The sequence below is a fragment of the Helicoverpa armigera genome, chromosome 8, assembly GCF_030705265.1.
Source record: "Helicoverpa armigera isolate CAAS_96S chromosome 8, ASM3070526v1, whole genome shotgun sequence".
NCBI lineage: Eukaryota > Metazoa > Arthropoda > Insecta > Lepidoptera > Noctuidae > Helicoverpa > Helicoverpa armigera.
Genome location: NC_087127.1, coordinates 12,089,261 through 12,141,029, shown reverse-complemented (window position 1 = coordinate 12,141,029; position 51,769 = coordinate 12,089,261). Strand labels below are relative to the sequence as shown.

At 39.0% G+C, this 51,769-nt stretch overlaps 4 protein-coding genes across 46 annotated transcripts; 3 read left to right on the top strand and 1 right to left on the bottom strand.

The window, feature by feature from the left end:
• Positions 1-3,389: 3,389 nt before the first annotated feature.
• LOC110379231 (odorant receptor Or1) lies at positions 3,390-8,744 on the top strand. The gene is made up of 8 exons (XM_064035953.1): positions 3,390-3,555; positions 3,879-4,095; positions 4,675-4,785; positions 5,371-5,566; positions 6,411-6,587; positions 7,716-7,826; positions 8,275-8,430; positions 8,688-8,744. The coding sequence occupies exons 1-8, from the start codon at positions 3,405-3,407 to the stop codon at positions 8,742-8,744; spliced, it is 1,176 nt and encodes a 391-aa protein (XP_063892023.1). The 5' UTR covers positions 3,390-3,404.
• Positions 8,745-10,129: 1,385 nt separating this feature from the next.
• Positions 10,130-17,764, top strand: LOC110379230 (uncharacterized). The gene is made up of 18 exons (XM_064035821.1): positions 10,130-10,280; positions 10,562-10,778; positions 10,978-11,088; positions 11,187-11,241; positions 11,354-11,497; positions 11,674-11,853; positions 12,177-12,287; positions 12,539-12,703; positions 12,838-12,899; positions 13,226-13,422; positions 15,339-15,555; positions 15,737-15,847; positions 15,948-16,002; positions 16,134-16,277; positions 16,471-16,650; positions 16,961-17,071; positions 17,304-17,459; positions 17,659-17,764. Exons 1-18 carry the CDS (start codon positions 10,130-10,132, stop codon positions 17,722-17,724), a joined length of 2,433 nt encoding a protein of 810 aa, XP_063891891.1. The 3' UTR covers positions 17,725-17,764.
• Positions 17,765-21,694: 3,930 nt separating this feature from the next.
• On the top strand, positions 21,695-30,799 carry LOC110379226 (multiple inositol polyphosphate phosphatase 1). The gene is made up of 7 exons (XM_021338781.3): positions 21,695-21,889; positions 26,634-26,782; positions 26,998-27,276; positions 27,496-27,594; positions 27,822-28,031; positions 28,204-28,451; positions 29,660-30,799. Exons 1-7 carry the CDS (start codon positions 21,745-21,747, stop codon positions 29,898-29,900), a joined length of 1,371 nt encoding a protein of 456 aa, XP_021194456.3. The 5' UTR covers positions 21,695-21,744; the 3' UTR covers positions 29,901-30,799.
• A 540-nt stretch (positions 30,800-31,339) lies between these two features.
• On the bottom strand, positions 31,340-51,537 carry Mhc (Myosin heavy chain). 43 transcript variants are annotated; one of them, XM_064035871.1, is made up of 26 exons: positions 51,394-51,536; positions 50,219-50,488; positions 49,520-49,663; positions 47,905-48,089; positions 47,478-47,673; positions 47,216-47,279; positions 47,035-47,133; positions 46,149-46,252; positions 44,558-44,695; positions 44,136-44,405; positions 43,062-43,232; positions 41,694-41,873; positions 41,426-41,582; positions 41,058-41,116; positions 40,006-40,093; positions 39,723-39,840; positions 38,699-38,816; positions 37,838-37,974; positions 37,630-37,756; positions 36,981-37,190; positions 35,579-36,465; positions 35,064-35,142; positions 34,319-34,564; positions 32,134-33,969; positions 32,014-32,058; positions 31,340-31,808 (listed from the first exon to the last, which is right to left on the bottom strand). In XM_064035871.1, exons 2-25 carry the CDS (start codon positions 50,423-50,425, stop codon positions 32,035-32,037), a joined length of 5,844 nt encoding a protein of 1,947 aa, XP_063891941.1. In that variant the 5' UTR covers positions 50,426-50,488; positions 51,394-51,536; the 3' UTR covers positions 31,340-31,808; positions 32,014-32,034. The 43 variants fall into 43 exon arrangements, with proteins under 43 accessions (XP_063891941.1, XP_021194491.2, XP_021194480.2 ...); XM_021338816.3 differs by lacking the exons at positions 32,014-32,058; positions 35,064-35,142; positions 38,699-38,816; ... (2 more) ...; positions 46,149-46,252; positions 49,520-49,663 and adding exons at positions 35,336-35,414; positions 38,322-38,439; positions 40,683-40,735; ... (1 more) ...; positions 46,488-46,591; positions 49,727-49,870 and having other exon boundaries at positions 51,394-51,537; XM_021338805.3 differs by lacking the exons at positions 32,014-32,058; positions 38,699-38,816; positions 41,058-41,116; ... (1 more) ...; positions 46,149-46,252; positions 49,520-49,663 and adding exons at positions 38,322-38,439; positions 40,683-40,735; positions 43,451-43,621; positions 46,488-46,591; positions 49,727-49,870 and having other exon boundaries at positions 51,394-51,537.
• Positions 51,538-51,769: the final 232 nt, after the last annotated feature.

Genomic DNA, 51,769 nt, shown 5'->3' with positions numbered 1-51,769 from the left:
TAACTGAAACTTATTCCTATTATTCCGAAGTAAAAAATAAGTGTAGGTCACATCTTCCACTAATATTGACTAGGGAATTCCACTAATTCCTTATATAACAAATCTTCTAAAAAACTATTCCCACACCAAATTTTCCCTAACTATCCTCCACTACTCCTAAAAGTTCACAACAGATAAATAAACATGTCGGCACCGCCCCACTGTGATCTTCTTAGATTTGACCAATCAATGCGATCTGTGCCGATAGCTGACGAACGGATAACGAACCGTTTCTCCATGCTGATCGGGGAATAAAACAATTGGAGGCTCGAGAGATGTAGCTCTTGATTTCTAAGGTAATTGATGGCTTGCCTGGCAGTTGGTAAGTTGTTTAATGGGTACCTATAGGCACTCGATATGTGCGAGAATTTTCTAGATTTTTACTGGGAAAATAGATTTTTTTGGCTTAAATCTACAATTGTATTGTTATTTGTTATACACTCGTTAGTGTTGGTAAGCAATATTCTGATACAGAATTAGAATTAATTATCAATTCCCTGAAATTCTATTGGAAATGAAACGAATCACGAGATCAAACATGGATCAACTTTCACACTAACATTATCAAAACTTTGTGAGCGTGTGTTTGTGCATGATTCATTCTTTTGTTACGATCTTCATACGCAAATACGCAATACAGATTTTGGTGAACCTTACAAGTAAAATACGATTAAGTTTCATTCAACTGTTTTACTGCCTCAGCCCTACATGTATGTATGATCTTCGCTAGTATGAAGTGGACACATTAGATAGTCACAGCCCGCATGCTGCCTCTGAGAGTGGTTATCAGATGACACGTCACAAAGCTGACCTGACGTCATACGTGATGTTAGGTATTACTGTTAACTGTATAGATATCTTTTTAGTAATAGAAGCTTGTAAGCTTATGCCGTTTTATTGCATTTTTTGTTATTTTTCAAACATCAACTTTTTGCCAGCAATTCATACGAAACTCCTACAAAAATTAACGTAAATAACGTTGAAGCTATCCGCAAACATACGTAAAAATAACTCGGTCGAATTGAGAGCCTTTTTTGAGAAGTCGGTCAAAAAACATCGACAAATCAAAACAATTACCAATTCCTAAAACCTCAAATAAACATACTTTGATTACATATTCGAGGACAACACTCCATACATTATACAGGGTGTGTACGATAATCGTTTAGCGGTAAGTATAGGGTGACGTGAATATAATGGTTTAATTATATTTGCATTGTTTCCACACACAGCCAACTGACAATTAACGCGAAGTTAACAGAGGTGGATAACTGGGACGTAAAAAAATAACGAGTGTTTTCAAGATGTACAAAAGAAGAGAAATGAAATAGAATGAAGTTTGCTGAAGTAATTTTCATGATTTTATTACATTTTTATGATTCACCTATTTTGGTTTAAAATGTGTTAAACATATTATATTTTTACATAGCAAATGGTGACTGTGGTTATGGTCCCAAAGGCAACTTCTGAAGCCTGTTTTCATTCCCAGTAGTGAGCCGATTTTGTAGGATGATACTTTTTTAGAACTATGTGCCCGGGCGATCTCTGGAAGATACAAATTAGGTTACAAAAACTGAAGTCGTTACTTTACATTATAAAAATAATGGGTATGATATTGATGAAAATTCAAAGGTTTTTACACGCTTTTTACACGCTTTTTTTATTAGCTTCACCTGTATGTTTGTATGTTTGTAGGTTTGTATGTTTGTTTGTAACCGACTTCTTTGGGCGCGATTTTGACCCACTTTAAATGGCCAGATTTCGTTCAAACTTTGTAGATTTATTGAGGACCGATGACAATACACTAATTTGATAAAATTATTCCATTTTTAACCAACTTCCCAAAAAGGAGGAGGTTACACATACACATCGATTACTCCGAGGTTTATAGACCGATTTACGTGATTCTTTTTTTGTTCGACTTGGAATAGCTGCCAGTTGGTCCCATAGTCATCAGGTCAGGATTCGATGATGGAAACCCTGAGAAATCGAGGGCAACCTTCGAAAGTTGTAGGCATACATAGGGTAAAAACTTGACACTCAGATGTACGCCTAAAAGCACTATTCAACAGTGAAGATTTGGAGCTGACCTGATGATGGAGACCAGAGAGGGTCGAGGGAACTCGACAACTGAATATGAAAACTACCTCGTGTTTGGGCTTAAATTATTTGTATTGACAAGACCTTTGCAACAGTGAAGGTTTGGAGCTGACCTGATGATGGAGACCAGAGAAAGTCGAGGGAACTCGACAACTGAATATGTAAACTACCTCGTGTTTGGGCTTAAATTATTTGTATTGACAAGAGCTTTGCAACAGTGAAGGTTTGGAGCTGACCTGATGATGGAGACCAGAGAAAGTCGAGGGAACTCGACAACTGAATATGTAAAATACCTCGTTTGGACTTATATTATTTGTATTGATGAGAACTTCCCACTCATATGGATAGTGACAACTGTTCGTATCACTGAAAAGCTTTAAATAAAAACTTTTTTACAAAAAAAATTAAACCGACTTCCCAAAACACTAAAAAGCAAAAAAAAAAACTAATTTTAGGTGCATCGGCCTAGAAGTCGGTGGCAAAATTAACTTAGTAACATCCATTAGACACCGACTTCTAGGCTTTTCAATTTGCAAAATATGATTTTTGTTATTTATATAATTTTCATCTATAGTCGATAAGGTAAGAAAATTAATTAAAATTTTCTAGAATTTTTCTCTACAGTCGATAAGGCAGGACTCGATGTTAATTTTTATTTCCAATAATTATCTTTAGCCGTTTTCTCTAATATTGTCAATTTTTTGTATACTAAAGAGAATTTTAATTCTACAAAACAAATAAATAATAGTTTTAAAACAAACTAAAAAGTAGAAAATAAATAATAGTTTAAAAAAAAAAACTAAAAAACACGCTTTTTATAGAAAACCGAACTAAAAAATTGAAAATAAAATTGATAATCAATGAATATAAATTAATAATAGTGTGAATACAAAAAAAAATATTTTATTAAATAAAAGCGTGGGGTGCTTTTTAAGATATTATCGAAATGAAAATCACTCTACTGACACCATGCACCCCACGCTTTTATTTAATAAAATATTTTTTTTTGTATTCACACTATTATTAATTTATATTCATTGATTATCAATTTTATTTTCAATTTTTTAGTTCGGTTTTCTATAAAAAGCGTGTTTTTTAGTTTTTTTTTTAAAACTATTATTTTTTTTAAAACAACGAACCAAAAGTGCCCAACCACTGTAACCTACAATTAACAATTCAAATTACACGCGACAATTACTTTGATTTAAGCTTTTATATTCCACAAGACATTTGAGCTTCATCATTCGTTGTCCAAAGTCTTCAAGATGGGTGTACTAGTTCGTAACGCGACTATGTCTGTCAGTATATCTCTCACTGCTCTGCAATTTGTCGGGTTCTGGGCACCGGAGTATCTCGGGAAGACACAAAAGCAGCTGTATACTTACTTGTCCGTCTTTTCGTTTATGTTTTTACTTGGTTTGTATCCTATCGATTTAAAGTAGCTTTGTTAGGCAAACATTTCTGGTCTATTGGTAGTACAGACAAAATATAACTAAAAATACTAAATCCGTGAACTACATATATTGGAAACTTACAACTAAACCCGCTGTTTGGAGACATACGAGTGTATCTCTGTTTTAAATGCGTTGAATACTTGACAGATTCTTCAATACATATAAATAGCACAACAGTAGATGCAGAAAATAATCAAAATTCTGCAACTAAAAAAAGAGAGCAATGTTTACTGGTGTATGATTTTAGCTAATAACAAAGCTCATTATTGTGTCTGATATATTCAGGAACCTACCTAATAATCCAAGTGGTAGATCTCTTCCTGATCTGGGGAGACATCGCCATGATGACGAGCACAGCTTTCCTTCTGTTCACCAACATGGCGCAAGCTGCCAAGATCGTGAACATTGTCTATAGGAAGGAACGCATACAGAGGATTGTGAATGACTGTGATGCTGTACTGTCGCAGGCACAGAGCTTGGAGGAGAAGGAGATTGTTAAGAGGTGAGTAGAAAATTGCCACAACGGAATTAAGACCTATACAGTTACATTGAGGTCGGTTTAGTTAAATGTTGTGCAAAGTGCAGTACTTAGTAGACTTAAGAAAGTCCTATTTATGTTATGAGTGATTTTTGATTGCTAAAAAAACATAAATCAGAATGATAGTTGTAAAGCATAAAAATATTTCATTGAGAAAAAGCGTGGAAGCCGCGAGCCGTCGGCATCTGGTAAAGTACAGTAGGCCGGAGTTTGTCTTGACTCGTTTTGTCTCAAAAAATACATGAAATCATTGTTTATTTTACTCTTGTCCTTATTTATAATTGTATAACTAGGTAAGGGTTTTTTTTGGCTGGAGTATATAATTTGAAACAATTAAAAATTAAGTGCGCCAATTTATCGTTTCGCAAAATAATTTGCAACTATGAGTAACCTTGAGTAATTCTATGATTGCCGAAGAAAATCGAATTTAATTCAATCAATGGCAGAAGATTATGCAACCAATAACTAGACGCAAGTTTTTAAAGACTTTCGACGTTATTTTATTGGCTTACATAGAAAATATTAGGCTGTGTTTTGTTTCAGCTGTAACCGGGAGATGATAGTACTACAGATCCTGTATTTCTCGCTCACTCTAATCACAAGTCTTGGGTGGGCTACCAGCGCGAAGCCACACCAACTACCTCTGAGGGCCTGGTGAGAAAACTTTAAAATATGAACTATAAATTAACAATCTAATATTTATAGGACAACTAGAAAGTACCAAGTGTGTTTAAGATTGTTAATTTTTTTTAATAGAATATTTGTAGTTGAAAGAAGAGATTAGAGATTACGCATAACTAATCCATTACACGTTCTGATACTGACGTTAAGAAGCATATTAGAACTCCTATGACGGCAATTTTTTGACGGCCGATAGTTACATTGCTATGTTGATGATCATAATCGTTGTATCGAACGGCTTCATTAATTCGACTTCAAACTATACGGTCGGCTTTCCCTATCCATAGTGGTTGGTTTAGTTATTGCAGACGCATGAAAACCTTACTTTGAAAATGAGAAGTTTGCACTTAATTTCAAGTGTTTCAAAACATAAACCATATCTTTGCTCATCATCATATCATATCTTTTTCCCGGGATCAATAAGCAATGGTGAAGGACAGACGTTTTCGTCTGTATAGTTGAATTTTATTTATTTGGGAAAACAAACAGCTGTATATTGCGTTTATAGTAATTACTATATAATAAAACAAGCTATTCTTATATGTTCAATCAAACCAGGTACCCATACGACACGACAAAGTCTCCGGCATACGAGCTGACCTACGTTCATCAAGTGGGTGCTCTCCTCATAGCGGCCTACCTGAATGTGGCCAAGGATACCCTGGTGGCAGCCCTGATAGCGCAGTGCAGGTGCCGGCTGCGACTCCTCGGGTATTCCTTGAGGACCCTAGATAAGGGGATGGGCAATGAAGCGGTAAGGTTAAAGAAAATTGGGTAAATATTTTTTTTATTTAATTTTGATATTGGTATATGACGCTCTGATTGATGTGGTGTAGGTACCAAACAAAAGACTTAATTAATTTTTTCCTTGTCCTCCTTAACGAATATGCTCCTACTATTATGCATGTGAAATGTGTTTGCTATTCTTCAAACAATCAAGTTTGGCATGTAGATAGGTGATCCTGGATGAATACATACTTTTATTAATATACCATGCGGGCGAAGCCGTGTGAGTAAAATAAATTAGTAGTATTCAGACGATATAGGTTCTTTATGTGTGGGTTCAATGGTAAATACTTTGTAATTGGGTAGTTGCTGTTTTTCCAGAGTGTGACTAGGCCCTCTGTGTTCCTATGCTGGCATTATTAGTTCACAACAATTTAGTCAAGCGTAGTAGCGTCGTAGGTTTGTGTCGTAGGCGTGTCTACAAATACTACGAGTGGGCTACGCTACGCACTCAGCTCTGAGTTGTATAGTTTTGATAGTCTATCAATAGATGGCGCTTCTTTCAATTCGAAAATAGGTACTGTAGATTGATCTAAAAATAAATAAAAAGTTAATATTAATATTAAATTATTTGTGTATTGTAATATATGTAGGTATATGTTTCATACTTTTTTTACAATTTTAGCACCTACAAATGTTTTCCCTCCGCTACCCAAAGGTAGACTGGTAGAGAACGCCCAAGGCGTTGAGTCTGCCATTGTACTGTATGTGCAAAAAATATTTAAATAAATAAAAAAAGTATAGTAAAATAACACCTGTAGGTATATAGTATATGCGCAATTATCACACTTGTTTGGTTTATTTCATCACAGTACACGTTTACTTCTGAACAAGAGAAGACTCTGAGTCTTCGGCTAGGGTCGTGCGTGGAGCAGCATCAGAAGGCTTTGGACGTGGGTAAGGAGCTACAGGAGTGCTTCTCTGAACCAACCTTCGCGCAGCTAACGGTTTCTCTCATCATCATATGTGCTACTGCTTTTCAATTGTCTGTAAGTATAATGATCTCACCACCACCTCGCTTCAGAGTAAACATAATTTACTTTGGGAGTATACAAGGGAGAGGGAGAGGGGGGAGAGGAGAGAGAGTACATGAGGGGAGTACATATGAGAGTATACAAGAGAGTACATAAGAGAATACAGAAGAGGAGTACGTAAGGGGAGTATATAAGAGGAGTACATAAGGGTAGTACAAAAGAGGAGTAGATAGGGGAGTACATAAGAGGAGTACATAAGAGAATTTATAAGAGAGTACAGAAGAAAAGTAAATAAGAGAGTACATAAAGAGTACATAATAAATAAAAAAAGTCGTGGTGGCCTAGTGGGTAAAGGACCAGCCTCTCAAGTATGAGGGCGCGGGTTCGATCCCAGGTCAGGCAAGTACCAATGCAACTTTTCTAAGTTTGTATGTACTTTCTAAGTATTTCTTAGATACCATTGACTGTGTTTCGGATGGCACGTTAAACTGTAGGTCCCGGCTGTCATTGAACATCCTTGGCAGTCGTTACGGGTAGTCAGAAGCCAGTAAGTCTGACACCAGTCTAACCAAGGGGTATCGGGTTGCCTGGGTAACTGGGTTGAGGAGGTCAGATAGGCAGTCGCTTCTTGTAAAGCACTGGTACTCAGCTGAATCCGGTTAGACTGGAAGCCGACCCCAACATGATTGGGAAAAAGGCTCGGAGGATGGATAAAGAGTACATAATAGAGTACATAAGAGAGCACATAAGAGAGCACATAAGAGAGTACACAAGAGAGTACAAAAGAGAGTACATAAGGGGAGTACACAAGAGAGTACAGAAGAGAGTACATAAGAGAGTTTATAAGAGAGTACATAAGAGGGTTCATTAGAGAGTACATAAGAGAGTTTATAAGAGAGTACATAAGAGGGTTCATTAGAGAGTACATAAGAGGGTTCATTAGAGAGTACATAAGAGAGTTTATAAGAGAGTACATAAGAGGGTTCATTAGAGAGTACATAAGAGAGTTTATAAGAGAGTACATGAAGGGAGTACATAAGAGGAGTACATAGCTCAGAATTTTACATCTATTTGGTCAATTTTTTTATTGTACTACTTTATCCATTGATGTACGATTAATTTTACTTGTAATCATTATTGCAGATGGGGCATTCAGACAATATGGTGCGTCTGCTGTCGATGGGCACCTATCTACTGAACATGACCTTCCAAGTGTTCATCTACTGTTACCAAGGCAACCAGCTTTCTGAGGAAGTAAGTGTCGTCTGCCTACCTTCGGCCACTGATTTTTAGACCTGAATCTTACCAATATATTTTCAAAACTTTATCACAGAGTTTCGGCTCTACTACAATAATACAACCTTTTTAATGTTCCGTATCCATAGGGTAAAACGGGACCCTATTACTAAGACTGCTCTCAGTCTGCCTGTCCGTTTGTTAAAAGATTTTATGTATCTCACGAACCGTGACAGTTAGACAGAAATTTTCACAACAAATACCACTATAAAAATAGGTAAATACTATAAAATAGAACAAAATAAATATTACAGGGAGCTCAAATTCAACAAGCGTGATTTATTGTAGATTACGGTACAGAACCCTTCATGCGCGAGTCCTACTCCTACTTGGCCGATTTTTTGGACTATCTCAAGGGCCTGAGTCCTTTGTTTCTCAGCTATTGTAATTAATCTTTCTCCTCTAGAGCTCAGAGATAGCGGGTGCAGCATACGAGTGTCCATGGTACAAGTGCTCGGTGCGCGTACGCAGAGGTTTACTCATCGTGATGGTGCGCACGCGTCGCGCGCTCAGGCTCACTGCCGGCGGCTTCACTACGCTGTCACTCGCTTCTTTTATGGCTGTGAGTTATTCTAAGGGTGGAATTCAACCACCAAATGTTTCGAAAACATTTGTTAACAAGTTTTCCAATATTATAACAAAAGGGTGCTAGGCACAATTGTTTGTGATTATGTTTGAGTTAAACAGAAGAAACATTTGTGCTGCAAACTGTGTCAGGAATTTCACCTTCAGATTTTTCAATCATCTAGAAGTACCTAGTATCGTAGGTCAGATGGTATTTTCATATAAAAATCTTATTTATTATTTTTTTGGTTTCAGATTATCAAAGCTTCTTATTCGCTCTTCACTCTGTTACAGCAAGTTATTGAAGAGTAATATCAAAGTTTTCTGCTTAGGTAGTATGCATTAGAATTGTCTTTCTCAACATAATTAAACTTTGGAAATTCTTGATAAACTCTTAATAAAGTAGATATACCTATTTATCTTCTATCATAATTGCATTATTAATTAGGATTAGGAAGTGCTAGAAATAAAAGGCTGTTTCATTCTTATTTTATTTATGACAGTTCAATAATAATTAAAACACAGCGAATATCCGTAACTTTATTTAAAAATTAAAGAAGCTTTTAATTCAACTTTTCTTTTATTTACATTTACATAATAAATAAGAAATGTAAACACGACAGGTTCACAGTAACACTTAGCAGTAATTAAGTTGCACTGATTGCATGTCATTAGAACGTTTAAGTATAGAGTAGAGGTAATAATTACATAATTATGTTTAGCGTATGTTATGTTAATAATTAGCTGTGGGAAATGTCGTTTTGGGTGGAAAACATTTTCGTTACAAAATATATGTTTTTTAAATCCCTGTCCAAAAGGTACCGAGTTTTATTTTATTACAGCCCATTTCTTTGCAATTATATAATTATCGCACTTTTTACAAGTATGTAGGTATGTATTCAGTGTTTATACTTCTTCCGATTGACTTACTTATTGTAAACTATGAATAAAAAATAAGTACAAAATATACATAAGTGAAATCCAAGTCTATATTTTCACTAAAAGTAATAGCACGTTGGACACAGACATAGCCCAGATTGAGCCAAAAATTGTATATTATCTTCTCTTTAATTACCACAAACATTTACTAAATACCGACACATTATTAAATGTAATGACTCAATTGAAAGAAACAAGCAATGTAACTGAAAAAAGCTATATTTTTCCCCGAAGCAGCGAACTGTACGTTTAGTAAACGCCCATATACAGAAGTCAGAAACATTTTACAAATGCTTTAGTTGAAACGTAAGCCGAATTTCTTTATACAAGAAAAGTTTCGTTTGCTTACGGACAAAAGTTTTTTGATTTTTGTCCTGTTATGTGTATTTTCCAAACCATAGTTATCTAAAATTCGCTGTTTCACAATACCCCTTGGAAATACTTTAACACAAGTACTTTAATTAACATTGATAATGCAACACAACGATAACGCATCGACACGCGATAGTCATGCGATAACGCACAGCAAACAGAATGATATGAATTGCTCAGGATATATCCTTTACATGTGCCAATAACTGTAGTTTTATTTGGCTGTAAAGATTAATAATCCACACATATTTCACCAATTTAAAATATAAAAAATGTTATCAAATCCTGCCTGTTGTAATGTCGTCAACATAAAAATGTCTATTTCTTTTTATCAGATCGATCGGACAAACTTATTTGTCCTCAAACAGTAGGTTTGTCAACAAATCATGGGGCTGATGGTGAAGAATGTCAACAGTACATTGCAGTTTTGTCTGACAGTACTCAAATTTGCTGGGTTTCTGACACCCCCTCAGGAAGGAACAGTTTTGCGTTTTGCGCTATGGGTCTATTGTTTTTCGTCTTTCATGTATGTAGTGGGTAAGTTACGGAGAAATCAGTTCTTGAAAATTGTTATGGACCATTTTTAGTCAAAAAAATTTGGTCTGAAATGAAGCATAGAATATTTTTTTCTAGATATAGGGTAAAGTTCATTGGTTAAAAGTGTAGCTTCATTTCCGTGGCTCTTTTCAAGGTACCCTTGTCACTGTACTGCTAAGATATTCCTGCTAGAGTTAAGCTGGCACACGGAGCCTCACTCCCCTAATGCGAAGTGGCTATGCCAAAAATTTTAGAAAATGCTTACCTTTATCATATTTTAGGTGGTATCATAATAGCCCAAGCAGGGGCTATGTTTGAAATATGGGGTGACATAGCTCTCATGATCAGTGCGTCATTTCTGCTCTTCACCAACCTGGCTTTTGCCACGAAGATCATCAATGTGGTGGTGAGGTCTAGAGAGATCCAGGAGATCATTGATGCGGCTGATGCTGATCTGTTGGCTGAGGATAGGAACTTCGGTATTGAAGTCATTAAAAGGTAAGATGAGACATTTTCTTTGTGGCTGAAGCTTCGCTTGATGCCGAATGAGCTAAGGTAACTTGTGGCCTTAGAACAAAATGTATGTCCTTAGCAGCAGACTATCAACTATTTTTATTGAATCTCGTATCAAATCTGTACATTTCTTGGAATTGTTTCATGAAGAAGATGCTAAAATATGTTCTTCTCATGTAAACAGTTGCAATGCTGAAACAACTAGGAGTATGTGTCTGTATACTCTGCTGTCTGGAGTGACGGTGTTCGGCTGGGCAGCCAGTGCCGAGAAGAATCAACTGCCTCTCAGAGCTTGGTAAATTTCTTCCTTGTCAAACATCTATTTTATTTTTCTTTGTACACTCATTGCATATTTTTTCTGTACTTTAATTTTAAGCGTATACACTTTCTCAGGTATCCCTACGATGCTTCTAAGTCACCTGCATACGAACTAACATATTTCAACCAGGTAGGGTTATCATCTTTGTTACTCAAACTGCGGTAGTAGGATTTTATTAAATTTCCCAATTATTGGCCCAAAATATCGCGTACCTACTGCTTGAATCCTGTATTCATTTTAGAGTTCATCAGTAACTGCAGCTGCATTGGTTAACGTGTGCCTGGACACATTAGTGACGTCATTGATAGCAGTTTGCCGTTGTAGGCTGAGACTAGTGGCATTGTCTCTCAGGACGTTGTGTGAAGGAATTCCTCTGCCTGACAAGGTATTGCAGAAATCTGTGAGAATATTTTGAAAACTATAGAAAATAAGATTAAAGAAATAATAGATTCCAGAATAACTGTAGTAGACGAGGATGTGGATATTAATATGAAGAATGATGGATCATGAATTTAACGACCAAATACTTAAGAAGTTTAACTGTTTGTAATATATCCACAGCAACTAATATCACCCAAAGACGAGAAGATAGTACATACCCGGTTGTCCCAATGCATCATTAAACATGAAGCCGCTTTGAAGGCTGCCAGACAGATACAGCGCTGCTTCTCTTTACCCATACTGGCCCAGTTTGCCGTGTCTGGTGTCATTATATGCGTCACGGCTTATCAGCTGGCCATGGTATGCATATTCTATGATATTTTTGCTAGAACAATGGGTGAGAGTAAAATATACATCTTTACGTGTTGAAGATGGAAACTATCTTATCATTCTGATATGTTGATCAATAAGGCCATAATATTTTTCCCAACTACATCATGTTGGAGTGGGCTTTCAGATTAATCGAGTGCAGCTGAGCACCAGTGCTTTACATGGAGCGACTGCCTATCTGACCTCCTTAACCCAGTTACTCGGTTATCCTGATATGCTTTCGTGTGATTTAGTCTGGTCTCTGTAATTTGCTGTAGTCTCTAGTTTAATTGTATGTCTTTAATTTTTAACAGGAACTAAACAACAGAAATTGGTTCCGCTCTATTCCGATGGTGGCTTACCTGCTTTGCATGATAATGCAAGTGTTTCTCTATTGCTATCAAGGAAACCAGCTCCTAGAAGAGGTACGTTTTATGAAATTGCTCTCCATTTGAGTGAAGTTTTTATGTATTGCGAATTAACTATTTTGCTTCAAAAGGTTTATAAATTAGCTAGGAAAATGTACGTTACACTTAAACACAATGTGAATAAGTAAAATCAGTTTGTAACTCTTCCTGAAACCATACATAAAGAAAATAAGACCCCCTTTCGTCCCTTTTTCGACCCTTTTTTCGTCTGTTTAAAATCAAATCTCAGTGATATGAATTTCTTCTAGAGTTCGGAGATAGCGGGTGCAGCCTACGAGTGTCCGTGGTACCAGTGTTCAGTGCGTATGCGTCGCACACTGCTCATCGTTATGGTGCGCACACGCCGCGCTCTCATACTCACTGCTGGCGGCATCACCACGCTGTCCCTTGCTTGTTTTACCTCGGTTAGTCTGGTTAACTCATATAAAAAGCACTTTAACAAGACATCTAAAACTAAATGCTTGAAAAATTATCAGTTTCATGAAAAAAATACATTTTATTTTAATTTGTATTGTGATTGTGGTCATTAGACATTATTTTGTTTCAGATAATAAAGGCTTCGTACACTTTCTTCACAGTACTGAAACAGGTCGAGGACAGGGATCCAAAGTAAGCCGATGAGCATTGATCTAAGATTTTTATTATTTAAAGTGTACGAAAACGTAGTACCTATAGTAAAAACTTGAATGTGTAATCACATTTCACACTCATATTATACGTGAAAGAGTAGAAGAATGTTTTTTTGCCACTTATCACGATTAGATTGAATATATGGATCTCATAAAGCATGTATTATTTAGCATTTTATGTAACAGTAAATAATATTATAAATTCTACTTGCCCTTTAATTATTTCAAACCACCCAAACGTTATCCAATCCTGCCTATTGTAGTAGGGTTATCATATAACCCGCCACATGTCAATATTTCCATCAGATCGATTACCTACAAGTTATTAGCCACCAAACTGCAGGCTGTCACTATGGGGCTGATGGTGCAGAATGAGAATAGATCACTGCAGTACTGTCTGACCGTGCTGAAAGTGGCTGGGTTTCTGACACCCCCTCGGGATGGAAGAATTCCTCGTTTGACGCGTAGGCTCTATTGTTTTGGTGTTTTTATGTTTTTAGTGGGTAAGTTAGGGTCTGTAGTTTAATATGGCCTTCTACTGACTGCCGTTAATGAAGGGACTAATTGGATTTGGGGACTGGGCACTAAATTTCAAAAAAAACTAAAAAACACGCTTTTTATAGAAAAACGAACTAAAAACTCGAAAATAAATTTTAATGAATTTAAATTAAGAAAACAGTGTTAAAAATTTCAATGAATATAAATTAATAATAGTGTGAATACAAAAAAAAAAAATTAAAAAAAGGCGTGGGGTGCATGGTGTCAATAGTTATAAATATTTTATTGACAGATATGAGTACAGTGATTTTCATTTCGATAATATCTTAAAAAGCACCCCACGCTTTTTTTAAATATTTTTTTTGTATTCACACTATTATTAATTTATATTCATTGAAATTTTTAACACTGTTTTCTTAATTTAAATTCATTAAAATTTATTTTCGAGTTTTAGTTTTTTTCTATAAAAAGCGTGTTTTAGTTTTTTGAAACTATTATTTATTTTCTACTTTTTAGTTTGTTTTCAAACTATTATTTGTTTTGTAGAATTAAAATTCTCTTTAGTATACAAAAATTGTCAATATTAGAGAAAACGGCTAAAGATAATTATTGGAAATAAAATTAACATCGAGTCCTGCCTTATCGACTGTAGAGAAAAATTCTAGAAAATTTTAATTAATTTTCTTACCTTATCGACTACAGATGAAAATTATATAAATTAACAAAGATCATATTTTGCAAATTGAAAAGCCTAGAAGTCGGTGTCTAATGGATGTTACTAAGTTAATTTTGCCACCGACTTCTAGGCCGATGCACCTAAAATTAGTTTTTTTTTTGCTTTTTAGTGTTTTGGGAACTCGGTTAAATTTTTTGTAAAAGGTTATTTATTTAAAGCTTTTCAGTGATACGAATAGTTGTCACTATCCATACAAGTGGGAAGTTCTCATCAATACAAAGAATATAAGTTCAAACGAGATATTTTACATATTCAGTTGTCGAGTTCCCTTGACTTTCTCTGGTCTCCATCATCAGGTCAGCTCCAAACCTTCACTGTTGCATAGGTCTTGTCAATACGAATAATTTAAGCCCAAACACGAGGTAGTTTACATATTCAGTTGTCGAGTTCCCTCCATTTTCTCTGGTCTCCATCATCAGGTCAGCTCCAAACCTTCACTGTTGCAAAGGTCTTGTCAATGCAAATAATTTAAGCCCAAACACGAGGTAGTTTACATATTCAGTTGTCGAGTTCCCTCGACCCTCTCTGGTCTCCATCATCAGGTCAGCTCCAAATCTTCACAGTTGAATAGTGCTTTTAGGCGTACACCTAAGTGTCAAGTTTTTACCCTATGTATGCCTACAAGTTTTGAAGTTTGCCCTCGATTTCTCAGGGTTTCCATCATCAGATCCTGACCTGATGAATATGGGACCAACTGGCAGCTATTCCAAGTCGAACAAAAAAAGAATCACGTAAATCGGTCTATAAACCTCGGAGTAATCGATGTGTATGTGTAACCTCCTCCTTTTTGGGAAGTCGGTTAAAATGGAATAATTTTATCAAATTAGTGTATTGTCATCGGTCCTCAATAAATCTACAAAGTTTGAACGAAATCTGGCCGTTTAAAGTGGGTCAAAATCGCGCCCAAAGAAGTCGGTTACAAACAAACATACAAACATACAAACCTACAAACATACAAACATACAGGTGAAGCTAATAAAAAGCGTGTAAAAATGGTCAGGGTCAAATATGTATTTTTTTAAAAGGATCCAGTTTATCATTACATCCAGAATTTTGTATTTTGCTACGACCGCCAGTCTATTTTTTTTGCGAATTGAGTAGCTAGCAATCTGGGAACTGTTTCAATAAGAAAAAATCCAAATGTGCTAGTTTTTCCGCAACCATATTACATACATATACTTTTAGGTTGCATTATAATGGCTCAAACGGGAGCCATGTTCGAAATATGGGGAGACCTAGCTCTGATGACCAGTGCATCATTTCTGCTGTTCACCAACCTGGCCTTTGCCACTAAGATCATCAATGTGGTGGTGAGGTGTCGTGAGATCCAGGAGATCATTGATGAAGGTGACGCTGATCTGCTGGCTGAAGATAGGTATCTGGGTATTGAAGTTATTAAAAGGTAAGTTTATTCTTAATAATGAATATCCAGCATTTTGTTGATCGTATGTAGATATGGAGGTATATTTATATAATGTTTTTTGTTTTGCCATTATATCAAGTGATTGAGTCAAGCAATTTTCATAACTTGAACTTTCTTAAAATACCCTAAAAGTATTTATTGATTTTTTTTTTATAAACAGTTGCAATGTTGAAACCTCTTTGAGCATGGGTTTGTATACCCTCTTGTCTGGAGTGACGGTGTTCGGCTGGGCGGCCAGTGCCGAGAAGAATCAACTGCCTCTAAGAGCTTGGTAATTTTTAATTTCTCCAAAATCATATTTACAAGTATTTTTTACATAACAAAATTACTCGTCTTTTGTTTGTCTTTTTGTAATGTTCTCACTTTCTCAGGTATCCCTACGATACTTCTAAGTCACCTGCCTACGAATTGACATACATCGACCAGGTATCTACATCTTTGTATTTTATTTTTCTATCACATTGGTCAGCTGGTATAGTCAGCCCTCTTCTATAGAATACAATGGTCTTGTCATTAAGTAAACCTTGATTTCTTGTACTTATTCCATTTTTTTGCAGAGCTCAGCAGTGACTTTAGCAGCACTAGTTAACGTTTGCTTGGATACTTTGGTGACATCATTGATTGCAGTCTGCCGCTGCAGGCTGAGGCTCGTAGCGTTGTCTCTTAGGACTTTGTGTGATGGGATTCCCTTGCCTGACAAGGTATATAGAATTATGAAGATAAAGCCATAAGAAAATATGCCTTAAACATACATATTGAGAAGTCTTCCTTGGAGAACTGTAAACATAGAAACAAGTTAAACAGTCCCAGTTGGGAGACTCTGCTTTCCGAAACTTGCTTATCCAGCTAACCGATCTTCTTCATGTCCCATTCATAAAATTTGCTCTTCTTCAGCAACTGATATCACCGACAGAAGAAAGGATAGTACTCACTCGCTTGTCACAGTGCATCATAAAGCACGAGGCAGCTTTGAAGGCTGCCAGACAAATCCAGCGATGCTTCTCTCTACCCATACTGGCGCAGTTCGCCGTGTCTGTCGTCATCATTTGCGTCACGGCTTATCAGCTGGCTATGGTAAAATCCTGTTACGTCCGCTCCCAATATACAATCTGTGGATTTGGTAACTAGGGATATAACTTTGCTATAGGCTTCATACAAAGTGTCTAGTTCTCTTTGTATTAAGCAAATCCACAGATACGACAGGTTATTGAAAACCACCGTTTGAGTCTACTCATAAAACGTGTGAGGATGGCCGACAAATTATTATTCTTGCGCCTCTGTTATCTTTGAAGTCCTTACTGTATTTTATTTCCGTCTATGAACATATTTTTACCTCTTGTCTAGTGATCATGGTCATCTTGTTAATTGCTTTTGTAATTTTCAGGAGTTAAACAACAGAAATTGGTTTAGGTGTATACCTATGGTAGCTTACTTGCTTTGCATGGCTCTTGAAGTGTTTCTGTACTGCTATCAAGGAAATGAGCTCCTTGAAGAGGTTGGTACCATCATCATATCAGGTTCTTGCCATCCATTGCTAAATTTAGGTCCTCCCTAAATGAGCGTGAACCAACCTGATCTAGGGAAAGCATACATCAACTGCCTGACAACTGTGGACTAATCCTTCGCTTGTTCGAGAAGTCGGTGTCTTCTGATTAAATGATGTGTGTCCAATTGAGACAGTCCTCTTTCCTGAATTCGGTTGTATTACATGATGATATTCCTTCTAGAGTTCAGAAATAGCAGGAGCGGCTTACGAGTGTCCGTGGTATCACTGTTCAGTTCGCATGCGTCGTACTCTGCTCATCGTCATGGTGCGCACGCGTCGCGCTCTCAGGCTCACTGCCGGTGGCATCACCACGCTGTCACTCGCTTGTTTTACCTCTGTAAGTTTTTAATATATTTTCAATTAATAGTTCCGTAGCTTACTAGTATTTTTGGAAGGGTATCTTCATTGCCTTTAGTTACTTTATACATGGGAATTTCAACTTTGTTTTTATCTGATATGACATACTTTTAGCTGTCATTGTGCTGTATAAGAGAATTAATTTGAATGTGATCAGCTGTTTTTGTTTCTTGTTACAGATTATAAAAGGTTCGTACACCTTCTTTACGGTCTTGCAACAAGCTGAAGACAGGAACCCGAAATAAACATGAGAAGATTTAATGTACAAAGTAGTTAATGTAACAGATTGTCAATTTCATGAATTTTAGCAAAGCTTATTAATATTACAAAAAGGCAAAACTAATTTGAAGATGAACAATCTACTTGTGAGAGTGTCCATGGAGTTTCTTGCCGGTTCTTCTCCATAAGACCAATTCCTTGGAACCGTGCACTTAGATGCTTTGTTTTCTGCACTGCGGTTCATTATTTATACTTGAATTTGGAACTTGACAAATTGTACTTCCAGAAATGGAATCGTAAATAGCTTTAGCATCAACATCATAAATTAAAAATTTACCAGGATTCGCGTCTAATTAATATTCCTTCTGTATCACGATAATTAATGTACAATGTTCAATTATTTTTCAAGCCTGTTTAGATAGACATTATGATCACGTGTCCACCAAGTCACGTGGATGCTTGCAGTGTGCACTAATAGTGATAAAATGATTGCAATAAACAATGCGTTCACCAAGTCTTTACTATCATTTAAAATTCTTAAGGCATGAATGCATGGGTGAAAGGATGTCGGACTTGCGGGATTGTTCGAAAGATTTGCCGCCACCTTAGAACATAAATGCCACCAGAAGAAGCATGGGTTTTAGTCAGTAAAATTCTGACAATTCCGTCTGCCCCAACCACGACACAGTGAAAAGAATAATTTTATTTCTTTAGACGAGTTTTAGTTTGAAGTGAATAAATGGCTTAACCTTCTTTTCGCAGCGGATTGCACTTACCTATAGGCAGATGGTCTCCAATTGTTATTTTTGTCACGACATATATATTTACACAATATGTGGAAATGGAACCTTGGTGACGTAACAAATTGCAAAATATACGTGCTCTTACTTGCTACTAAACAATCACGAATGACCTGATATCGTAAGTATAATGTTAAGGTGAAGTAACTGCAAATAGCAATTCAATTCAAGCATAATGTTATAATAACTGCCTCGTTAGACTAAAAGTCGCATTTAACGCAAATGCTGAAGCACGGAGTATCGTTTTGTGGGTTTTAAGAAAACGTCACAAAGTATCTCAGAGTCTAGAAGTTGGGGATTGATTCACCCGTCCATTTGGAAGGAACCCTGCCTGTGATCTCCGGTCGTGTGGGATAGTCGCGTAAGGGAAAAATACTGCACGTGTGTCTACGCAAATGCATGTGCACTACTATAATACCTGTGTCCTGCGTAGCTCGCGGATCTTCTTAGTGAGAACAGCCGCCGTGGCGGACAATCGGTCTAGACACCATTATTAATATTTCTGTAATCAATAAAAAATTGTCTATCATTTCCTGAACTGTTGCGATAACCAGTCAATTAGTAAGAAGTCCAATCCAAGCCATCACGCATCACGCGTCTACATCGAGCTACATATCCGGGCTACCAAAGCAAAGGTCTACTGCACCGACTAAACTAAAACCTTTATTGCCTGCAATAAAATCTATAAAAGTAATATAACTTTTACAACCGCTATTAATCGGCCAGGTAATCAGGGCTGCTTATATTTATACCTTATTAGTTTTATAATGAATCGTAAATTGTATATTATTCTCATGGGCTGGAGGCGTGGACAGCATGACACGGGCTGGGCCGTGATAATGACTTTGCATCAATATATCAAGTGTTGATAAGATTAAATATTAGGTTGTAAAGTGGCAACGCAGTGGAGGTGTGACCGGCCGCTAATCCGACTTTGGAGACGAAGAAAAGAGGGTTATGTTTCATTTACATGTCACACAAGAATACGAGAATTATTTTAGCGTATTACAAGTGATGCTGATATGTAAATACACTCTTTTGCAAAAAAAACGGGCACCTATGCTAAATCTTAGTTTTAAGGACTTTACGTGTATTTCAAAGGGTTTTAATGATTGGAGTATGTTTCTAGCATCAAAAGAGTTAACCAAGCATGCGTGAGAGTGTATTCTAAATTTGAATTTTGTACGATTGCTAAGAAATTGGTTAAACCTTGTTTTGGAGTAATTGCTGGCAGAAAGTTCGTCGGTGTTTTGGAAAGTTTTTGCAGTGATTTTCAGGAAAATGATAATGCAGTTTTAACTAATGATTAATGTACTTTTTCGTTTGATCAAAATCTTTTTGAAAAACTATGCGTATTTGATAAAATTTTCACCTGCTCTAAATGGGCTATACTGATGAATGATGGCAATGTTAAGAGTTTCGGTATTTTAGTGTAAAGCGTTCTATTGTTTAGATATTGTACCCACGTGTTTAAAAATATCCCTTTCTCATAAATAAACACTATTTAGAGGAGTATCAGTACTTTGAGCTGCGACAAAACCAATTTAAAGTAAGCAGTGCCGATCACAACTCGTCTCCTATCAGACTTTGATCAAACGAAAAAGTACATTAATCATTAGTTAAAACTGCATTATCATTTTCCTGAAAATCACTGCAAAAACTTTCCAAAACACCGACGAACTTTCTGCCAGCAATTACTCCAAAACAAGGTTTAACCAATTTCTTAGCAATCGTACAAAATTCAAATTTAGAATACACTCTCACGCATGCTTGGTTAACTCTTTTGATGCTAGAAACATACTCCAATCATTAAAACCCTTTGAAATACACGTAAAGTCCTTAAAACTAAGATTTCGCATAGGTGCCCGTTTTATTTTGCAAAAGAGTTTATAAGAATGCATGCTTTACTTTGTTGATCTCGTTGCTTAGCAACGGAGTATGAAGTAGTGAGATAATTTATCTTGAACGATAACATTTTGAGATTGTGTCTCAAGTATCATTGCGGAATAGGCTAGTTGCATACTTTAAATAAAGAAAGACATATTATTACATATTTATATTCATTAGTTTCATTCATAAGTCTCTTTGTTTGTGTCACAGGTGCCATATTACATAATTTTTTTATAATAAGTATCATGGTTGTATGATGTTGTAGATATAACTATTTTTGCTTGACATAATATTTACATAGAGATAGTTTTCCTTCACTTTTATAAACCTCGATCGAATGCAGTTATTCGTTATGGAAGGTTTACCTAAAAAGGGTCTCATTCAATCACATGGTATGTAGATTTTTTTAATATACTTTTTTCAACTTATATTTCTTCTTTGACACACTGGAGGTGTGCGTGAACTACCTACTTTTATTACCATCATAATAACTTCAATATGCCTAATCTACTTATTTTTAGTAGGTAATATGATTAATGGCTTTGATGATTGAATATTTATTACTTATACTAAAGCGCTTTTCAACGTGTGAATGAAATGTTACAACTGAATAAATTATTATGATTGCCGAGGAAATTGATTTTTCTTTAAAAGGCGAAAAATATGACTACAAACAAATAGTTTATTAGCTTTATAATGGTACTTATATGTGTAGGTAAATCAGAGTGCGTCATGAATTGCCTTGCCCTTTCTCGAGTCTAACTATAGACTCAGCTGGTTGCATATCGGACGCTCATAAACTGCACATTCAAACACTGTGAGTAAACCGTTTATTGCAAATTCCTATGCTTATAACTGGATTGCAAAGCAAATCATATACATTGAAAATTTTGTTTTTTTTTAAGGACTTAATTGCCCTCTCAACTTGTCTACAGTCATTCTGCTACGTTCTAAATTCATGAATGAAAATTTTGCTAATAATCGAATTTGAAATTCAATTGTCTCACTACATCTCTGTAAATACGTCATAGGCGACGATGCTGTATTGTACTCAAGATTAACCTAAAACGTCTAGAATTAAACAATTGAATCCTAATAGGCCGTGTTATATTCAATTTGAAATTAGAATACGTTCTGACATAATTCAAATGTCATTTTAGTTTTCAACCAATCAATTTGTATGGAACTCCAATATCTATCGATTTGAATTTTTGTATCAGGCATAAAATAATCGTGTTTGTTTTTTTGTTCGGCGAGTGTGGGCACGGCCTTACGCAGTATTACTACCGTAGTGGGGACAATATAGGAAGCTGACTCGAGTCGAGCAACACAATCGGTGCACGGCTTCCAGTGAAGATGTTGAGGTTTCTGCTCGTGGTGCTAACTGTTGTGAACGTGAGGGCGTGTTACTGGAACGCGCAATGCACGTACCAGCTCTTCGGGTCTAAGACCCCTTATGATACTGTAAGGGGGGATATAAGGGACCACCCTTTACCAGCACGTAAGTTCTATTTGTTTTTTTTTTCAATTTTTTATATGGTAACAAAATAAAATAGGACTAATTTTGAAAATAGAATTTGGTGCAGCATAGACTATTTATTCACTTCGATATTATTATTTATTTAAATTACTATAAAATATTTGCTTGAGGAAGGTCAAGGAAAAAGTTAACCAGACAATGTTATGGTTAAGCATAGTATGTAATTGGATTAGCACAAAAAGATCTAAAGCGGTTTAATCTCGTAATCTGTATGCAGTTTTTTTTCGGAAATAATCTCCATTAAATCAAATTCAAGAGACTTCAGAATAAAAAAAATATATTATTGCAATTTGACTATGGTTCTCACACTCACATTAAACTATGTAATTCCTAAATATGTGTGAAACCTCGTTAGTGTAGAACGAAATACTTAATATGTGTTTCAGTTGCAATTTCACGACGTTTATATGGATCGTTTTTCATGACTGTTTAATTTATGTATCCCTCTCGATCTCGACTAAAATTGTTATGAGAATATTTCGACTAGGCATAATGTTTATGTATCTCCTTAGTATTGTCGAACTGCTGTTTAAAAATGTAAATATAAATTAACTGAGTAGGTATAAAGTAGTGTAAAAATCTTTTTAACTTGATCTTTACATACACATAATTTTTTTTTTTTGAAAATCATTCAACATATTAAACTCAATAAAAGTTTTTAGTTCGTCGGATACCGGTTAGATATCGTTGTCATGTCGTAGTACTAGTAATTTCATACTTATTTATAAGTTCAAAGGCTAGTTTTAGAAAACAATGTTATATTTTTAATCTTAAATTGTACTGTTTGAAAGTAAAAGTTTCGGTTATTACAAAATCAACTTTAGATAAATGCCGTTAAAGATCAATTGGCTCTACTGTTGTAGTTCCATAGACATGTCATGACTATAGCAGTTAAATCAGACCACATATATTACAATAGTTACTTGAATAACTTGCTACCCTTTGGGTTACCCCTCGATTGGATGTCAGTGTTTCATGTCATAGATCCGCGTAACTCATCCACGGACCTTAAATTGAAACAACATTAAAATTAGTAAACATATTTTTTTAGTTCGATGACTTATTTGACTGATTTGTGCAGCTCTATTATTTAAACATAGGCCGGCTGTTGGCCTAAACTTAAAGTGACTCCAGAACCACACTTTTGCCGATGGTTATTGCGACCACTACGCTGGCTGTCATTTGAACATCTTTGGCAGTCGTTACGGGTAGTCAGAAGCCAGTAAGCCTGACAACCAGTCTTATCTAGTGGTACTGGGTTGCCCTTGCCCGGGTAATTGGGTTGAGGAGGTCAGATAGGCAGTCGCTTCTTGTAAAACACTTCTGCATCAGGTTTGGCCGGAGGCCGACCTAAACATATGTAGTTGGGATATTGCAACCACTAGACCAAGAACAAATTGGTTTTAATTAAAACAAACTACATGCAGGGCAAATATTATTGACAAAGTTGCTATATTAAATCATAATTACTTTTATGAATAAACAAAATTCTTCATGAACGTCCTTTATGAAGAAAACGTGATAATAAATCAATTACCTAACAACAAGCTAAAATGATTAATACATCACTAGAATTTAAGGTTGTTGTCTGTTTGTTTATATCCCTACTAATATTATAAATGCGAAAGTAACTCTGTCTGTCTGTCCGTTACGCTTTCACGTCTAAACCACTGAACTGATTTTAATAAAATTTGGTACAGAGATAGAGTTGACCTTGAGAAAGAACATAGGATAGTTTTTATCCCGGACGTTTGAAGAATTCTCTTGGAAACACGATATAATCGAACTCTACGCGGGTGAAGCCGCGAGCGGAAGCTAGTAGCGTATAATTTGTTTTGCAACTGAGTGGAGAACTATAGAAGTGAGCGATAATAAGGTACAACACCGAACTTTCTCTTCCTATTCCCGAAAAAATATAACCTACCTCTATATTACTAGGGCATGGTGTAAACTGACAGTGAAAAAGTATTTCTAAACGATCAGTGCTTTCAGTATTTTTGCATTTTATAAATAAAACCTGTTCTCTGCATCGGTCTAGAATTCGGTGTCTAGGTTTTTGATAAAAGTTTTTATTTTAAGCTTTTCAATGACAACTTTCAATTCTTGTGAATAAGAATAATTTATGCCTCCTCATCTTTTCTAGAAAGTCGTTTTTTTTTTAGTTTAGTTTGTACATAGTACTATGTATTTGTTGTATGAGATACTCAAATCCAATACTTTACAATTAATTTAAGTAATCTCTTTTATTTTTTCCTAAGTGAGTATCACGACTTTGTTAACCTACCGGATAAGACCTCTGCCAAAAACCAAACATGCCCAAAGAGCACTTAATTTTGACGTACAAATTAATAATTTTAATGCAAACAAAACTAAGGTAAATAAGGAACTGGATTATGAACTTCGAAACCTGATTATCTTATTTATGGAGGGATTTTCCTAATGTGGGCCAATAACACATTTATTTAATCGCAGGTAAAATATATGTTTATGTTTTGCTCAACAAAACAAATGACAAATTTCACTTCCTCAAAAATAATTAACCTTCTATATCCATTACTAATGGAACGGGACGATTGGGGACGATCGATATGGCTAGAAAGAGTGTTACTTGTAAGATGACGGCGGACAGAAGAGTATGGAAGAAGAAAACATGCTGCGCCGACCAAAAATAAAATTGGTAAAAGGGCAGAAGGATGATGATGATGACATACAGCGACCTAAGATTCTCTATAGTTTTGATTATCCATACACAGCTGGGTGACTATTCAATGGTGAGTGTGGATACGCACAATTACTGCTAACGATTGAATAAATATGCTATTCTCACGATTGTTTGTACGAGCTGTTATGTAAATATAAACACGTGTTCTTAGGCTGCGCTCACGGTGCTGTGCCGTACGGTGGCGCCTTTTTTTCTTAAATATTCGTATATTTAGGTATTTGGGGAAAATTAGTCTACAGAAATAAACATACGAGTTACCTGACTTATAAAAGTCATGATTCAAATAAGATAATTTTAAGTATAATATCTGTTTGATGGATATTGTAAGTAAAGTACACAAAATGATATTTATTTATATCAGGCTAAATAAGTTACATAGTTAACAAAACTATATTAACATCAGGTAAAAGTGTATTATTGCGCAAATTGTATGCGTTAGTGTGGACTAGGTTTTAAATGCGTATTTCACTGACACTCAACATTGTTCTATCTCTAACGTGTTAGATTATTATTTTATGAAAAAAAAACATGGTTTGTTTAGATTAAACATAACACATACTATATACTAGGTAAAAGTTAACTTTTCTTTTTGTATTATTCACTAACCATTTTCCCACGGTTTCACCCGCGTCCCGTGAGATTAAAACCTGTACGGATAAAATATACCTAGCCTATGTTACTCGGGAAGACTGTTGGCTACACAACACTGAAAGAATTTTTCAAATTGGTTGTTTAGTTTCGGAGCCTAGTCAGTACAAACAAACAATTTTTTTTCGCTTTATTATTCTTGTATTAGTAACAGATAGTATAAATGTGTGATCAAGGGTTTAGAATTTTAAGTACTCTATACAGAATAGAGGACCACCATTAAGCTCATTTACTCGGTAAACAATGAAATAATAAGATACAAAATCACATGTAGGTACGGACATTAAATTGTGATTTGTCAAATAAACGACCGTTTTTTAAACAAACGGTTTATCCATGATTTGTTTTTTTTTTGCTTTTCTTTAACAGGTTTTTCCATTTAGAATAACTTACGTCATAAAAACCGATCTTACATCAAAAGAACAAATATAGGTATTTGTGTATTTTCCATACTTGAGATATATGAATGCGGTTTCACCATCCGTAACTTGAGTATATGTTACTCGGGAAAAGAGTAACTTTCCAATAGTGAAGATTTCAAATTTTTCAAATTGGTTTAGCAGTTTGGGAGTCTTTAGGGTGCAAACAAATAGAAGAAACATTTTTCCACTTTATTATATTAGTAGAGATTCAATTGGATTCACGTTACTTTTTACGACATTTGGTAGTTAATAAATTATAATATAGAAGACGGGTTACTCAATCTCGCTCATTCTATTTCGATACATAGGTTGAATAGACTTCTATTATCAATATTAGCCATTATTTTGGTCACCTGTGACACCTATTATTTACTCTACAGAGTTAAAGTACAATAGGATCAAACGTAAGGTGATGTAATTGCCTTTTGTGCCGACCTACGACAATCATACCTAATTATTTTAAACGATTCGATTGTGAAGCGATGGCTTGGCATTTGAATCGAAATTGACCTGAATTTGAATAGAAATATTTCAGAAATATTATTGAAGTTAGTTAATTATCAAATCAATGTTCTTCGATTACTCTTCCGGCTTTGGCAGTTGTTCCGGGTTGTCAGAAGCCAGAAATTCAGAACCAGTCTAACCAAGGGGTATAGGGTTGCCCGGGTAACCGGGCAAAACACTGGTGTTCAGCTACATCCGGTTAGACTGGAAGCCGACCCCAACATAGTTGGGAAAATGCTCGGGAGGTGGGAGATGATGATTCTTATATTACTCATATTATTAAAAGTAGATACTTTTAAGCGTGGAGACATCCTTTCAAGTATTGGAAATAGGAGATGACTTGTAATTCAACACTCTTGTGTCTTGCCTTTCATAAATGATAAATTCAAATAATTGCTTTTTCTTCTAGACTGCCAAGCAGTATCGATATGGACCCTCAACCGGCACGGCAACAGGAACCCGGGCACCAGCGTCACCGTCGGCATGAAAGAGGTCGCTGACCTCAGGGACGAGATCATCAACAGCTATTTATCTGGCACTAGCCAGCTTTGTGCTCAGGTATCTTAAACTTTTTAACTAATTTCCAAAAAAGAGGAGGTTAACAATTCAAATGTTTGTACTTTTTAAATAATTTCTTCGCATTCTGGACTCGAATCTGTAATTTTTTATGTCGAAATATGAAAAGGTTTACCTACTCCTTTTGGATGGGACACATCAGACAGCATGATGAGGATATAATGTTCATTTAAACTAAATCAATCATGCGTTTCCAGGACATTGAAGACTTCAGAAAATTCAACTGGAACTCTACCCTCGAGACAACCCAGTCTTACCTCACTGGAGTCGGCTATGAGGAACTGTATGACATAGCTAAGAGGATCCGGGAGAAGTACCCTCACCTCCTCTACGGTTCTGCTGATAAGTTCTACCTCAGGCCTACCAATGAGCAGAGGACTATCACAAGCTGTGCTGCTTTTGCTCATGGTTTTACCGACGGGAAGAATCTGAATCTCACTATAGATGAACCAAGAACGAGAGATGATGTCATCAGGGTAAGGGATTTTTTTTTAATAGATTGACAATTCCAACCAATTTGGGAAGTTTCTACAAAAAAGATATGCTAATAATAGCTATACGAATAGCAAAAATTAAATTCGTAAATGAAAAATTTCGAGGCAATTTTGACGAAAATTCAGAGTTCAGATCCATATCTTAGTGCAATGAACTGGGAGTGTTGCCAAACGTGATAATTATGTTGTATCTCCCCACAGCCGTACGAGAACTGCGATCGTTATCAGCAAGATGTGAAGGCTGGTCCAACTCTGGCTTATCAACTGGACTCATACTTTATTTCTCCTGAGTACATCGCTGTAAGTTTCATTTGATTTTCTTGAACTTTTCTATTTATGGCAAACGTAAAATCGGTGGAGCTGATTTATCAAAAAGATTTATTGATGCAACTTATGATGTAGGTGATGGCTACAATTTTAAAGCTGACTACGCTAACTTATAAAATTATATTTCAATAATCACCAAAAAGGCATGCTAAGAAATCAACTGTGGCAGCATTTCAATAAAACAGTTTGTTTGTTTCTAGATCCAGAACGCAGTGCAGTATCGTCTTGGCCTGAGCACAAAGCTGAACGCTTCCAGCATCTTCTCCATGTACGAGATGTGCCGGTTCCTCCGCTCCTGGACCAAGACCCTGAAGTCCCCCTGGTGTGCCCCCTTCACAGAGCAGGACCTCATCACACTGGAATACTATGATGACATCAGGCATTATTATAGAAATGGATATGGGTCTTGGGTAAGTTTCATTACATAAGTTTGCTTAGTAGTTTATATTACAGTTTTAAAGCATATCTACCTTTCTTTACCTTACCTACCAAAAGTTGAACTTGTGAATGCCTTATAGTTTTAAAATAAGCTGAATTTGCCAGAAACAATTTAGATATTTAAGAATCCCATTTCCTTTTCAGGTTAATGAAAATCTGGGCCGTTTACCCCTGAAAGACCTTTTCGACAACTTCTTAGACGTCGTCCAAGGCAAAGGCAGGAAGCTGAATGCTTACTTCACCCATGACACCATGATGGAGATGGTCTTCTGTGCCTTAGGGCTGTACAAGGAGGACCCTCCTATCCAGGCGCTGCTGATGGACCCTGAACGGGTTTGGAGGACCAGTTATATTGGAGCCTTCTCTGGCAATCTGATGGCTGTATTGAACAGGTAATTTTTTTATTTCTTGTACTTCTGAAAATGACGTATCATAGTTTTTGGTGGATTTGAGCACTTTTAAGGAACATAAAAGTTTTTCTACAGTCGATTAGGATATTCACTTATGATACTTGATTAACGTTCATAAATTGTTCACTCGATAAATGCAAATATTACAATCAGCGTGATGCAGTATTTCTTCGGTGACCACACAAAACTTCGTATCTAAATGATCTAAGATTAATTTATAGATATCGTTAAAGGCAATTCAAAATTTATTTTGTATCACGCATACTGTCGTGTTTACGTTTAAAGGGCTCCAAGTCCCTGTCTATCGTAGACCTTTGTTGTAGAAAGTAGTACACATAAGGGCCGTCATTATCCAGTGATGGAATAGATCATTGTACACCAATTGACTCTTTGGACAATTAAATTGAAAATCATTGCTCTATTCAAAAGTTACGCTTCGTTTTTGATCACATTGAATATATGGCTTGAAGTTTATCTTCTATAAGATATTAGTGTCGGTACACGCCTCGATCACCAAATAGTCCTGATATTTACTATAGACTATAACTTAATCTTTCAGTCTATTGATTTCCTTAATCTTCCCACGCACTTGCCACTCATTGACGATTTGATATTTATTGTTGCATGTCCTTATCTGCTGGTTATCATAATCAACAATTTTACAACTACGAATCAAAGTCTAGTATTATCAGTTTCCTATATCGATGTTTTATGGCCTATTGTAATGTAAGTAAGATAGCGACCTTCTTGAGTAGGAAATCAGTAACGGTTATCAAAAGAGTTAATTATTTTGAAAGGGGCTCGACCGTGGCTCATATCACTATTTTTATGACTAGCTACAGTTTGTCTATTTCTGGTTTTATGTATAGTAGTTTGAGCTATGATAAGCCTGGATCGTCTGTCGTATCATTTATGACAATTTGAGCTGAAATGATTCAAATCCACGTGTTAGAGATATCGATGACTTCATTTGTCTCTTAAATATTGAGAGGTTTACATTGAATTTTGTTCTTGTTGATAACAGAGATAAAATATGTTATTTTTGGATCATCCATTTTCTCATTTGAAAGAATCACCTGATCCCAGCGTTGCTGATATACATGTACAAAGTATTTTCAGGCTCAAAATCGAGAGATAACGCCGTTTTTCCAAGTAAAAATAGTTTTAATAATTCATGTTGTATTTTTCAGCTGTCTCGAATCTGGCACCCAACACTCATACAAGGTCCAACTCTTCATCAACGAGAAACCGACCCCTATCTGCCCCCTAACAGGGTGTACATGGGAGGAGTTCCAGGAAAAGTTCAAGCCTTTCACTAATGCCAACTTGGACTTCTGCAGCATGACCTACGTCCATGACGTTGAAGACGAGCATACCAGTCCTTCAACCAATGCCGCTCCTCCGACAAAGGCATTTTGGAATTGGTACTGACTGGAGCACGGTTAAAGTGTAATAAGCACAGTGCAAAGACATTGCTATCTAAAGCAGCATTTTTATTAAGTGTTTTTTAGTCAATTTTAGTTTTCGTTTTTAAAGATATATTTGTATTGTCTGATGTGTTGTCAAATAGCCAGGGGACCGATTCTGCTAAGTTAATAATGTCAAAACTAAATAGAACTTGAATCGCAATAGCAGCAGTTTGAACCTTAGCAAGCATTCTGCTACTAATTTAAGACCAATCGTATTCCAATGACATTCGATTGGTTTGCGACTAGTCTGCCATTTGGTCTATACGCTAGTTTGCTCTACAATCGCTCAATCGCTTATGTATCACATACGCTTCAATCGTAATTAAGTCCGGATATTAATCCAGTCGGATATTAATCGTATGTCGCTTAAGTAATATTAGTAGAATCGCGCCCCAGATTCATCAAATCTACCAGTTAAACTTTTACGTCAGATTATGTGAATGATGTTCAAATCATGCAAGTGTCTAATTGTAAATACGTATTCGATGAAGAAGAGTTGTCACACCCTGTGACTTGAAACAGTTATCTGTACACCTCAATTTCCTACATATGTTTTTGTGATATTTTTAGTGTTCTCGAGTTACAGAACTCGACATTCACTAAATATAAGAGTTATAACACTGTCTATTTCTTACTTTTCCGCAATACTAAGAATGTTATTTTGTTTATCTAATTTCTCATCTTCTGTTACCAGGAAATAATTTGTTTATTTGAACAAAAATAGTGTTCGTATATCGTTATTGTTAATATTGTTTGTAAGGCTGTGAGATCAAGAGAAAATGCTAACAGTTCCTCGAGTTTTGTAAATATGTAAGATGTACTGTTGTTATAGATATTTATTGTAATATATTTTTAACTAAGTTTATGTGTTTCTTTCATATCCCTCGGCAACGGATGAGCTCCGCTCCTTTTATGTACATATATGCTATGTAAGTGAGTGTTAGAAATAAAAATATAATACCAAGATCCGTGAATATGGAGGGATATCGTGTTTATCTAGAAAATAACTATCTTTATGCCCTGATAATTGTGAAGATCTCTGAAATTCGAGATGGTCCGTGAAGCCAGACACTGGATACTGTACTAAAGTTTGCAGTGGACACGGTCTCAAGTTGCGGTATTTAGATGACTTTGTGTTAAAAATTGCCTTTTGAATATTGTTGAAAGCAGATGTTCTCAGAATCATACGTTTCTATACTAGCTTTTGTGTGCCTTTATTAACACATTTTGAAAAACTTTGTAGTTATTGCGTGTGTGTATTGTGAGTGTGTGGTATAAATTCTGAACTGATTCACCTCGTGATCAGCGTGTGTTTGTGATGATAAATAATCAATTTTATCTGTGTGGACTATTAGGTGCAATAATCAGGGATTAAGGTAATATAAATAAAAAGTCGAGTAATAGTATTTTATGACAACGATATCGCTTTATTAGATGTCAAAATGAGGCGTTCGAGAGAGGCGCGCGCGCCGGCGGCGGTACTGAGGTGGGGGGCGTGTCTCGGTCGAACATGCGCGCGCGCGGCTCACGCGCGTCTCTCGCGGCCTCGCACTCTCGATACATACTCCACGGTAATAAATAATATAAATAAATATCAACAAGTTACAAAATAGCCTTTCGTAAAAAGATTAGATCACTAAAGTGTATATTTTTTTTGTTGGCTTACAAAATTTTTTTTTACAGTTTTTCGTTTCACGCATTCGTAACTTTCAACTGCTATGTATAAAAAAAATTAGTTACATTTCAACGAAAAATCTGTACAGTCCGTTTTTTTTCTGTAGTGGAACGTTTAGAAATCTTCGGGCGCCAGGTCGAACCTAGGTGGGAAGGTGCCGAAACCGTCAGCGAAGGCGGGACGCGAGCGCTGGGGCTGTGGACGAAACCAAACATTAGTACATGGTTATACGTCAACAGGACAAATACATGTCATGCAGGACACGGATGCACGATGTCGGACATGCCCGGGACGAGATGCAAGAGATAACATATGGGGACAACTCTTCTAGAGCTACTAGTGAATATATGGGGACTGCACTGTTCATAGTGCTGTGGCGTGCATTATATTGCCAACTTACATATTACTCTCCAGTGCTGATTTAGGGACGCCCTTTAACGGACGCCTGAATCAGAGAATAATGCTTAATATCTCGAATTAATTTTGACGGTTTGAGAAAGACTTAGTGAAGGAAACTCACCGCCGGACTGACTCCTCTCGCAGCGGAACCCGCACGTCCCTTGCCACGGAATTTGCTGATGGCCTGCTCGGCAAGGTCTGCCCTTTCCTCGGCCTCCTCCAACTCCTGCTGTGCCTTGCGGAACTTAGCCAAGTTGAGGGCGGCGATTTCTTCGGCTTCCTCGATCTGCCTCTTGTAGGTCTTGATCTTCTGTTGCAGTTTGTCGACCAGGTCCTGCATGCGCTCGTGGTTCTTGCGGTCCTCCTCAGCCTGGAAGGTGAGCTCCTTGATGCGCCTCTCGGACTTGCGGAGGTTCTTCTGGGCGTCGGCGTGTCTCCTCTGTTCACCGTCAAGCTCGTTCTCGAGCTCCCTGACCCTCTGTTCCAGTTTCTGGATGGCCTTCTTGCCTCCCTTAAGGGCGTTGGCTTCAGCCTCATCCAGCCTGACTTGCAGTTCCTTGATCTGTTGTTCAAGGGCCTTGCGGAGTTTCTCCTGGGTCTGGGCGTGGTCTTGTTCGGCGCGCAGCTCGTCGGCGAGACGGGCGGCGTCAACCATGGCCTTCTTGGCCTTCTCCTCGGAGTTCTTAGCCTCGTTGAGGAGCTCGTCGAGGTCGGAGTGCAGGGTCTGCAGCTCGGACTCGAGTTTCCTCTTGGCAGCGGACAGGGAGGCGCTCTGGGCGGACAGCTCGTTGAGCTGTTCGTGAGCGTCGCCGAGTTCCTGTTCGGCCTGGCGGCGGGCGCGGTCGGCCTGTTCCAGGAGGGTGCGCGACTCCTCGAGCTCGTTCTGGAGGGCGTTGGCGCGGCGCTCTGAGATGCCGAGCTGTTCGCGGGCATCGTCGCGGGCGCGCTGTTCCTCTTCCAGGGCGGTCTGGAGGTCCTTGATCTGGGCCTGGTAGCGCTTGATGTTCTTCTGGGCCTCAGCGTTAGCCTTGTTGGCGTGGTCAAGAGCGATCTCAAGCTCGTTGATGTCAGCCTCAAGCTTCTTCTTCATGCGCAGGGCCTCAGCCTTGCCCTTAGCCTCGGCTTCGAGGGAAGCCTGCATGGAGTCGAGGGCGCGCTGGTGGTTCTTGCGTGTGTTCTCGAACTCCTCCTCCTTCTCTTGGATGCGCCTGTCGATCTCCTGCCTGACCTGGGACAGCTCAAGCTGAGCGCGGAGGACCTTGTTCTCCTCCTGTTCGAGGGCGGCCTCAGCCTCCTCAAGGGCGGCCTGGAGCTCGTCCTTCTCGGCCTCAAGGCGCTTCCTGGCCTTCTCGATCTCGTGGATGTTGCGGCCACCTTCACCGATCTGGTCAAGGAGGTCCTTGACTTCATCGGCGAGGTTCTTGTTCTCACGGCGGACAGCCTCAAGCTGTTCCTGGCCTTCCTCGTAAGCACCCTTGAGACGGAACAGCTCAGTGGAGTAGTTGCGGCACTCCTTCTGGCTGGCGTCGAGCTCAGCGGCAAGGTCGTCAACCTTGAGCTTCCATTCTCCGATGATCTTGTCGAAGGCCTTCTGCTTCTTCTCGGCAGCGTTGGCGATGGCGGTGGCACGGTCGACCTCGAGCTGCAGGTCCTCGACCTCGGTGGCGAGGCGCTGCTTGGTCTTCTCGAGAGCGACAACCTTCTGGTTGAGGGACTCAATGGTCTCCTCGGCTTCGGCGAGGCGGGCCTGGAGCTTGCGCTTGGCCTCCTCGAGTTCCTCGGAGCGGGCGACGCCCTCGGACTCGTACTTGGAGCGCCAGAGCTGAGCCTCGGCGTTGGCCTTGGAAAGCTGGCGTTGAAGATCAGCCTTGCCTTCGGCCTCCTCCTCGACCTGTTCGCGGATGTTGTCCAGGTCGTGCTCGAGGTTGCGGAACTTGCCAAGAAGGGTGGCGCGTTCCTGTTGACAAACATACCATTAGTATATCAAGTAATACACAATATCAATTTACCAGCCTGATAGCGACTCACTGTTGTGTAAGTATCGACGTCTATCTTCTTAAAGTATATGTTCAATGTTCATATCTAAGTATTCAGAAAAAAAAATTACGAATCGTATATGTTATTTACAAATGTTCTACTACTTCTAAAAATACAATGAGTGCTATGTGAATTTATTTTAATAAATCAACAGCTCCTAAGCTAGGTATACTTTTTTCACAATGAACTAAAATTCGTGTTGTATACTAACAGTGGTGGCAGATCAATGGCTGAATAAAAATGTATGAGTATGTCTGATGAGTACATACCCTGGCCTCCTCGTCGGCGAGCCTCTTGGTGTCCTCGAGCTGAGTGGTGAGGGACACCTTGATCTTGGAGAGCTGAGACACCTGGGACTCGGCCTCCTCCAGTTGACGGAGAAGGTCGGAGTTCTCGATGGACAGCTTCTTCTTGGCGGCATCCAGGTCGTTGAGGGTGCGGTTGGCTTCGTCAGCCTTGCTCTGCACCTCGTTGAGCTGGTGCTGCAGCTGCTTGACGATCTTCTCCTGGGCAGCCTGTGGGGAACCGTGGGTTAGTATGCAAGTATTGTTGATGTTGCATGTTAATTTGCTTAAGTTCTTTTTTTTAAATGAAGATGAATGTTCTAAGTTATTCTTCTAGTATTATTGTTGTTATAGTATTGGTGAGTATCACGTAACAAAAATCTTTTCTATTGGTTAAGCAATATTTAATATTTTAAATCCAAATTCTATGTTTTGTTATCAAATTAAAACTTTTTTATCTAATTAAACTTCCATGCATGTTATTGCTCACATATTGGGTAGTTATCTTATTAGGTATAAGAGGATTCAATCGTCGAGGCGGTTTTAGCTTCCATGCTACACCTAATCAAATGTATTTGTTACTTTATTATGATGAGTATCATTGTCATGGGATGGATTATGTGTTGTCATGTGTGGTGTTTCGACATTTATTCTCCATAGATTTAATAAGCTGCAAAGCGAAGCCCTGTAACGGCAAAGGCCAACAAAATTTTCTTTTCATCCTTTGTACCTTTTCGTTGGACACATGGTCGAGTCCGGCACGAAGGTCATTGACTTCGCTAAAGTACTGAGAGCGCTCTTTCTCAGCCCTGGATAGATAAATAATGACAAAACAATTTTAGTAAAATGTCAACAACCATCTAATACGGCCGAGGAATGAACAGAGAAATATCGTATCTTATAATCACAATGGCATGTGATGTGTAATGTGGGTCGTTCCGGGAAGGTTCCATGCAAGGTGTCACCCCAGGCGAACTCGTGCCTCTACGGACGACATGTTACCTTCTCTCTCGCTACTTGATCGACAGCTGCGCGAGTGTTGTTAAGCTCGTTGTAGCAAGACGCGCGGTCATGCTCAGCCCTGGATTTGCATTATGTTTCAGTAAATGTAATCTATATTTAATTCTGACATAAATCTATCAATCCCACATGTATCCGTCGCCCGATTTTGATGAGTCACGCGTAGGCGGTGATACATTGCTTTTATTTTATAGACTATTTTTATAGTAGTGTAAATATACTCACTTGGCCTTGAGCTTGTTGAGCTGGTCGAGCTGCTCGCCCATCTCCGAGACGGCATCGTTGTGCTTCTTGCGGAGGTTGGCGAGGGTAGACTCGTGCTGGATGTTGGCCTCCTCGAGGTCGCGGCGCAGCTTGCTGAGCTCAGCCTCGCGCTTCTTGTTCAGCTCAATCTGAGCGGAGGTGGCGCCACCGGCTTCCTCAAGGCGCTCACCCAGCTCCTCGAGCTCGCGGGCGAGGTCGGCACGCTGCTTCTCGGCCTTAGCGCGAGCCTGGCGTTCGGATTCGACCTCCTCCTCGAGCTCTTCGATGCGGCCTTGCAGTTCCTTGATCTGTTTCTGGAGCTTGCTGACAAGCGACTGCTCGTCCTCCAGCTTGGCAGTGAGGGACGAGATCTCCTTGTCCTTGCGCTGGATGGTCTGCTCGAGCTCCTTCTTGTTGCGCTCGAGGTCGGCGACGGCCTCCTGCGTGAGCTTGAGGTCGCCCTCCACCTTCCTCCTCTGCTTCTCGACGTCGGCGCGCAGCTTCTTCTCGCGCTCCAGAGAGTCCTCGAGCTCGTCGAGGGTCTGCTCGAGCTTCTGCTTGACCTTGTTGAGGTGGTTGACCTTGTCCTCGGCGGCCTGGAGCTCCTCGGAGGTCTTCTGGTTGGACTCTCCCTGGAGCTTCTTCTCCTTGTTCAACTTGTTGATGAGCTCGTCCTGGTGGGCGATCTCGTCGTTCAAGTTGCGGATCTGGTGGTCCTTGGTGGCCTTGTCCTGCTCGGACTTCTGGACGGACAGTTCCAAGTCTTCGACATCCTTCTTGAGGCCGGCGACTTCCTGTTCCAACTTCTTCTTAGCCTGGAAGAGCTGGTTGCGGGCATCCTCTTCCTGGGTAAGGCGGTCCTGGGTGTCCTACAAATTAAAAAGTTCTAGTCAGTATTGTGAATCAGCTTGTGTTTAAAATAAGTATTAACGCACGCGTCTGTTTCTTGTCAATTAACACGTCGAAGAATGAGGCAATTAAAGTTTCGCAATAAAATCCTGTAGGGTGCAGACGTGCAGTTATTTTAAACACGATCGAGCTATTTCCCGTATAAACAAACTGAAGTTTATTTAAAGAATTGCGTCAAGAAAACTCGCAGTAAGTTCACTCGCTACACTGTTCAACACTACATATTTGGTTTGTAACACTATGATTGATGTTTATCGACCGCAGGAAGCTTCGCTAATTTTAATTAGATTAATTAGCTGTAGATTTCATCACGTCAACTCTCACGACCTAAATTCTAGTTGCTATTTCAGTAGGTACCTAATAAATAAATTTTAAAACATCCACTTGCTTGTATATCACTGTATCTAATATAATTAACGATAAGTGCACTTGTACCTAGTAGTTGACTAAGTAAACAGTAATGTGTAGTACTCACCCTGAGCTGGAGCTCGAGGTCGGCCTTCTGCGCGTTGAGCTTGGCAGCGCGCTCCTGCACCTCGGAGAGGGAGCCCTCCTTGCCCTCGATGGAGGCAAGCAGAGCGGTCTTCTCCTCGAGGAGCTTGGCGTTGAGACCCTCGAGCTCCTTGCGGAGCTTCTCTTCCTTCTCGAAAGCCTCCTGGGCCTTCTGGGCCTTCTCCTCAAGTTTCTGTAATTCGTTGACACCTTTAGTATCCTCGTTCCATTCCGACAAGTGAACCGCGGACGCCATTGTTTATTAATTAATTTACTTTTTAATAATACATCAATAAAAAAATAAATAGGAATGCAAATGTGTTCGGTTCGTTCGTAAGTATAGGGTAGGGTAGGTGGTGCGCGCGCCGCCGACCACTCCGCTACTGAGCGCCGCTGGAGTTTTCCAGCGGGTGGAACGTCGCCCACGCACTCTAACATTGTAAGTATGGAGAAAAGGCGCGCGGAGGGGGCCGGGATCCAGAAATGGCCGCAGCACCTGCTGTGGTGTCGCGTGACCGACAGGTGGGCGCGGCCCGAGCTATTTGCGTTACCCTGAATCACGCGTCCTATATCCGTGTAGAGTGGGTCAGAGTGTACGATCAAATTAATAACGAGTGATGATTGATGCTTACCGCGAGCTCATCCTCGACGCGGGTGACGTTGAGGAGGGGCTTGACCTTCTGCCACAACTTCCACCAGGGCCAGGTGCGGAGTTGCAGGTACTTGCGCAAGTTGCGCTGGACAACTTGGAGAGCCAACCTTTATAAAAAAATAAGTGTTATAAGTCATGCATTCCCAAATATGGCGCTATGTTAAAGTGTCAATGTTCAGTATGCCTACCTCTGTTCCTGCAGCTTCTTGTACTCCTTACGGGACAGGTAACCACGGATGTAGGCCTGGAGCCACGAGACGATCTTGGACAGCCTGTCGTCACGCAACTCTTCCATCTGACCCAGGACACCAGCGCGGAAGAATACCTGCTCGTACATGGCAAGTGTTAGGGGACAAGCTCGACATGGCCAAGTGGTAAGCAAATTAAATTGATCTCATTGAATTTAACAATATTGAATTTTACCTCATTTTGGTGCTTCACACATTGAAAATGTGAATTTATTTTAGTTACAAATAAAAAGAAAAGAGATCAAATTTTGTGTTAGTCATTTGCATATATGAGTCATCAAAGAAGAATTCACTAAAACAGTAAAGTAGCACAAAACAGACCGATAGAATAGAAAGATAGGGTTATTTTCGTTACTGCGTCATGCAATGAGGATAGAGGGAAAAATTAGTTTTGTGTAGCCTGTGTGTGGCATGCTGGATCTACCTTAGTCTTTCCGAGCCTGAAAGACTCCGAATCCAATCCGGTATGTTCGAGAATTTTCTTAGTAGCAATCTCAGGTGTAATTGGCTCTTTGATGAGGTTCGGGCACAGAATTTTGTATCTGCGTTATAGGAGTACATACAATATGATAATCGTGTTTATTATGTACGTGTAGGGTGAGGATAGGGGAACACAAACAGGAGCCTTAGTAGCTTGGACTCCGGGGGTGAGCACGTATAGGTTTAAGGTCAAATTATGACACCAGTCTCATGAGGTGCTGAATTCGACAAAGCGCATTTAAGCCTCGCGGTCCGGGTGTTTGGGGGTTTTGGACCGCTCGTCTCAAATAGCTAACTACTTTCAGGGGTATAAAGACATGCCTTGGTGTGACCCAGACGGTAGGACTCGACGTCTAAACCGGTAGCCTCCAGGATGACTTGAGCGATTTTCTTAGGATCGGATTCCTTTTCCACAGCTTGAGGGGCCAGGATCTTGTAGCTACATTATCAAAATATATGGACACACAATGAGGGAATGTACTGATAATATGTTCATGAGTTTACCAATACAAAGATACAACGTCCTTGGTATCTTCGGGGGTAATATGGGGGTCAAAGGGTAAATCATAACTTTCCAAAACTACTTCCAAGTTCTGGAAATTTCTAAATACAGGGTAAAGGTTCTCATGACTAGATGACAATATCTAGATACAGGTGATTTCTACAGGTGCATACCATTCATGATAACTAAATACAGTAAAATACTCGATGGGAGGCAAACCATGTACGGTAGGATGTAAAACAAATCTATTTCCTTATAGATTTTCATAAAATCTATACTATATCATGCTGTCATCGCCATTCTAGGATGGTATCAATGTCTGCCTTGCCTTTGTGTGGCCAATACGATAGCTTTCAGGGTCGAGACCCACTTCCTCCAAACACTTCCTAGCCGCCTCTTTAGGATCTTTTTCTGCTGTCATGGCGACTGGTGCAAGAATCATGTAACTGTTCATTAAATAACATGTTATTTCAGTTCAACATTGTAAACATGGGTGGCTACAGTATTAATATCACTTCGCACCTTGATTAAAAATATAAAGGTGCGTGAGAGTGGGGAGTCATCAAAATAATTTTAGATGTTATTAGTCACGCCTGCACGAATGTCTGATGACGTCAGCCGGCAGTCAGCTGCAGTACCAGAATAAAATCGGGTCGAATGTACCAGAGTCCAAAGAATTTTGTTTAGACTCGCCAACCAAAATTATGTTCGTCAATAAATTTAATCTTGTATATAAAAATAAAATAAAATTATTTGATGACTGGAGATACCATAAATATTTGCCGAATGGGCACTTAGGACTGAAATAGATTTCGCTGGAATCCTTGGAGATTGGAATCTTACCGGAGCTTGAAGTCGGGGTAGACCATCCTGTTGGGGAAACCTTTACGGCAAATACGGATGCCTTCAAGCACACCGTTACAGGTCAGCTGGTGCATCACAAGGTGAGAGTCGATGAGACCTGCGTGACAAAGTTACAAATTCCGCTGATGACACATATCACATTTTTTTTAAAATTCCGGAGGAAATTCCGGGAGCGATGATTGTGGAGCTTAATTTTGAATATCTTTTTCTAGATTTCAGTTGTGGGAGTTTTAAAAGTGAAGATTTAGTGCTTATTACTCACCAGGCTGCTTCAACTCGTTGGGGATGATACAACGTACGAAGTGAGGCTGGGTAGACCTCAGGGTGGTCATCAGGTTGTTAAGTTGTTCCTGTAGATACAGCAAACATTAGTATTCATTCTACAGGTACTAAGATTTTCACATAAAACATATATTGCACATATATTGCCTGATTTTTCAGAAAAGCTTAACACGATTAAGATCATTTCTGCTTGTCACAGCACAGAAATTATCTTCAAAACATTGAGAAGCAACACACAAATGTAATGCGCAAAGGAAGTATATTTTGATGTAAAAGTGCATAAACATAAAAACACACATGTAAGTTAGAACATAAAAAACACAACAAAAATATTAATTCAGCGACAAATGTAGTATTGTACGTATTCAGGTCACTACTTTGTAGCTACGGATTACATTTGAGACACACTTTAGTATTATAGTGCGTCTACAATGAATGATAGTGGATAAAACGTACCGTACGTGTATCATACAGTACAATACAATACAGGTAGGTAGGGTAATGGGATGACACTAAATTACCTTTCAGTAAATTCAGGTATCGAACTACATTAAACTCACAATCCGAAGCAGATCTACATCAAGTAGTTGCTTTTGCTTCGGAGATGATACAAAAAAAAAACAAAATCAACTTAAAAAATTTGAAACATTTAAATACCCTGTAAGCGGAGGACACAGTAGCGAAACCACCGCCCTTCTTACCGCGACCTCCTATGGACGTACATTAACAAGCAACGATTAGTACGAGGACAATCACAATGACGCCACTTAGGACACTACAATACTCGTAGACAAGACACCTGCAGAACTTCACATGAGCTGTGTTTAAGACATGGACGGACATGATTAAAATGAAAGCGTGCAAGGCTGGCCCTAACGTAATGGAATCATAAAAGTGACTGATGATTATAAAACTTGAACGTTGTGATTCCTTAGAACGGGAGCCAGCCTTAAGCGTGTAGACAGACGAAGACAGTAAAGCCACGTAGGATTCACAGAAGCAAATCGCGGTGATTGTATATTCCGGTTTTACCCTGTAGAGTGATGATACGGTCTGGAAGGCAGAACCCTTAGCGCGTTTGCCACCAGCGCCTATTTCATTGAAAACATGTGTCAGAATAAAGTATAAGCTGTTGAGCTAATAACTGATATTTGTAGTCAGCATTAGCTCTTGATAGATGTTGTGTAGAAAGAATGAAATGAACCAAGTTTTGAAGTATAGAAATCTTGGTGTTGCTTGATTTTGGTGTATAGTTTTGATTCCTGATGAGTGTATGATGTTTGTATGAGCTCATGGTACCTGTCACCTTCAATACGATTATTGCAAGAGAATCTAAAGTAATCATCATTATTTAGTTTAGATATTTCATAGTCTTGATCAAGTGTTGAAATGATACGTACCCTTGCCACCACCGCCACCGGCATCACCAGACTGACCAGGATGGTCAGCAAAGATCTCAACCAACAGTTTGTTCTGACCCTTCTTGAACTGGTCAACGACAGTGTCGTTGAGGGGGTCCTTGTTCTTCTCAAGCCATCCAGTGATGTTGTAGCCGACCTGTTCAGTATCAAGTTGAAGATTTTATATGACAGTCATAGAACGAGGGATACAGTGATCCCAAGAGACGCGGATGACGTAAGTGAAGTTACAAGTCGTATTGATACTTACGTTACCGGCGTAGTGACCAATGGCGAAGTGAGCGGCCTGGCAACCGGGCTTGGGGGGCTTCGGCTTCAGGTAAGGAGCAGACTTGCCCAAGTGGTTGTTGTTCAACTTCTCAACGAAGGTCTGGTCGGTGGCTTTGGGGAACATAGACTCTTCCTCAAGGATGGAGAGGATACCCATGGGCTGTAAACGTACCAAGGAGATTAGAACACGAAGGATGTACGGGCGACTCGAAGATACGTCTCATGTCTCTAACTATATAGGGAAAAGGGTAGTAGAAATTAATTTTATAGCATTTAATGTAAATTCATCAAGAAAATTGATAATTATGAAATTTTATAATCAGGAAAAGGAACATTTAAATGAGACAAGTATCTTATATCTAAATATAGCTATAGTAGTAAGCAGCATGCAGGTAAGACAAAAAACAGAAATATTATGTTGCAGTGATTGATTAGATTGTGTGTACATGTGTATTGTGGTAAAAAGCTCTACCTCAATATTTTCTATAAAAAATGCGTTTTTAAGTAGCTTGATTACATCATTATTACGCAGGCAATTACTTATGAACAATATTGGTTATAAAAATACTAAATACATTAGATATTTAATGAATAATTAGATAGTTCTATGTTTGCATTCAGTTTTAAAATAAAATAAGTATTATAATTGACTACATTTCGCGTGCGATCCTGAGAGCGGTGTATTTATATTTTTACTTGGGACGCGGTAGCTAGATGCAAATTAAAATATTCCATAAGTTCTGCAGTAGCTTCGCTTGCATATTTGTTCGCGTGTGTGGTACAAGCGGATACTGTCATATCTCTGCCTAGTAATACCGTGGCATGGGGGAACAGCCAGCAGTTTGCAGCGATGGCTCAGCTTGAAGCTCTCGCGGCCCTACATCCTCAAGCTATGCACTTATAACCTCTAATACCTTCTCAATTAGATCAATTGTCGCTTGGAGGTCCATACCAAAATCTATGAAGGTCCATTGGATCCCTTCTCTTTCATATTCCTCTTGTTCTAGGACGAACATGAAATGGTTAAAGTACTGTTGCAATTTTTCGTTCGTAAAGTTAACACAGAGCTGATTAAATCCGTTCATCTGGATCGCGGAGCGACATGGAAAAAACGATCGAAAATCTGTTATTAGTTATCTAAATTGTAAGAGTAGTGTTTTGAGTGTTTTTGAATATTTTAGAGATGTAAAATTAAATACTAGAAAAGAAAGACACACAGTAGAAGAAGACACACAGAAAAAAAACACAAAGAGCAAACAGCATTGATAGGGTCGCTCGAGTAGCACCAGGATACTCGAGGACCCCTGTGGCGTGAGCAAGCTTTCATCGTTGCGTTGACGCCAACTACCTTTTCAATAAGGTCAATGCAATTTTGCAGATCCATGCCAAAGTCAATGAATGTCCATTCGATGCCTTCGCGCTGGTACTCTTCTTGCTCCAGAACGAACATGTGATGGTTAAAGAACTGCTGAAGTTTCTCGTTGGTGAAGTTAATGCAGAGTTGTTCAAAACCGTTGAACTGCAGGGAGATAAGTAATGTGGAGGGTTAAGTTTGGGGGTCAGGTAAATTTGCTACGGATTTCATTCCGCAGTTGTTTGTATGGCGTGATGTAGACCCCGAGTGAAGAGAAGTACGACCAAGCCGGTCTCACGTGGCTTGTGATGTTAATGTTAAACGTTATCCCGTCTAGTTGCTTCCAGCGCCGACGGGCTCGACGAGACTCAACTGACTATTACCTTTTCGATAAGATCGATACAAGCGAGCAAGTCCATTCCGAAATCGATGAAGGCCCAGTTGATACCCTCCTTCTTGTACTCCTCTTGTTCGAGTACGAACATGTGGTGGTTAAAGAACTGCTGCAGCTTCTCATTGGTGAAGTTAATGCAGACTTGCTCGAAACCGTTGAACTTTTGATAACATCATGAAGGGGGAATTACACACACACACTTTAAGCATTTGACTAGACTACATATATTGCTATATAATATATGAGCGAGCAGGGGACCGATAGCTGAAAACTGAACACAGTGGAATAACAACCGAGCCCAACCGAGATGCACACTCGGTGTACCTTTTCAATTAGATCTATGCAGGCGAGCAAGTCCATTCCAAAGTCAATGAACTCCCAGTGTATGCCTTCTTTTGTATACTCCTCTTGCTCCAATACAAACATGTGATGGTTGAAGAATTGTTGGAGTTTCTCATTTGTGAAGTTAATGCAAAGTTGCTCAAACCCATTGTACTAAGAAATAAATCTGCATTAATATCTTACGAAGTGGCATCATATAGATATCTACTACTACTGTGCTATTCTACTACTTGTACTTCTCATACTCATATCTTATACTAAAACCGATTTTGTGAAACTTTGTTCATGTGATAGCCATAGCCTTTGAGGCCGGCTCAAGTAGTGATACTCACGTCGAAGATCTCGAAACCGGCGATATCCAGTACACCGATGAAGTGCTGCCTCTTCTGCTTGGTGTCTAGGGTCTCGTTACACTTCTTCACGAGCCACTTGAAGAGACGATCGAACATGCCCTTGCAGAGAGCACCGACGGAGTTGGTGACCTGGTCCTTGTTACGACCCTGGGTGACGAACTCGTTTCCGACCTTGATGCGGGGCTTCAACAAGTTCTTGTAGAGGTCCTGCATCTCAACACCGAGGAGCTTGGCAACCTTGTCACCATCCTGCAATAAGATAAAGATAATGATATTAGATTCATTGCTGTACATAGAGGTTTTAAATGGGTATTGTTACAAAAATTAACTTTTCAATGTAAAGTTGTACTTTTTACGAAAGCTTTTTTTTTGGTCGCTTTTAGAATTTAGAGTATACTGACCTCAGTGCCGTCGGCCTCAGCCTGTTCCTCGCGACCTCTCTGCTTGAACTGCATGCGACCCATGTGCATGACAGCGGCGGTGATCTTGTATACGTTGTCCTTCTCTTCCTGGGTGAAGCCCAGGACGTCCATGGCTTGCTATATTACAAAGTACACATTAGTATTCAGCGACGGGTGGAACAAATTCATCAGTGGACCCTTGCAGGCTGATGAGAAGAAGAAAAGATGGTCAACGGAAAAAGAAAATGTTATTTTTTGTATAATTTACTTGATTTGTATATAGTTTAGGTATATAATATTTTTTTTTATAAGGAAGAAAACACACAGATATTTTAAATTAAGGGGCCAAAGAAAAGGAGAAATGGTGATAGAAAAAGCTTATATCTAGGAAGTACTTACCACATTAGATATTAGTAAAGTAAAAAGGGAAGCGTTAGCAAAATTAGGCATTTTGTGATGAATTCGTAACATAGGAGTTGGTGCACAGGATACCGTTTTGAATACCTTCTAAAATACGGAGGGACGGAAACACGGAACAAATTTCGATACACATCATGTGTAGTTCCAAAATTTTGAGAATCGGGTTCGCATAACATTTTGAACGTCTTTATAAAACTACTAAAATAAAATTGTCCATTAGCGTCAATGTTAATGGTATTTTTTTCATATAGTTCTCTGTATTATCTTAATACAGATTTTGGTGCGTCTCATGGCTACTTCAATGGGTTCACTTCTTTTTCCATTCTCATTACACTTACGTCAGTTAATGTACACTCCTCGCCATCGTCTACGTTGGGGATAGTAATCTTACCCTGGGCGACGCAATTGTAATCGTATATGTCGTTGGATAACATACACATGTCTGCCGGATAAATCATAAAATAAACAATTAAAATCCAAATAAGAACACCAAACCACTTAAATTTTGCCTGCAAATGTCTCAGAAATCCTAACCGTCCCTGTCTGTCGTTTAAACATATTAGTTCGTGTGGTTGTGCTTGTGCTGGATCGGATATGGTGTCACCGTGATAAATAAAACCTGTGCAAAAAGCCCTTTGAACTCTTGCAAGGAGCGGGCAGCATATGTATGTCAGAAATTTTGTGGTGTTGACCAACAGTCGACTACGCAACGGAAGACACTGTATGATTATATTTATCAAGAATTTATGAATTACAGTAATGGATATCCATCTACAGTATCCTGGGATAGAACGGAACAGGATGAACATCCATTGCCATCAGAATGTATTGCGCCTTCCGTTGAGGAATCGGCACGATCACCAGAAATCAGACCCAATACACGGATATCTGCATCAAGACGCACGCTCCATGCGCAAGTTCAAGACTTACGATCGTGAGATCGCACTCTTCGGCGTCGTTGATCCCAGGTATTCGTGTCTTCCCTTGACTTATGAGGGGATAGTCCGAGATGCGGTTGCTTAGCATCGTTATTTCTGTAAACACCAAAACACCTGACATACACATGCGACAACCGAGCGCCGGCTCAGAAGTAAGCAAAGCAAGCAGCACTGCGAATAGATGAAATCAGAAGGTAGAATGAGATGAGCCAGTAGTCAAGTTCTGGACTCACATCGGTAAGTCTCATTTCCTCGCCGTCATCAACGCCAGGAATACTAGTCTTGCCTTGCGACACGATGTTGTAGTCATTGACGTCGTTGGATAGTAAACACAGAGCTAAAAATAACACCAATCATAGTCATAAGTGAAAGGTGTTTTAAAACTAAAGGTAGGAAGGGTCACTCCACAGTATCAAGAGTTTGTGTTGGATCTAAGACTATCACTATAGGTAGGTATCTCGTGGTAGTACAGACGAGATACGCCGGCCACCAGTCGGTTCCATGCGAGCCGGTGGCCGGCTACACACAGGGCACGCTCTAACGACCTTCTGCTATACAGAGGTCGGACTTACGTCAGTCAATGTACACTCCTCTCCATCATCTACGTTGGGGATGGTAGTTTTTCCTTGCGAGATGATGTTATAGTCATATACGTCGTTTGTCAGCAAACACATGTCTAAATTTGAAATAATAAATTAATGACCATAACCAAAACAGACGTTGGTCCTCCAACGGTTTTTTGTTGAATTGTGTAAATGTGCTTGTGTTTCTCGATCTGGCTACGCTAAATAGAATATGGGAGAAAAATTAACTTATCCTAAATTGCTTAATTCAACTTTATCATCTTGATTCAAATTTAAGTTTAAGTTGATAGATTAATGTTGAATATTCTTTTATTTACTTATTTATTGATTTACTTTTTCAATATTTAAGTATATTTTGATTTACAGTTTCATAGGACTTTATATTTCCGAACCACTAAGAAGCATTCGTCAAGAATTGAATACCCGAATATCATTTGGATCATGTTGTCCTTTCAATATCATACAATTTTCCATAAGAAATATAAAGTCCTATGACATTATCAGACTTGATGGTAGACCAGTAGTCTATACGCACCCTTAAGTCCAGGTACGGAGCCAGACATCATCTGGTAGAAGATGTGGTAAGAACGCTCAAGAGCCTGTTGGGAGATGACACGGGCCTTCTCGAGCAGATCTGGCAAGAAACAGGATCATTAGGACCAAGACCGAAGTGAATAGAGTCTCGAAGGACCAAGTCTTGAGGAAGAAGTACTTACAGGTCTCGATATCAGCACCAGCCAGTTTACCGGAGGGACCGAAGTGGATACGGATGAATTTACCCTGGGGAAGGAAGAAAAGGATTTTAGTGTGAACAAAATACGAGTTTTGTGTAAAGGTGACTGTAGCTGGATATTGGTTGAGAGTTATAGTGCAGGACAGAAAACTATCCGAAGTTTCTAATATTTTACTTGAAGTAAATACTGGTTTCTATTTTACTTTTCATATTGTTGAAAAAAAATACAAAGTTAGTATACTTACGAAACGAGACGAGTTGTCGTTACGGACGGTCTTGGCGTTACCGAAGGCTTCAAGTACAGGGTTAGTCTGTACGACCTGGTCTTCAAGGGAGCCCTTCTTCTCCTGGGACGGGTCCTTCTTTTGGGAGGCACCGACGGTGGCGAAGTACGCAATTACCTTCTTCGTGTTCTCAGTCTTTCCGGCACCAGACTCACCGCTGTTGGAGGCAAGGGTTTTTGCTTAGTTCAAGTGGTGAGACGGACATTTGTTTGACAGACGTCTAAGGGTACGAAAAATAGCGTCCCTGACAAATCTCTTTGCATTTCAGTTGTTTTTTTTTCATTTTGACACTTAACGTTATGAATATTTTTTCAGATTTTTACTTTTGCTTTGGATTTTTCTTTTGTAATTTTTGAATGATTTTATAAAGTTACTGAAAGAAACTTACGTAATCAACATAGATTGATTCTCGTGGTTGGTCAACATGTTGACGTAGGCACCGTCGGAAATGGCGAAGATGTGAGGGGGCACCTCCGAACGACGCTTGCCACGGTAGAGCTTGGCGCATCGTGTGGTGTACACGGGGAACCTCTTGTAGGGGTTGATAGCCACACAGAAGAGACCCGAGTACGTCTGTGGTGAACATGGCGAGATTAGTCATGCTGGTGATGATTGAGGTGGTGGTGATGGCACTCAAGATTGGTGATGGGAAATGCATTGGACGAAAAGTAGGCTGAAGGAAGAAAAAGGGAAATTCAAGGAAATTAAGGATATGTTATGTAAAGAATACTCTCTTGGAGAGAATATTGGTTGATTTCACAACCAAGAAAAGAAAATAAGGTAATTCTGATTTTAGGAGGAACAAAACGTCCTGGATTATACCAGAATGAAGATCATGATTATGGTTTGGAAAATAGGTCTTAAGGAGGTAAAGGTGGTAAACACGGCAAAAGTAAGGATAGTTCATGGCATGGTAACAAACGATAAAATAAAGCTAGGTCTAAAGAAAACACCAAAACTGTGACGGGTACTGTACAAGTACTTTACGTCTCAGTTCTTGAAAAAAAAACCTTGAACAGTGCAGGATGCTCTATAGTCTTACTGCTTTTTGACAATAGTAGGTTCAAAAATTCATTATAGGTTTTCTATAGAGAATCCTGCTAATTCTAAAGCTAGCACGTTTCGTTAAACGGACGTCATAAGTCCTGTAAAACAAATGATGGAAAAAGTGCAGAGCCGGGGTACAGTAATGATACCTTTCGTCTCTACGTAAAGAAAGATAGAACCACAACTCCCGACGTCATTGACGCGGAACTTAAAACACAACACAAAACTATTCTAGACAACAACATACTCTGCTCTAAGAACAGAGATGCAAAAAATGTAGAAAAACAACCAAAAGAAGATCCTCCGGACGCCTTCGAGTCCTTTTGCACCGACTTGTAGCAAGTACGGCCCAGGAAGTGTTTAGTTACAAAATGGGTCAAGATTTGGCTTTGTAGACACATTTGCATCGATAATAAACCTAAAGTTAATGTGATTAAAGTTCATAAAGCTCTGGCGGAAGCCGACGAAAATCATTTACTAACAATCTATTTTGGGAAGCTTCGCCAGTTTTTTTCTCATATTGTAGCCTCATGTGAAATCGTTTTATAATTAGAGTGCTCTAAAATGATTTTGATCAAAAATAGTTTATTGTCGTTTGTTTACTTTTAATTCTAATGTAAATCTATTAATTACTTGTGCAATAATTAGCAATTTAATTCGGACGCCAACAAAATAACGTCGAACGAGAGAGAAACTTTTCTATCGGGACAGAAATATCTAGATGCAAAATAAAATGTACTGAAATAGCAACAGCTGGCATGCCGCTACTTCTATTTATACTATAAATTGAGACATCAATCCAAGATTAATTGCGCCGTTCATGGACTTCTGTCGCACTTTAAAACTTGGTATCAATCCAATACTATCGAGAAATGTGTCTACTGTGATGAAAGATAGGAGAGGTGAGGTGCATGCACACTGCAAGGCCGGATCTCTGGACCGCTCCCGCGACTTACGTAAATAAGTTTATGGTAATATCTCTGCTTCAAGTTATACAAAACAGAAGCGTCGTTGAGGTATGTCAAGTTAGACATGTCCTCGCATTTCTCGTACTTAGGTGGGTTGACTTGAGCAACAAGATCTTTCTTGAAGTCTTTGGTCTGTGGGATAAATTGTTACATTAGTATAAAGTAGTGGTAAAGGCGCTGGGAGCGCCTACTTACATAGATCAGTTTCGCATAGTATCGTTGTCGAAGATTGTGGAGTACAGCTGCCTCGTTAAGATAAGTCAAGTCAGCCATGTCCTCGACTTTCTCGAATTTCGGCGGGTTTACTTGTGAGAGGAGTTCCTTTTTTAACGTCTTTTCCTGCTCATTTAATGTAAAGTTTAGTAATTAAATTAAATGCAACATCAAAGCTTTCCTCTTTGATACAGATTTGTTTATCTTTAAAGGATTTCCTTGTTGGAAATTAGACTAAGGGATTGTTTATCTCTATAAAACTTGAAGGGGGCAAAATGTTCCTGACAAGTAGTTACGTCATCATTTTATCAACCAATAGTTGAGTATTGATAACTACTTATTTTTTTTATCATCATGCTGCAGATCATAATCACATTCCAGTAGTTTTTCACTGGCATTTGCTGATCTATTATCAACTTAGAATGCACCAGGTGCATGATCTTAATCTACTTGGATAAGCAAAAGTATAATTACCTCGCCACCAGGCAGGCTGACGGTCACCAGCTCACCCTTGGTGGCCTTGATCTCGCCCTGGAGGAAACCCTCCTTTTCGTCAGGCACCCAGCATGCCTTCTTGCCATCGTAGGGCTTGCTCTGGTCGATACGCTTCTGTTCCAGAGACACGAACAGGTACGGAGTCGGATCGGGGTCCTCGCCCTCTTGGACTACTGGCTTCGGCATTTTCGGAGGGCTAACGAGACTTTTGGGCTAGTCGAGACACGAGAACGTTGCCCTGGAGCCTTCCTGCAACACACGCGCTACGTTAGTGAACGCGGCGAGTTTACCGACGGAGATAAAGCGGCGGAGAGGCGCGTGCGGCTATTTGTGGCTGTAACCCGAGTAGTGGCCGCGCGGGAACCGTGCCAGCTAACAGTTTGCGTAACGCCGACTTTTATGCTCGCGTTTTTTATTAGCTTACACCGTACGGCCCTTCGCGGATGTTACGTCACGGAGGTATGCGAGCCTGGAGGCACGCCAACCGATTTATCCGTCAGTGGATTGTTTATTGTCTTTTATGGTGATAGCTGATGGGTCACTGTTCACAACACCTGTTGGATCATTGATATCGATCGCTCTGTTATTATCGATTATGACATTCGATTTATTGATTTCTATTTTCATTTAATCACTTGATTCAATTTCAAATATCCGGTTATATCAGAACTACAAGTAAGGTAGGGTCAACATCGATCTGTTGATTACTTCCTCTTTTTTCAGCTCAAAACATTGTTTATCCAAATCATTAATTACATTTAGGACAACAAACTGTTTATCAAAATCAATTAATCACTTGAGTGTAACGAGTGATCCATTAATTTAATCATTCATTTCAAAATGTAATTTCAATTTAATTGCTACTCAATTAACATTCAAAATCGAATCGGTTACATAAAATTTTTTACAATTACCAATCAAAGCACTGAATTTCAATAAACCATCAATAATCCAAACGTGTCGAGTGAACCACAAACCAAACACCAGAAAACACGTAGACCACTGCACAATCAATCCAATGCACGCGATAAATCAGCTGTCGCTTCCGCTACGTCACTAGAAGATGCAACACTGCAGGCACTCGCGATGCCACTACGGTAATGCACTCCACGAATAGTCGCACACATGCACGCGGCGCGTGCGTCGGTACTCACGTTAGAAGCCGTTCTGACCGGCGGCGGGGTGCTCCAATGCTTTTTATACGCGCAATACGATACCACCGCGCGCGATCACCCCATTTTAGGCGGATGCCAGCCAGGGCTTCGGCTACACTTTCAGACAAGCTTAGCTTTCACTTGGGCGGGAACGCGCGCTGCGTCAACCGCTGCCGGCTACGTTATCATACGAAAAATAATTCAAATAATCGATTTTTGTTAATGAATGCCATGGTTTAATGTTTATTCCAGCAGCCTGTTGGAGGAGCGGTAATTGAAAACAGACCTACGGTTAGTACAGTGTTTAAAGTACCATTAAATATAAACATTGAGTCGTTTGAATGTTTTATAGGGAAGGTGAGTATATTGATGATCG

Bases quoted from the DNA above. Each gene is read 5' to 3' on its own strand.
- LOC110379231 (XM_064035953.1), top strand. From the start codon at position 3,405: ATGGGTGTACTAGTTCGTAACGCGACTATGTCTGTCAGTATATCTCTC. The intron at 4,096-4,674 runs GTGAGTAGAAAA...GTTTTGTTTCAG, and splicing joins GAGAAGGAGATTGTTAAGAG to CTGTAACCGGGAGATGATAG. The intron at 7,827-8,274 runs GTAAGTGTCGTC...TTTCTCCTCTAG, and splicing joins GCAACCAGCTTTCTGAGGAA to AGCTCAGAGATAGCGGGTGC.
- LOC110379230 (XM_064035821.1), top strand. From the start codon at position 10,130: ATGGGGCTGATGGTGAAGAATGTCAACAGTACATTGCAGTTTTGTCTG. The intron at 12,288-12,538 runs GTACGTTTTATG...AATTTCTTCTAG, and splicing joins GAAACCAGCTCCTAGAAGAG to AGTTCGGAGATAGCGGGTGC. The intron at 12,900-13,225 runs GTAAGCCGATGA...TATTTCCATCAG, and splicing joins GTCGAGGACAGGGATCCAAA to ATCGATTACCTACAAGTTAT.
- LOC110379226 (XM_021338781.3), top strand. From the start codon at position 21,745: ATGTTGAGGTTTCTGCTCGTGGTGCTAACTGTTGTGAACGTGAGGGCG. The intron at 27,595-27,821 runs GTAAGTTTCATT...GTTTGTTTCTAG, and splicing joins TTTCTCCTGAGTACATCGCT to ATCCAGAACGCAGTGCAGTA. The intron at 28,032-28,203 runs GTAAGTTTCATT...TTTCCTTTTCAG, and splicing joins GAAATGGATATGGGTCTTGG to GTTAATGAAAATCTGGGCCG.
- Mhc (XM_049838202.2), bottom strand. From the start codon at position 50,425: ATGCCGAAGCCAGTAGTCCAAGAGGGCGAGGACCCCGATCCGACTCCG. The intron at 40,094-41,057 runs GTAAAACCGGAA...CTGTATCTACAG, and splicing joins CCGTATCATCACTCTACAGG to GAACAACTTAACAACCTGAT. The intron at 39,841-40,005 runs GTGAGTAATAAG...TTTGTCACGCAG, and splicing joins CAACGAGTTGAAGCAGCCTG to GTCTCATCGACTCTCACCTT.